Below are 72,089 nucleotides of genomic sequence, written 5' to 3'. Positions count from 1 at the left end.
CCACCCTGAGAAAGAAACTGATATACTTCATATAATTCAGGATCAAGTGATTATGTCACTTCCAGCTGAAATAATTCAGCATCCACTGGTTCATCTCTTAAAGACACTTTAGAATAGCCCTCCGTACTCCTAGAGAGAAAATCAGTGCCACAGTGGTTCTTGCTAGATTTATGGCAGATTCAAAATTCAAATTCCATAAGGAACATCATCCACCATATTAGCCTGCCTTGAATAATGACTATATTAATCCAGAATAATAGGGCATGATGATCCACATAGAAATGAAACAATTTGCCTAGCCAATAATGCTTGAATTACGTAGCACTGAAAACCATCCCTAGAGCTTCTCATTCAGTGGTTGTATAGCCCTGTTCAGCCTGGCTAAATTTGCGACTGGCAAAGTAGACAGGATAGTCTATCCTTCCATCTGGCTGGGCTAGTATCGCCCCCATTGCCAACCCCGAAGCATCTACATGTACATGGAAGATAACATCCCAATTTGGTTGTCGAAGGACTGGTTTACTAATAATGACACTTTTTAAGTTCTGGAAACTTTCCTCACACTCAGCAGTCCAATTGAACTTGCTGGTTTTCTTTGTGAGCTCATACAGTGGTAAAGCTTGGGAGGCAAATTTATGCACAAATCTTCTGTAAAAGTTAATATATCCCAAGAAAGAACTTAACTCAGATGCATTCCTGGGCACCTTGTCCTGCTGAACGCACTGGATCTTGTCGTTGGCCATATCTATTCCATTGTGGGATACCACATGTCCCAGTTAGTTGGCCTTTCCAGACTAGGAAAACAGATTTGAATGGATTCAGACAAATCCTCTTCTCTTGACAACACTTAAAAACCATTTCCAGGAATAGTAAATGTTGTTCCTCAACTGAATATATAGTGAAACTTTCCATGAATATGGCGAGAAACCGATGAAGAAACTCATTGAATATCTCCACCATACACCGCTAAAAGTGGCTGGTGCATTGCATAGGCCAAATGGCATTACTAGATACATAAATGCTCCCCATTCTGTAATGAAAGTGGTCTTCCCCCGATCCTCAGGAGAAATTTGTAACTGATTGTAGCCAATATATCCATCCATAAAGCTATACATCTTATACCCTGTAATCTCATCAAGTAACATATCTGTGAAGGGTAATGGAAATGGATCCTTGATGGTTTGAGCGTTGAGTTTCCTATAATAAACACATACTCGCAACTTCCCATTCTTCTTGGGAACAACTACAATGGGAAACAACCAATCGTTACTGGCTACTTCATTGATGAACCCAGCTTTGAGAAGGTTGTCAATCTCTTCCTTCACCTTCTTAGCATATTTGGAATTCATTCGGTACCGCTGTAGTTTTACTGGCCTAGCATCGCGCTTCAGTGGTATCCTGTGCTGGTAGACCTCTGGATCCACCCCTTTCAGATCAGTGTGTTCCAAGGCAAAGACATCTTTGTAATGCTGGAACATTCTGCGTGCTTTCTCCTTCATTGTAGGGTCGAGATGTTTGTTAACTTTGATCATTCTAGGGTTGTCTTCAGAGCCTAGATTCCATTCCTCGATCTCTTGATCGTCTGGGAGTAACCAGTTAGACCCACCGTAATTTCTCTTGGTTGACTCTTCGATGTAATCCCAAGACGGCCCTTTGGGTTCCAAATCATTGTTCTGATTTGCCGTGTCCTCCGCAGAATGTGTTGGCTCATATGACGTGCTGGATGCAATTGATCCTTCCGGCCTTCCAGTTAATTGAACTAATCGTTCTCCTGAATTGAGTTCAGTAAACTGTTCTGGAAACTGCTTCTTCTATTTGTCAGCCTGCTCCTTGTCAGTAGAGCTGCATTGAGATCAATTTCTACTAAGGGAAAAAAATTTAGAGCTGCTAACATCCTTTCAATCTTCTTGATCTTATACTTTTGGCATAGTTCTTTAGGTCTCAGATCCTTTCTCCAGCTTCTAGTGTTGTTTGTTTGAATCTGGATTCTGCCACACAGGCCCCTTGTAGAGTCAGAGTTTGATTAGCATAGTCGTGAACGTCAGCCTGTGTCATTGGCAACCATGGGCACCCTAGTAGCATTCCATATGCTCCTTGAACATCGAGAATTAGAAAACTGGTCTTGAACTTCTCCTTGCCCACTCGTATCGGCATATTTTCAATCATACCAATACCTTGCACTACTCAATGATTTGCCATCCGCACTTTGAAAGGTGTTGGCTTCAAGTTTGTGATGCCCATCCTCTGCTAAAGATGTACTCCCATGATGTTTACTCCTGCTCCTCCATCCAGAATGACACTCGAAAGTGGTTCTCATTTTTTTGAACTTTGTAATCTACCTGAATTAGCGGCACTTCATTATCTCTAACAGCCGTCAAGTCAACTGTCCTGGCCTCCACCTCAGCCTTCCTTCGCTGTCTGATGAATTTTTGCCGCTTCAGGCAAAGTTCTTCTAATGTCTTCCGGCTCCATGGTGAGTTTCTGGATTCTATCACATATTTTTACATGAATTTCCTCTTTCCGAACTCTTCAATCATATCCCTTGTACTGCAGCCAACATGGTCTCAAGTATGCTAGGCTTTGACTGATCTCTCTTAGTAGATTGGGTTGGTATCTTCTGAATGACCTGTGCTTCAGAACTCTCTGGCTGCTCTGGCAACTTCTTGGCTAAATCCTCTGTGATTTTCTCCTCTAGTTCTCTCTGCTCCTGCCATTCATCAACCACCTTTTCTTTACTCTTGGCCTTCCATACCTCTCTCTGTTGATTGAGCCCATTTGCTGCTTTCAGTAGTGACTGGTTTTTCTGGAATCTTTGGGATTTTCTCAATCACTACTCCTTTGCTTCGTGTAACTGCTCGTACTGGAACTGGCTATGGTATCTTCACCTCAGTAGCCATAGTTCCAAGTGTGTTTGGACATTGAGCCGCGAAATGCCCATACTTTCCACAAGTATAGCAATTCAGACTTCGGCTCTGGAAATACCACACCCTCGGCTCCGGCCAGTACCCTCTTGGTATCTGCCGCACCCTAGACCAGTACCACTGTTACCTGGTTTCTCCTCCTGAGAAGCGTTGGAAGTTTCCACTCTTGCTTGTTCGGCATTGGTAAATGCCACCACTAACAAGTCTTTGCCCTTTTTGAAATGATAAATCTGAATGCCACAGTTATTCCATAAATGGCCATAGGCTTTACAATAAGTACACTGTGGACACTCATTGGAAACATGGTCGTTAGACTTACATTTTGAACACCAAGTCTCCATTCTTCTCACCGGTTGTCTGGTCTGGCTAATCGCAACAATTTGCCGAGCCATCTCTTCAATCTTCCTAGCCCAAGACCCCCTTTTTAGGCTTATCCTTGGTCTTCTCATCAGAGCTACTCTCAGAACTACTGGAAGCTCCGCTTGAATTAGAGCCATCAGTAGAAGGACTGCCAACTGCCTTGTCAGCTCCTTGATTTTCTCCACATAGCTTTGGGTTGATAATTTCCTCTGCTTAATCTTATCCAATTCACAAAGAATATCTTCATCACCTCTGTTGTTGAAATATTCCAGTCTGAAGGCTTTAAGTAGTTTATTATAGGATCTGAGCTAGCAAGCCGGGTAATGGTAGTACCACTTCCTCACTGCCTCCTTCAGCGTTTGTGGAAAGTATTCACCCCATTCATTCTCATCAATATTTTTCAGCTCTGCATACTGCTCAAAAGCTTGGATGTGAACATCCGGATCATCCTTCTTGCCCCCTTTGAACACAGGAAAAGAGATTTTCAACGAGGATGTGTAATCATGCCGATCACCGTTGGTCCTTCCTCTTCTCATCTTAGAGTTTGGACACCTCTTTGGAGTTTTGTTACAATTGTCTGTATCTGCATCCCAATTAATATCGGTCTCTGTCTCAATTTCGGTGTCCTTCCTGGCTTGTCTACTGGAAGTATGGCGACTTCCTTTACTGCCTTTGGCGCCCTCGTCTCCCTGCCTGGACCAAGAACTTTTAGCCTTGCGTGCTTCCCTTTCTGCCCTTCTGCGTCTAGACTGACTAGAATGCTGTGAGTCCTGCGCCTCATCAGTCTGACTGTGCTCCTCTTGAGCCTCAGTGTCAGTCACCAGCTCATGCTTGGGGTCAGAGTCTCTTTCTGACTCCTCAGGAATAGGCTCAACACGGTAGGATGGTTTCCTGCCACGACTGGTTTTGGGTGCCATTACTGGCAGCTGAAAAACTTCAAACTGGGAGATGAGTTTTCTAGTCAATGAGCAACAACTCTAGCCACCGTGATCGCCAAAATGGAATTGGAGCTGATCTCTCTAGATAGCTGATTCCAGTGTTAGAAGTTTACACCTACGGGTGATGTGTTAATTCAAGTAGTAGACTGGAAAAGAAAATAGAAACTGAAATGGAATACATCTATTGGAATGAGAAACAGACTAAAATACTGAGAATGATATTCAGATTTAGATTCAGATTCAGAGAGAATAAGTACAAAGTATGTATGATTGGAGTATATTGGATTACTGTATTTAAGATTACAGATGAATATGTTGTAGATCAAGAACAACTCGGGAACTAAGGATTATGAATCAAAAGCTAAGCAGAAGTACAGCCGACAAATGACTCAATTCATGCCCACGACTAATGCCAACCTGATTACAATGTAATGGGTCCTATTTATATGCCTTGGGAATTGCTGTGGTAACTACCATGGTAATTATTGACTGATCCACTGTTCGTCTCATAGGAGCTCATTCCCACCCAGTGAGACTGTCTTAGCCATCTACAATGAGCCATGATTTTAAGGAATACCTAAAAAACTTCCTAGACGTATACATGGATGATCTTTCTGTACACAATAAAAAAGAAAGAGTCATTTCAAACATTTACGATGTGTCTTTGAATGCCAGCTAAATAGGGTTTGTTTGAATCTTGAAAAATACGTATTTATGGTTAGACAAGGAAAAATTCTTGGACATATTTTATCAAAAAATGGTATTTCCATAGACATGGAGAAGGTGACAGTGATTGTTGAAATGGCTAGACCAACAAACATCAAGGAACTTTAAGCATTTATGGGACATTGTGGCTATTGCCGTAGATTCATCTACAGTATTTAATCATAGCGAAACCCATTTATAGCCTTATAATTCATTTTGAGTTGATAGATGAATGCGAGGAATCCTTCAAAAATCTTAACAAGCTTTGACCATATATATTACCAATATTGAAGAATCCAAACTGGAGCAAAGTTTTTCATGTGCATGTAGATGCTTTAAAGTTTGCTAGCTATTGGTTGCATATTAGCTCAACCAGTAGAGGGTACTATGGATTTCCATATTTCATATGCTAGAAGACCACTAAACCTAGCAGAAAAGAATTATTCAACCACTGAAAGGGAAGGTCTTGGAATGGTATATGTAGTCAAGAAATTCTGACATTACTTGTTAGCTAACAAGTTTGTCTTTTTCTTGGATCATCAAGACTCACTCTATTTGGTGAACAAGCCATGCAATATAGGAAAAACTATGAGGTGGTTCATCATCCTACTTGAATTTGACTTCACATCAGTGGTAGTCAAAACGGGCACCACGCACCAAAGAGCACCTCATCCATCAACGATCACCTCAGGGGAAGCACCAAAGGGGGTAGGTGATGATTTACCAGATGCTTTTCTGTTCTCCGTTAAAATAATTTCTAGGTGGTCGAAAGATCAGGTATCCCTAATGACCATAGCGCAAGTAGATTCCCAAATACCACTTCCTATTACACCATGATTGATATAGCAATCCACCCTATATCAATTGTTGGCTGGAATACTGTATCGAAAAAACAAGGATGGAATTTTTCTTTTGTGCATCAACTCGAAGGAACAAGAAACTTATTTGAGTCAAGCTCATTCTACGGTGGTAGGACTCCATTTTGCAAAATACCAAACCTTACAACGATTGACTTGGCTAGGGGTTTATTGGCCTACCAAAAAGGAAGACATTCATGATTACGTGAGCAATTGCTCTCAATGTAAAGAAAAAGCCGCAATACCCCATGCCATGTTATTTCAGATTTTGATGTTACCACAATGGATTATCTGGTGGAATACCTAACTATAAGAACATTCCAGAAGATATGCGCATTCGACAAAGAAAAGAAATAGAGACTAGCTAAAGCAGCCAACCATATAATGATTGGAAATTAGCTCCATCACAGAGGAAAGGACTAGCAACTTAGACTGTGTGCCAATGAGGATGAATACCTTCCTATCTTGGAACAAGCGCATGGGGTCTTGCGGAAGGTCATTTCTGTCATGAAACCATGGTCAAGGCTATATTGATAGTAGGCATCTGGTGGCCAAAATTGTTTCTGGATGCGAAAGAATTTGTTTAATGATGTGATTCATGTCAGCGGAAAAAGATGCAGACACAAATCGATAGTATGCCATTGCGACCTATGATGAGGGCACATACAATTTCTAAGTGGGGTATGGACTTTGTGGGTCCAATAAAACCACTTGTATACAAAACTCAGGCACAATATCTTAACCAAATGTGCTGAGGCACGAGCCACTAGAAAAAACGATACTAGAACCATTGTTGCATTCCTATATGAATGCATATTCACTAGGTATGGACTTCGCATTGAGCTCGTTAGTGATAATGTTTCGCATTTCCTCAATGAAGTGATCGGACATTTGCTAGGCAAGTAATGGTGATACATAATAAATCTGCACCCTATCATCCTTAAGAAAATGGGTAAGCTAAGCACACTAACAAAATCTTGAGCTCTGTTCTTATAAAGATTGTTATTTTGGGAAGAACAAATTGGGAAAATCTTCATTCATCCTTATGGACGTATCGAGTTTCATTCAAGATAGCATTGAGCAAGACTTCATTTAATTTGGTCTATGGAGTAGATGCAATCCTACCCATGGAACTTTTATTTCGCACTCTTAGAGTAGCACATGAATTGCAATGGAAAGGACACGAGTTGTAAGAATGACTTGAGGACTTGGAACGGCTAGATGAAGAAAGATTAGAACCCATTGCCCATATATATGCATAGAAACAAAAACAAAAATAGTTTTTGACTCACATTTGCTGACAAAAAATTTCAAACAAGGGGACTTGGTTAGTTTACTCCTTAAAACAATATATACCCAAGTTCAAGAAAAAGGGTCATGGTCTTTTCGTCATTGAAGATGTTTCATCGAGTGGTGCCATCAAACTAGCTCCATTAGATGGGGAAATTATGAAAAATTAGATTAGTGGATGTCAACTTTGTAAATACCATCTTTAACTAATAACCTCTTACAAAGAACGCATGCAACCAAGGAACATAAGCTTAAACGGTAGCACGTGATTGAGAAAGCCCAAGAGGAAGCACACATTTGTGTCTTGAAACGGAAAGCAACAAGGCAACATATTCCTCAAGTTCTACCCTCTAGATTCAACCCCTAGTAGATGATGAGCTAGAGACCGATGATGACTGACAGGATGGATTGAACAAATGTATAACCATAACCCTAAAGAATGGGTTTCAAGTTAATGCACTAGCTCATACAGGTGCATGGCTTAATACGATCAACTATACAACGTATAAAAATGAAACAACCCAACCACTTGAACATTACAAAGCACAAGTCAAAGGTTGCCTTAAAAAGCTAACACCAACATTGGAACTTATCAATCTCAATGTTTTTGTGCATGGATTTATGTGCCCACACACCTTCATTTGCATTCCAGATGAACATATGAATGAAGACATGGTACTAGGAGTTCCATGGATGTGCACTTACAAAGTAGTCCAAGACTAGGATGATAGAGTTCTTGAATTTATCCTAAAAGGTAGAAAATTACAAGTGATGTTTGCTCATAGCCGTGAATAATGAAAAGATGCCCTTCACACTCCGCAGCCCACCAACCCAAGCCCTATGTCCACCCTTTGACATTGAATTCATTTGCACAACACTTGCATCCAAGGAACCAGGAAATTTTGGGTGGCCAAGACCCAACTCGCTACCAATCCTATACAAATTTTGATGCCAAAAAAGATGTTGCACACTAAGAAGAAGCCTACCATGGCATCATCCTATCCACATCAGCAACAAAAACCGCACGTACAGACACCAAAATGGATATGGAAACCTAAGCAAGAATTTAAAGCTTGGACCGAGCCCGCAACTATTCGTAAAAGCCAACTCCAGGCACATCCAAGGGAAGTAATATATCCATGGATACCCAAGACTCCATCCATACCAGGAAAGTCAACCACTTCCAGCACAATGGCTGCGACCAATACGTATAGCACTATCAAATAATGAGCTCAACTGCTACAGGATGTACTCTTCAAGAGAGTTAAAAAACAAACTGCCTCGCCATCGGCACTCCTCGAGCATAATGTTTTTACATGCATTGACGTTAGTAGCATGATAGGGCCAAACTTGGCAATGTATAGACACAATTTTGTCACCCATGCACTACAGCACCTGGGTTATACTCTCTCGTCCCGGAGGACTCAAGCAAGGAAGGGGGGAGGCATTCTGAATGCGGAGTTAAGTGTATGGATCTGATGGAGAAAAGAGCAATGTTTGAATTAATTGTGTGTTAACGTGTGATTTTTTTTGGAAAAACTAGATGAAAATTTCCTAATAACTAAGTGAATGGGGAGAACTTAATATGATAACCCCTAGGTGTGTGTATATACTGTAATTACATGTCGAAAAAGCCAAAAAGATTGCAAGTTTTACTCTTTTTGTGTGTTTTGGGGTCAAAAATATGATCAAAATAGAGTAATCCACGAAAATATGGCCAATTATTGAAATTAGGTATGTTCTAGTATTTTTAAATTTGAAATTCTATTTTTTAGAGTGAGAATTTGATTTTTCTTTAATTTCCTTAATAAAAAAAGGTAAAAATAATTAAAAATGTTAAAAAAATTCTAGATAGAGAAATGGACGAGACCTTGATAATAAAAAAGTAGAGATGGACAACCATGTCAAATCTTGTACGATTCTAAGGATGGTGACAGAAAGCTTAATTTGGGCCCGCACCTGATTCTGTAATTTGACCAGAGTCGGGGGGGGGGGGGGGGGGGGGGGACTATCGCTAGTAATTGCAATTTTTTATCGGAGTTGGAATTCCATTCTGACTTCATAGATAGGTTCCTCATAGGTATTATAACCAATGTACCTAGCTGGAACCAAAAGCAAAGCTCATTTGATGCGTCGTATATTGGGAGATTGGCTCGGAGGGCCACAAAGTGTCATTTTTTACCTACGGACACAAATCGGCTCCAAATTGGAGGAAACGTTAACACGACAGGCTAAGTCATGATAACGTACGGGAGGGGTCCATATTCCTAGAGTGCCGAAAACAACCACCCCAAAGTAGAAGTTTAAAAAACCGCCAAAGTCCAATATCAAAGTGCCAAGAGGTGCTGGGAGAGCAAGCGAAGCCCAAATAAGAGCCAAATATTACTTGCTAAGACTCTAGGACAACTTGTTGATCATCAAAATTGCATTTGGTCAGTTTTTTCATAATAGGCTATTAATCACGATTAAAGTGCATTTGAACCCTCGAAGACCGAGGAAGAGAAGACGAGAAAGGCTAAGGGTAAACAAAAAGTAAAAGCGTTGATAGCCATTTTTTGGTTATCCGTAATTGTCATAGTGAGCTACATTATCTTACTAAAATCCAAACAAATGTGGCTATTGTTGGATGGGAGCGACTCACACACCCATGAAGTGCATGCAAACACTACCTAGATCAACATAATGTCAATCGAGGACATAGATGACACGATAGGCACACAGAGGAAATCTCTTTAGCTTGTCAGGCTGAGACCATCCTTCACATACAACACTCTGGAAGGCCAACTAAACCACAATCAACAACCTCACTGCTCTCAACTACACCACCTAGCCACATACACACATACGGAAGGTAACTCACCTAATCATGCCAGATTCACACGAAACTTAAGGAACACCATCCCCTCACTAGGATACACCTGTCCCTAAGCTTCTACACTCAAAACCCTCACTCTAAACCCATCTGCGGAAAACGCGTAGGATGACAGAGCTGAATTTTGAAAGTGCCTGAAACTGAAATATATGAGTACATATGCGTAGCTTATGTCGCCACGATTCTAGATTACTAGTACGCAGAAAACAGACATCGTTTGATACACTTACGGCCACAAATAGCTCGTAGATGCGTCGGCATGTGCGCTTCGTCTCACGTGGAATGCTTGGCGTTGTTGCGTAGCTCTCCTCGAGCCTACAACAATGGTGCAGTCGGATCTCCAATGTGTTGAGCGAGCCGGGCGTAGCGAGAGGATAAAGCTCACGCTCACTCTCTTTCTCTCTCCCACACAGTAGACGGCAGCGCTAAAGTTTTGATTATGATTGAAAGTCCTTTTTTACAAAATGACCTAGGTACCTTATATACTAAGGCTACCTTAGGTTTAACCAAAAATGGGGTTGAAAGGGTCAAATGGCTTTGTATTTACAATCTGGAAGTGCCATTGCACCCCGGCTTCTGAAACTAGAATAACTACTCATTACAAATGATGTTTATAGCCATAATCCGCAGCATTTCATAACTCGCAAAAGATAAGACTTTGGTATGAAACTTGAGTTATGTTGTGTTGTTGAACCAACGGTCAACACTCCCCCCTTCCGCGTTCATGTCGTCCCCGACATGACCTGATTGTCGATGGCGATGTGGTCTTTGCTGTCGTTTTGGCTTTATCTGCTGCACTGCTTGTAACTTTGTCGAACCACCACAAGAACTATGATCCATTAGAGCGGACATCTATCATCATAACCATTCATCTTTTGAGATCCTCTGATTACTTGCATGTCTGCTCTTCTTCATTGGGGACTTCTTTGTTCCTGTGCAATCATGTTGTTAGTATTGTCTGCAGCTTTGTCATTGTAGGCCATTCTTCGACTCGCCATTGAGGAGAAGTATGCTATGATCTTGAATTGGTGCTCCAATTCATTTGTCAATTGATTTGAGTAGCATTTCCTTATTGTTGATGTAGAAGGAATATGTAAAAGAGGATGGTGATAGGTGTCTGTAGATTAGGGTCTAAAACCTGGATGACCAAAGGGAAAAAACCCGGTGGGAAAAAAATGCCTTTGGTATACGCTCTTATTGGAGTTGAGGAGTTGAATGTGAAGTAAATGTTCATGAAAGGTGAGTGCTTGGGTGAAACATGGAAAGAGTGCCTGATCCAAGTGCCAATTATGGGACACTCTATATGCACATGAGAAATTTGTCAACAAAAGCATGCAATGTGAAAGAAGGAGATGATGGGTGTTTTGAGGAATAAATGTAGCACATGTGGCATCAAAAGATGTCTCAATAGCTTCCACCTTTCCAAGAAGGGTTGTCGATGTAGAAGTTTCTCCACTCGTATCTGACTGTGCTCAATACGTGAGTGTCTTTTGGACCTTCTCCTTCACTTCACCGACTTAAGTACTTAGACTTCGACTCTTTTGCTCACCTATACCAGCATGAGCGACACAACGTAAATATGCTCAACTCTTCCAGCTTGAGCAGTACCTAGAATAGCTAAGACGCTTAGACCACAGAGAATATTACTTGAAGCTTTGGGACTAACACCTCACTCATTTTGTGGCTTAGCTACTCGACTCTGACGTACTTTTATGACTTGTCGGTTGCATGTTGACACTGCTTTGTGACAAGTTCTTTGGCTGTTGTAGTGGCTACTGAGACATACTTCGTGAAGTTTCATCGTTTTCCTGTACCTTCTTCTCTTTGTAGTGCTCAGGCCTCTCGTCAGTCTTTTCTTCATGTGGATTATGTATTTTTTTATTTTTTCTTAATATTAAACAAAGAAAATCTTAAAACAAATCAATCAAAGAAAAATAATTCAAATAGAAATCTAAATGCTATGTACACTATACATGTCCCTAGGGGCTCATATATGGATTTTGTCCCCATACTCCTCTATAACACTACTATGAGGGCATATACTCTAAATTTTGTCAAAAAATTATCACAATAAAATGCAAAAATTCAATGCATCTCACAAAACATTGCCCTCTAATAGTCATAGTGTTAGGTCCGCATTCAGAATGCCTCCCCCCTTCCTATTTGGAGTCATCCTTTACGATAGGGTATCGCAAAGGGTATGTGTTGTGCTTGGGCAATTAAAAGTTGTGCCTATGCAGGCCTTGTAATGTAGCCCTATTATGCATACACAGTCAATGCATGGAAAAGATTTATGTTGTGCAAGATGTGGGTATAATCAATTTGCTTATTGGCATTTGTTGGCGAGGCTTCCTATTCTAAGCAATGTAATGGTCTTTGAAGCTCCTGTATCATTGCTTGATTGAAGCGACTTGCTCTCTTCTAACTGTACTGTAATCGTAGGAAGAATTGTAAGAATTCAAGCGGAGATGCACTGACAACAGTTTTGTTGTTATTCTTTGGGACCCATTTCTTTGTGATTATTGGCTGTTTTGTTGCTGACGCTTGTTTGGGAACCCATACTTGCCCGTGCTTCGTTTGTGTTTGAAGAGACTTCTTTGGGATCCACCTTTTTGTTCAGACCTTGTACGCTTGGTTGGTGACGGGATTCAGGCTTTGAAAGTTGATACTGTGGTTGTTTTGGAATCCAAATGAATTCCTGACTTTTTTGTGCTTGAATCAACTTCTTTGGAGCCCAAACCTGAGTTGTGAAAGCTTGAGACTTTGTGATATTCTTACCCGTTCGTGCACGCTTTCCTTGTTTTTGTTTTGGTGTTGGATCTTGTGATTTGTAATTAGAGATCTTTGTCTTCTTGATCCATATCTGTTTTGGCCGATTTGGCTTTTTGGTATCCAGATTTGTCAAGCTTTTTGGCTTTGACTTGTTGTCCTGTTCTTTTGACCTGTCATGGTTGTTGCTGAAGGGGTTGGTGATAGTGATGGCCTGAGTTGATGATAGGGGATGTCGTAAGATTCATCACTATCGCTAATATCCTCAGCAAGGTTGACTTCTTGTACTTTCCCTTGATTTTTTGGCTGGTAGTGAAAAGTTACTGTCTGTTTGCTCGTGGGTGGTAGTTTCTTGGAGGACTTTTCTAGCCCATTGATTAGAGCATTGTTGCTCTGGTCGTATTCCTCCTAGGTGAGTCTTTGCATCCTTATTAGGAGCCTTGAATGAGGATGCTTGTGGTGGCTGTGTCTTCACCGAGGACTTTGGAATCCACTTTTGATGCACTTTATTCGTGTAGAGATGACATTGATTCCCGGGTCGTTGATCTTCTTGAAGCTCGAAGTGTTCTACAGAGTCATAGAACTCGTAGTCTTCTTCATCTTTTGATTCTCCACATTTCTTTTTTTGCTCCTTATTTTGAGAGCTTGTTGATGTCTGGATCTCTTTGTTTTCCCGGATTACACTCACTGCAAAATAAGGAACGACATCATAGCCATTTTCATCACAAAACTTTGTTGTGGGAGCATCCTCCACAGCGCACACGTCCAGAGTAGCCAAGATGTGTTCCCATCTACTCTTCAGAAAATGGTTCTGGGATATAGTCCATATCCTCTATAACTCGCTCTAGGATACATTCCTCACGTTTCTAGCTACCACATTGTGAAGCTCCACACATCCACAGTTCTTTAGGCTTACCTAACCAAGCTGGAAGTTCTGATCCTGCTACTGTGGCGGAATCAAACTCCTCAACCGGTGTTCTCATCACATCCCTATAGCTATGGTCCCTCAAGTTTATCTTTGTTATGGTTTCCATATGTCTCAGGTATATATGGTCATAACCCCAATCTTGGACCATTTTCAATTGTCGCATGAATGGTCTTCCTAGAATGATGTTATAGTTGTTCTTCTTGCCAAAGTCAATAACAACAAAAGTGTGTTCATATTCAATGCCACAAGAACTAACAAGTACTTTTTCTAGCAGTCCTAGGGGCTTTTCCTTGTGTCCGTCTGCAAGCTGCAAGGTCATTCGTGTGGATATCAAGGCAGGTTTTCCCCATTTTTTCCAAACCTCTTTGGTTGCAATGGCCACACCAGCTCCACTGTCAAGGATTCACCTGTACTGTGAGTGTAATCAGAAATAAACAATGATGCATGCTTCTTGAGAACATTTACATAACCCTCCTTTTCTTCTTCCTTTATATCCTTGGATAACATCTCCTCTAGGCTGGCATCCCACACATTCTCCATTTGGATCCTTGGGTTGTCTTCTGATGAGGTAGTTTCCTTTATGGTGACGCCCATGACTTCGAGAGTGCTATCACTCTCTTCACTTGAACTCTCTTCCTCGTCCATAGATGAGGAGCATCCACTTGAGCTCCACTCATCAGCTGACGTCTCTAGTTCAAGGTTCTCTTGTCGCCCATTCTTTAGGTTATAAACCACCTTCCAACTATGGCCACCCATGCGAGGCCTCAACTCCAAGTCTCCTGTTGCCCAATCTTGCCTAGCTCCTATACCCATGAGCCAAGGTCGTCCTAAAATAAGGGGGTATCCTTCTCCCTTTACTGGCATCACATAAGCATCAACCTCTGTAGTGATTCCAAAAACAGAAACTCTCAAAGCTTTCACTACACCCACACAAGTGACAGAGACATTATTGGCCATTTTTGCCCTAAAGTTTGATGATTCCATTACCTCTAAACCCAATTGATGCATTAGCTTTTCTGTCATGACACAAACCTCTGCTCCACTGTCAATGTAAGTTTTTGGAATCCGTTGTCCCTTGATTTGAGCCTCCACCAAAGGCACTATATCCTTGAGACCATATGCTTTGATTACACTTACTAGCTTACTTCGCTTTGCCCTCGTGCTCACCATTTTTGACCATTGTCGTCGAAGCTTTGGGGAGATATGAAGTAGTTGTGGCCAAGTAATCTTTGGTCCTTGAGAACTCACATCAGCTGTCAAGTCATAAGGTTGTGTCCGAGATCCCATAGGGAAATCAGAGATGTCAATTTGAGACCTAGTACGGGTCTTTCTCTTCTTGGCTTCATCTTTAGCTGCCCGAGATGTACTTGCTTCATTGCTTGCATCCTTACTTGTTTCTTTACCTACTTCTTTTTGGACACGCACACGTTTGATAGGCATTGTAGCCACTTCATCTATCTTCATCTTCCCTTTAGCTATTTCTTCCTGGTTGCTTCTGCCCTTGAGGACCTCCTCCATCCTTATGATGCTCACATTTGGTTGAGTAGCAGGGGCTTGAGCTTGAGCACGAGGTGGCTGCAAAATTTGAGGTTGCGGTTGCTCTTGTGCTTGAGCTCTAGCACGGGGTGGACTTACTTGTTGTCGAGGACCTCTGACAGGGTAGTCATATCTTCTGGGATGAGGGCAATTATACATGCCGTGGCCAATTTCCCCACAATTGTAACACAACATTTCCCTTGCTTGACGTCGCATTGGTGGCCGATTCCCACCATTTCCCTCAATAGGCCTTCTTGCACCCTGCACAAGATTTACTCTCAACCCCTCTAGCTGGTTTGTGAGATTGTTTATTTGTTGGAGCATATCTTCTTGTTGACCTCTATTGAGGTCTGGTGCATTAGGCACATTTGGAGGTATGTGAGAAGCTTCCATAGTTGTGATATTGCCTCCCAAAGCTAGCTGGCCAGCTTGGGCTTGATAGAGAATCTTTCTATTCTTTTCCCTAGCAATTCTTAAGGCATCTTCAAAAGCATTTGGAAATTTGCTCTTTACCTTCTCCCTTAGCAAGGGGTACAAACCTGAGATAAATCGATCCTTTTGGAGGCAATTGGGAGCTCGCTCACCAGGGTTTAGTGAGTCTGACCATTGGCCCCAAAGTTTCAAAAAACCTTCCTCATAGGTTGCATAACCATGAGGGTCAACTTGATGAAGGGACAGAAGCCGTTGCCATAGTTCTTCTGCCGAATTGGCTCGTTGAAATCTTCGTAGGAAAGCCACCTTCAATCCCTCCCAATCAATTCTTTGGGTTGGATCTAGAGCCTGGAACCATACCCTAGCTTCTTCTTTGAGCACCAAAGGAAAAGCTCTCAATTTCAATGCTTCGTCATCCCTCCCAGAGACAAGGAAAGCCATCTCCAAGTTATCCAAAAAATCCCCAGCATTTTCCCCACTACGCCCAAAAAAATTTGGGAAAGCCATCATAAAAGTGGGTTGCCTTCCTCTCAATACAGCACAAAGATGAAAACGTCTAGGCCCAAATCATATCTTATTAAGGGTAGAATAAATGGATTGATAGATGCATTAATCTCAGCTAGACGACGAGGGCCTAGTAAGTCCCTTATGATGTTTTGGAACCTAAGCTTTGTGCTAGCTATTATATGCACAGTTTGTCTAGCAAGAGGTTGGAAAGGTCCATATAAATCCCTATGATTCATGGAGTATGCTTAAAGCAAGATGAAGATGTGAACATCAAAAGATACATTATACTCCAAAATAGGAAATATTATAGGGTCAGGGGACAGCAATATCTCTCTCAACCTCTCAGCTCCAAAATAGAAGACCAATCTTTGTTGGAAAAAAATCTTTCTATCAATGCGCACATTCACCCTAATATTCTGAACTGATTGAAAGTTGTAGAAAATGGGATTATTCATTGGTGTATTAATTACAAACTTCCATGAAGCACTTCATTGAAGTTGAGCTCTTTTGGATCCCACCATTTGAGAGATGCGAAGAATTTGCTCACCAGTGATTAGCCTAGCTTTGGTGTGACCATGTTCAGCTTTGTAGAGTTCATAGGGTTCGATGGCTACCCTCTCAACCACCTTGAGCCTTCTTGCTAGTAGTAGTTGGAGTGCATCACCATATGTAGCCTCTTGCCAATACCGCACCCCATTGATGTGTAGCTCCCCCTCCAAAAACTTGTTAATTCCTGAGTTTGAGAGTGCTTTCACCACCTGAAGTCGAGGCTTCAAAGGAAGTGTCTTCACACTAGCCACAAAGCACTCAACACAATTTTTTGACCTAGGGACTTGATGACTACAAGATTTTCCTTGAAGCAAAGAAGGGTGTGTGTAGTTAACTCTCTTTACCCGCATACGTGCCGTTTGTCGATAAAGACGCTTCTTTTCTCGAGCTTCTTGGGGAGACCATAGTGGAAGTCTCGGAGAATTTGATGGATCTTCCTTCATAGGATTGATAGAGCGCTGCTTGAGAACTCCTCCGTGGGGGCACCAATTTATGAGGAAGGAAATTTGGAATGGCGGCCTCTACACCAAAACAAACTCCATTGCGCCACAAGGGAAATGAGATGAGGGCACCACCTAGTCTTGGAAGCGTGGACTAGGACCGCTACACAAAGAGAGAGAGAGAGAGAGAGAGAGAGAGAGAAGAGAGAGAGAGAGAGAGAGAGAGAGAGAGAGAGAGATCACTATGAATGAAGCATTAACCGTAGTGTGTGTACAAGGAATGGATGACTTCAAACACTCCCAACACAAATAGCATATAGATTACCAAACAATCACTCAAGGATTAGCCAAGATCACATCAAGCATTCTCACACACATATAAAACATTTCTCTTAATTAACATAAGTGAGAGGAGGAGAGGTTACTAGCATGAAACAATTTGCACTCTAGGATGTGCAAGAATAGAGTGAATGAATGAGCTTATGGGCTCATGGTGAGTGATGCAAAGGCTCAATGGGGCTGAGGGAGGCTTGAAATTACAAAGGGGAAGGCCTCTTTATATAGGAAAGAGAGTGATTAGGAGTGAGGTTAAGATCCAAGTGTAATTTGTACAAATGAAGCTTGATTAGGGACATTCAACCAATGAAGAAGCTCCTTCCAAGTGATTTGTTGACCAATTAGCTCCATCATCACTTGTGTTGTCTTCACTCCTTCCTCCATAGCTTGAGTCCAAGAGCTTCCTTATTTTAAAATGTAAAGAATCTACATAAAATCAATACATATCTAGTAATAATAGGAAGGGGTTGAATGAGAACTTATGAATTGGTACAAGATTAAGCATGACTTGAGAGGTGATTAGAAGAGGAACTTTGATGGGTTTTTGAGCTTGAGAGAGAGAAGGAAGGAGAGGAGGGTGAGAAGACTAATGGCTGATTTTAGAGAAGGTCTCAATGTGGAAAAGGAAGGGTGTGTGTGTGTAAAGGTAAAGGGGGTGGTCTCCACCACAGTTGAAAAAACTGGCGTCCATCATTTTGGCCATATCTCCTAGATCGTAGATGAAAAAATTATTAAAAAAATATGGCCAGAATCTCCAGCTCATCAGCTACAACTTTGATGAAGACAACTTTTCTTGGATCGGAGTGGAAGTATTTTTTAAAAATTCAGCAAAATCATGTGTATGGTTTCTTCCTTTACCAAGTCTTCCACTTGGGTCCCATTTGTTTGAATCATCATATGGCTCCAAAGCCATGATGATATGAGCCACTCATGACCCTTGAATCATGGGTGCATGGCTCCACAACCACATCATATCTTTTCTTTTCACATTTACATATTTTCCCTTCCCTTTACCACTAGGTTCTCCCTCTACCTTTCACCTCCGGTGAACTAGTCAAGAAAAAATCATTTTTTTTAAAATTTTTCCAAGAGGTTGTTCTCACTCTTTCTTTTATTGTAAACCTCTAGAAGCAAGGAAAACCAACAAAATATGATAAACAAAAATTTGTGATAGGCTCGGATCAACAAGAAGAAGAGAGTTATAACGTCGTAGGAAACTATCCTAAAAGACGTTAAAGATTAGGTTAGATGTAGACTTACGTTAAATTAAATTTAAGTTTATTTAAGTTAAATTAGATTAGAATTAGGTTTATTTTTAATTAGATTTACGTTTATTTACGCTAGATTTAGATTTACGTTATATTAGATTAGATTTAGGTCTCCATAGACTGCGATGCCTGGATGAAGCGGGTGAAGAAAGCCCTCAATGGAATATAGGGTATTGCTGCCTTCACTCATGGTGGGCTCCGTCGATCCAAAAGTACTGGTGAAATGTCTTCAGAAGATAGGGAAGAAGGTGGATCTTCAGGGCGGCAAGAGTCACTACATCCCCGACACAATGACCATCTAGACAACCTCTAGTCATTCAACAGCAACTTCAAAGTTAGTAACAAGAGCAAGAACGGTCTAAAGGGCCAATTGCTGTCGTCAGATGTGGATGGAGATGAGGCAGCGTCACCGCCGGAAGTTAACTCTCACATCTTTAGTGATGAGAATGCCAACTCTTGCCGAGTTATGTGAAAAATTATGTGTTAAATCAGTTTTAAGGTTCTTATAATCCCTGTTAGTTTAGTTCTTTGTTTTTAATATAACATAATTTATGTTAGATTTAGATTTATGTTATATTAGATTAGACTTAGGTTTATTTAGGTTTACCCACACACACACACACACACACACACACACACACACACACACACACACACACACACACACACAAGAAGAAGAGAGTTTTAACGTCGTAGGAAACTATCCCAAAAGACGTTAAAGATTAGGTTAGATGTAGACTTACGTTAAATTAGATTTAGGTTTATTTTTAGTTAGATTTACGTTTATTTAGATTTACGATTACTTACGTTAGATCGAGTCCACGCAAGAATTACTTACGGTTTAGGGTTTAGAGTTAGACGAACAGTGAAAAGATCTACTGTGAAAAGATGTTAAGATGCTGTGAAGTGCTACAGCTAGAGAAGAGGCAAAGGGGTTTTGTCCACTACATGCAGTATCATGTAGACGTGGGTCTGTAGATTTCTTGTACCCACAAATATAGGTATTGACCAATAAAGACGAGATTATAACCCATTGGTTCTGATCTCCGTGCACCTCTAGACCGAGGTGTGCGGGGATTGGACATGACTAGAGAATGTGAGGTAAAGAGAGAGAGAGAGAGAGAGAGAGAGAGAGAGAGAGAGAGAGAGAGAGAGAGAGAGAGAGAGAGAGAGAGAGATAAGACGAAGAATGCCAATAGAATATTAAATTTGTTGTCGAGGTTATAAGATTTTTATCCTCATTATGAGTAGTGACGAGGATGTGGGACCGTCCAACCGAAACACCTATCTCTCAACGAGGGTCTTATGTCCTTGTAATCAATGCAAGCATGCTGTGCGACGGACAAGACGTGTTTCTTTGCAGCACGTTCGCGAATTTGGAGAGTTCGATCCATCTATTATAGATCGAGTTGTTGCCAATTATAACTCGTCGGACTCTGACGCTGGCCAACAAGCAGCAATCTTGCAACCCAATAGACGTGTTCGCAGGCGCTTTGGTCAAGCAGCATATGTGAGGCCACAAGATGTAGCCTCTGACAGCTCGGGGGATGATCATGCAGAACACATTCCCAACGAGGCAATGTTTGAGCCCGAGATTGATGAAATGATCGAGACGATCATGGATTCAGAAAGGCTTATCTATGATGATATGAAAAGTGAAGCCGATACGCCACTGTATAATGGAGCACGTATGTCTAGATTGAAAGCACTCCTGGTTCTTCTCAACATGCAGGCAAAGTTTGGATGGAGTGACACTAGCGTCACAACGCTTTTCAGGTGATCTATTACAATTAGTTTACTTTAATAAAACTCTAAATGTATAATGATCTGATAGATTTTTACACGATTGTATCGTATTTTTATGTTGTGTAGATTGCTTAAAGAGCACATACTACCAGCTGACAATGTGATGCCAGATTCCCGAGATGAAGCAAGAAAGATTTTGCAAAACTTGGGGATGGATTACAATTCTATCCACGCTTGTCCTAATGACTGCATTCTTTTCAGAGGGGAATACATAGACATGGAGAAGTGTCCGAAATGTGATTCCGAAAGATATCGAGTAGATCTCAACGGGACAAAAATTCCACAAAAGGTTTTGCGACATTTCCCTCTGCTTCCTCGCATCAAGCATTTCTTCGAATGTAAGTCCATGGCCGCCCTAGCATCATGGCATGAAGAGAATAAATCTTCGGATGGTGTGCTACGAATTCCTGCAGATTGCGCAGGCTGGAAACATATAGATGGAACATGGTCGGATTTTGCCAGGGAAGCTCGAAATTTGCGCTTAGGCCTGGCTATGGATGGCGTAAATCCATTTGGTCAAAGATAAACATCTTACAGTGTATGGCCCGTTGTCATCGTCAACTACAACATTCCCCCGTGGTTGACTACGAAGAAGGGGCACCTATGGCTAAGCTTGATTGTGCCAGGGCGATATAAAGTGGGGAATATGGATGTGTATCTTCGTCCACTATTGGAAGAGCTACAACAATTGTGGATTGGCATAGAGGTGGTGGATATGAGCCGACACACAGGACGACGGAATGCTTTGATCAGAGGCATTCTAATGTGGACCATGCATGACTATCCCGGGCTAACAGAATGCTCAGGTGATCTATTGACACTCCTCACTCAGACACTGTAAATCTTGTTTTTTCCCATAGTTGATCTATTATCATGTGTATACATGCAGGGCTTCAAACAAGCGGATACAGAGCATGTGTCACATGTGGACCTAGACTGAATGCACGTAGGGCGCCCTCACTGAAGAAGAAATCTACGAAGGTCATCAAGCGTATCTTCCAGAGAATCATGTGTTACGCGACGGCTTTTTGGGAAGAGAGCCACCAAGGATGTCTGCACAAGCATGGTTAGAGCAGAAGGAGATGTGCGATGACGGATTGCCTCCAGGGATGAAGAGACTATCTCTATGGTACGGGTTACCATACTGGCCCCGACTCATGATCAATCACTTGCTCGATCCAATGCACATATTCAAGAATGTGGGTAATCTACTATGGGACCATCTGACCGCAAGAAAGATACTTTGGGAGCCAGAGTTGACCTTAGAAATGTGGATCGTATGGAGCAATATTGGCCGCAAACAGTGTCTGATGGATCGATAAAACTCCCTAAAGCACCATGGATTTTCACAGGAGCCCAAGAACGCAAAGTAAAAGAGACCATTCGATCTTTGCGGACCCCCACTGGCGTAATGCACTCGCTCCGAACGTGTTTTACTAAAGAAGGAAAGCTTACCGGTTTGAAGTCACACGATTGGCATAAAATGTGTCAGGTACGTTCATAGTGGACTTTAATATCATTGCATAAAATGTGGACTTTAATATCATTGTGCACATACTTTACAGTTTATTTTACCAGTTGCCATTGAGGGATGTTTGTCTCTCGACATCCGTAACACAATCTACAAACTTGCAAAGTTGGTGCAATGGATCTCACAAAAGGAGATCAACGTAGACTCCATACCATTCGCCAAACTAAATGCTACGGAGCTTCTGTGCATGTTTGAGAAACATTTTTCTACTACCATGCTAACCATTCAGGTGCATCTTCTTGTTCACATAGTTGATGAGGTGGAAATAGCTGGCACAGTTCATTCCAGATGGATGTTCTTCTTAGAACGTTTCATGAAAACGCTTAAGGGATATGTGCGTCAAAAGGCACGTCCGGAGGGTAGCATGGCAGAAGGTTGGTTGGTATCAGAGTCCCTAGTGTACATTGGAGAGTGGCTAGACGGATTTGATAAAGCCCGGGACACGCTATGGCGAACCATAGATGATAAGCGCATATCTGGGATTGTCATGTGCAATCTCGGTGTTGAGAAGAAGATGACAGAAGATCTAGAGGCTAAAATCAACGGATTTTGTATGCTTCACAATCCAGTGATGCAAAAGTGGATTTCACAATATGAGGATGCAAAGCAAGAGCGACAAAGGGCACGAATCGAGTGGAGACGGGGAAGACAACCACCGATGCACTATCCGACGGTTGTGGAGAGCCTACCAACCTTCATGAGCTTAAGATGGTTGCACAACCAATTGAAAAGCGCACAACAATGCGGTGAAGAAGTGACTGAGGAAGAGTGGGAGTACTCTTGGGGTTGCGCGACCAAGGTAAGTTTGCAATGTACGACTAGCTAGTGACTTTATTTCTAAACGTTTGAACGGCCACTCATAATCTTTGTTCGTTGTAGTATAAGTCATACACAGCAGCATGGTGTAAAGGTCGACATTTTAGGGTGGAAGGAATCGACAAAAAGCGTTTTACTCAAGATTGTGGAATCATGGCAAAATTTGAACAGTTTAGTCGACGACGTTCCTCTGATGCAGATCCTGTGGTGGCGGAACTCACTTACTTCGGCATGCTGCAAGAGATTTTGAGGATCGATTACAGAGGATTTTTTGTCGACTTGTTCGACGTGTAATGGTTCAAGATAATCATGGAGGGTCGCAACGCTACTGTGCGTAGAGGAGAGTCTGGTTTTCTTGAGGTGGATTCTACTAAGAAATGGACTGACCTAAGAGACACTTTCGTACTACCAGAGCATTGTGAACAGGTAAGTATGTAAATAGTTAACATTCCCCTTTTACAAGTTATGTGCTTGAAAGCTCTCATGTAAGTTATGTGGCTCTGGCAGGTAATATTTCATCCTACAAAGTCTACATCAAACTGGTGGTACGTCATAGAGGTAGCCCCTCGTAGTGCAAGGACGTATGAAGGCTACCATGTGCCAATCATAACGGCATCAATGGAGGAGATCAGAGAAGATGCTCAATCAGAAGCCGCTGCGGTGGTGCAAGACGAGCATCAAGATGCTACTACTCTATATGGGGTGCATGCAGAGGAGCTACAAAATGAAACAGAGGATATGTGTTTAAACGGAGAGCTCTATATAGATATAGGAAGTTATGCTGAGTTATGCGAGGATGAGAGAGAGATCTCTTAAAGCCACAAATATTGTATTTGAACAATTTTGTTCCGTGTTGTAAAAGCTCTAGCTGTCTAAGTACCTTCCATGGTGTATAACGTTCTTTTCTACTCGCGCTCACATCTTTTGATTGAAAATTCTGAGTTTTCAACTTGCCTCTTCTATCACTCAATTCATTGCGTCATTGTATTTATATGCGTCATTACGTCATTGTATTTAATGGTCTTTGCGTCATTGTCTACTCTATTAATTCAATATTAAGTTTAAATATTCGTGTGTTTAATGCAGGTATGGATGATGAGGAGTTTCTTTCTTCTTTGTCACCGCAGCAGAGACAGTGGTACGTGGAGCGTCATCGCTCTGGCGCATCATCGCGCGTTCCTACTCCATCCGCATCTCCCTCTATTTCGGAGCATTCGGCGCACTCCGAAGCTTCGGCGTCGATGAGACGAGCTTCACACTCGTCTAGACACCGGCGCTCTAGTGGTGGCAGTGGCGGTTGTTGGGGGGATTCCGCCACCGATGCCTCCACACCGCCTCGTGTTCGACGAGGCTCTTTACCCTCCCCTTCTTTGCCTGCCCCCACACTAGCCACAGCATCTCCATCTACGCCAGGTTTTGCACGGCTGATTGTTCCTTGCAGCTACACACCTCTACCTACTCCGCCAGGGGCCACCCCACTCGACACTCCTCGCTTCGGGGCCCAGACGCCGGTGGAGACACCTGACGTCTGTACCCCCATCGACACGCCGCTAGAGACCCCTGCCGGGACACCCAGGTTCACGCGTCACCGGCCAGAGGGCTTGCCTTACTCCGTCGACTTCAGCGGCGGCATCATCATGGATGATGACGGCAAGAAGGTGATCTCGCGCATGCGTGGTCTTTGCTCTCAACTGTTTAGACACTACATACTAAACAAATGGAGTGAAGTACCAAGTGATTTAAAAAACAGAGTCATCAGCATACTTCATGATGAGTTTCCCGTTCCAACACGGGATCAGCGCTTCAATGAAGACCTGATGAAGATTCGAATGCGCGAATACTACAAACACAAGCGTTCCGAAGTGCAAAAAGCAATCAAGCATGGGTGGAACAGGCCAGATTGGCTGGCCAAAGAAGATTGGAAGAATGCGAAGAAAGCAGCGCGCGAGAATCCCGACAAGTGGAAGCAACAAAAGGATGCAGCCAGAGCGCGAGTAGAGGCAGGGAGCTCGCACCACTTGGGGAGCGGTGGATGGACATCATTTGAGGCCGATTTTGTAAGTGTTTTCGCATTGCTCTTTATGTTCGATAGTTTAGGGTTTATGAGTTTTTTAATTCTAACATAATGAGTTCTTTGTATGTTTTGACAGTGGTCGATGACAGGACGTGATCCCACACCGTACGAGCGCGAGTACGCAGGCAGGAAGGGCTTAAATGCCCTGATGGACATTCTCAGTTCTCATGGCGGCATGGTTAGTATTAGGGTTTACTCTTTTCTATTTTTTGTATTGTTTAATAAATGTCGTTATATGTTTATACTTACTGAAAGCTGTATTATTGTCTTTTTTTGCAGAATCCGACAGATACGCCGCTTGGACGCGATGAGACGTCTGACTAGACGACGTCAGTTTAGCCGTAGCTAGATAGCATTAGTTTAGGGTTTCTCATAGCTTATGTATCATGAGACGGATTTTATACGTCTTTTTGAACCATGTATATTATTACATTTGTCACCGCAGTTCCTTTTGCCAATCAATTCTTTATGCCTATGATGTTGTACAATTGTCATTATTACATTTGCCAATCAATTCATTTTGCCTATGATGTGTACAATTGTCAATTTTACGCTTGTCAATTTTGCAAACAATGCGTCTTGTGGGTGACTATTTTGGGTCTATTATCTACCCTTGCACTTTTTTAAAAAAGTGAATCAAGTACAATATGGTTGATGGGTGGCAGGGCATTCAATGTCCTGTCACCAAAAAAAAATTTCTCTCGGGTATAACTGTCGCTATTTATGGCTCTGTAGCGTCGCTATGAGCGTCGCTATAGACTTCTGTGTAAACGTCTCTATAAGCGTCGCTATGAGCATCGCTATGAGCGTCTCTATATAGCGACGCATATAGCGACGCTCTCGTAGCGACGCTTTTAGCGACGCCGGGGGTTATAACAACCCAGTGTATTTCCGTCGCTAACAGCGTCACAAGAGCACACAACCTCTTGTAGTGTATGGCCCTATACACAAAAATTCCCCATTCCATGGAAAAAGTTTTTTTATGTTGATCTTTGGGATCTATGGTCAATTGGCTGTAACCAAAGAATCCATCCAAGAAACTATAAGCTTCCTTGCCAGCTACTTATTCTATTATATGGTCTTTGATAGAAAGAGTTAACCTTCTTAAGGTTAACACACACTTTGAGTTTGCCATTCTTTTTTGGCACTACCACAATCGGTGATACCCAATTAGTGTCTTCTATCTCGTAGGTAAACTTAGCCTCATTGAGCTTTTCGATCTCTTCCTTGATCTTTTTAGTAAATGTCTTGTTGTAGGTGTATGTTTGTTTTTGCTCAGTTTAGCACCATCTCTTATAGGGATAGTGTGCTGTCAGATTGCATGATTCAATCCCTGGAGGTCTTTATAGCACCAAGCAAAAACATCCCTATACTGCCTTAATGTCGGAATGAGAATCCCTTCCTCTTCTTGCAACAGATACGTGGCTATGTATGCGGGCATTGACTCTTCTCCAGACACTGCAAGTTCAATTCATTTGACATTCTCAGGTCTCTCATAGGATTTCCTTGGCTCTTTTGGTTGTCGCAAGGGTTGCTCAACAATGATTTGTCGATCTTGCAAAGTGTATTTATTTGTAATGAGATGGAACACTAATTGCCCCTGGTTCATCGTTTTCAGATTCCATTTCTATGGTCCAAACTTCTTTCAAAGTTTGTTTCAGCTCCATATATTTTGCTTTGCGTTCGGCTTTTGTCATTTAAGGTTCTTTTTCTTTAGTTATTTCATGCTTATTTGTTTTTTGTTTTGTTTTGGTTTGTTGATTTAGGTTTTTTGTTTTTGAATACCATCCCGTTGCCTTGTCTTTTATGCAATCTGTTGCATCCACTTTCATCAAAATTTGAGCTTTGTTTCCATTCTAGGTTTTTTTTTAATGTTGTTTTTCTTTTTTTTTTATATCTTCATTGGTGTCTACGATGTTGGTTTGAAAATTCAAAAAACTTTTCTTCTCCTCCCCTGAGTAGAAGTTTTGCTCTTATGTCAGATCCTTCTGTCGTAAGTGTTTCTTCTTCCAACTCATCCATGGTGTCATAGTAGTCATCAGAGAAGACCTGTTGTTCCTTGATCATTTCAATAAATACCATCTGGATAGAAATTGCGGCATAACCATCGTCATCACAAAAGTGTGTGGGTGTAGATTCGTTAACACACACATCCATGGTGGCAAGAATCTGAGTCCACTCAAAGGGTTCAAACTTATGTTCAAAAAATGGTTCAGGTATGTATTCAGCATCATCCACTTCTCTATCTAAGACATAGTGTCTTCCCTTCGTAAACTGCCTAATTCGAAAGCCGCGCACATCCAAATTGGAGTTTCTTTTTGTATCCACGATGGAAATTTAGTCTATGCTGAGGTTTCATAGTCCAATTACTATAGAGGTGTCCTCATGACATCCTTGTAAGAATGGTCCTTCAAATTGTCTCGAATAACTGCTCCCACTTGTTTCAGGTAAAGATAATCATTTTTCCAATCCTTGTAAGAATGGTCCTTCAAAATGTCTCGAGTAACTGCTCCCACTTGTTTCAGGTAAAGATAATCATTTTCCCAATCCTTGATCAATTGTATTTGTCTCATGAATGGTCTCTCCAAAATGATTTCATAATTGAGTTTTTTTCCAAAATCTACAATGGCAAAACTATGTTGGTAGTCAATTCCACAAGAGTTGACTATCACATTTTCTAGTAAGCCCATCAATTTCTCGATGTGTCCATCTGTCAGTTGCAATTTCATCCTTGTTTGTCTAATAATAGGTTTTCCCTAGGTTTCCTAGACAGCTTTCGTTGATATGGCTATGCCTGCCCCACTCTCCAAAACAACCATGGTTGTTACATCATTGTATTGTACTGGAAGGGTCTTGTTTCCTTCATTCCCCTCGTAGTAATCTCCTACTTTTTTCATGGGCACAAAGTTGACAAGTTTAGCCCGTAATTTTTCTTTGTTTTGTAAATGCGCTAGGGTTTTCTTGGGTCACTCCTTTTAAGCCCATTTTTTTCCATACTAGATTGCAAATCCCTTCACAAATGTGCTTGTATCTTAAATAGCTTGCCCAATATAATTGTGCATTGGATGGAATTCAAAATTATGGATTACAAGTTTACCGCATCCAAAGTGTGTTTTGGTATATTTAGTTTCGTTGTTTTGCAGACCAATGATTTCTATTCAATTTCTCCTAGGTACGAAGGTAGTGTGCGCAGTGTTGCAGCTTTTGATAAGCCCGATTTCTTTGAGCCCCAATCTCCATACAGAGATTGTTTGATTCATCTGATTCCATATGTGGTCTATCTAGCCATACTTCTTCAATTGGAGCTGATTTCAACGTCAAAATCCCATCTTTTGCTTCCCTAACTCGTTCCCAACGGATGGTTTGGCCAATCTTCCTCAACTATGGGCATTCCTTCCCATCCTTCCTCAATATCATGAACTATTAGTTTAGGTGAGTTTTCTTCAACTTTTTCTTCTCTTTCATTTTTTCCTTATTGGTTTTAGTATCAATTTCTGTCGATTTCCCTAAATTTTCCAACTGAGGTTTCTGTTTTTTTAGCATGGACTGCATCATTTAGACTAGGGTTTTGTATGCTTCTAGTTTAGCAACTTCCATTTCACGCGCTAGATAGTTTTTCCATTTGGTTTCCAATAATTGACCCCCCTTTAATCCGGCTTGGAAAGATTTCGAGGTTGCATTGATTGGTTCGCAAATTTTGTCGACCAATATCGATCCTATCAATTTTGGTTCCGATTCCTTAAAGTTTGATGACATTGCCTGCATCTTTTTCTCTATCTTCTTTTGCACTTTCTCTTCGACCTCTCTATATTTTTTTTGTCTCCGAAGATCATATCCTTTGCATCGTTCTTTCTTGGATCTTTTTTGGCCTATTGGTCATGTCTAGCCCACTGGTACATCTATGTATATTTTCCTTAGTATGTGCCTTAGCTACTGCTTGAATTGGAACGGTGTATTCCTCTTCTGAGGAGATACTTGGCACCACTTGAACTATGTCTATGGCTATTTTCCCTTTGTTCACTGAATTCCTAGCACAGTCTTCTAGGAAGTGTTCCCCTTTGTGACCACATGCTCAGTATATATGCAACATGCCAAACTACTGTGACTTGGTGGTAGAAGAAGGTGGTTTTCATGATGTCTTGAATGTTTAATGCTTGTATATTTGAATGTGCTGGTGAGAGGGATCAAGTGAAGTAAAATAGCAATAAGAGGCCAATAAACACAAAGAAAATTTGATGTCTCTTGACCATTGTTGCAGTGATGCATCTAAGAGTGAAGTTGCTTGAGGACATGATGGATGCATGTTACTTGTGAAATAAATTATCCCTAATAAAGATGATTGCATACAAAACATGGATGATAAGAGTAGAGAAGTCACTGCTGCTAGTTTGGAAATTGAACCTCCTAACCTCTTTGCACGAGCTTTAATAAATTTTGATTTCATTGTTCGTCTGCATTTAAATCCTATGGTACAAGATCATGTCTATGAGGTGATGTATCAATTCTCTCGATTGAGAGGGAGAAGTGAGAGACAAGGTTGAGAAATGCATGAAGCTCAAGAAGTGAAAATTGTACGTGCTTCAACTTTTTAAGATCAACATGTAGCTGTTGAAGTGGATCGAAGACTGGCGACAACCATGTTATGGACACGGCTATTACTTTGAGCCATGTTTGAACGGGTTATGTGATACTAGGATGCATCGTATAATGTATTACCAAAAGCATGGAAATGCACGTACTAGGGTGTCACCAACACCTTACAAAAGTGGCGTCATCTTGCATCTACTACCTCCTTATGTGGTCACACGCATTAAGGAAAGTATTGTGAACTAATGTTGTGTGTTCGAGCAATGTGAAGGACGCACACTGACAAATGTTATAAACAAGAGAAATGTCATAAATCAATCGAATTGTTGTGCTAAAATGTTTTTTTATCTCAACATGTATGAGAGAGAGAGAGAGAGAGAGAGAGAGAGAGAAAGAGAGAGAGAGAGAGAGAGAGAGAGAGAGAGAGAGAGAGAGAGAGAGAGAGAGAGAATGTACTCTCTCCATATCAGCAATTTCTATAGGAAGATCTACTCTCTGAGATAAATACACAGAGGATTTGTGTGACAAGGGGGATTGTTGGGTGTCATCATACAACCAACAAGGAGACTCTACACTCAAGTAATGGGAATTGTGTCTTAGAGGTGTGCGGCTAGGAATAGCATGCAAAAAAGACAACCTAGGAAAGATAATTCTCTATATATGTTATGTTTTTAAGTTAATTAAACCTCTTATGGTTTTGGTCAATTGCTTATATGTACAGAAGTCTTCTCCCTTCTCCTCACAAGAGATCTTTCCTGTGAGCCCTCAGAGCTGGCACCAAGCTATGGCATGCTTTAGTGGGTAGGCTTTGCTACCAATGATTAAGGAACCATAGCCAAGAGGATGAAGAGCATAAGAAGAAGGAGAGGAAAGGGAGAAGACTTATGCGCATGCAAGCAATCAACCAAAAACACAACAAAGGTTTAATTAACTTAAAAACATCACATATATAGAGACTTGAGTTTTCCACGCAAATGGTCTAGTCTTTTCTCCATGCCACCCCTAGCTACACGCAAGCTCTTAAGACACAATTTCCATGACTTCAACCTAGAGTCTCATAGTTGGTTGTGTGATGGCAATAAAAAAAAATTACAAAATTGATAACACGAGAGGCAAGGAGAGGTATATGAGGAAGATCCTTTCTCAAGCTTATCATTCTTTCATGGATATTCCCTTTCATCGGGTGCTTAATACAAGGCACTAGAAATTTATACAAGGTGTTAAATTATGTTGCCCAAGTAAATTGAAGATCATCTTGCCTCCGTCCCCCCCCCCCCCCAGCCCTCGTCAGTATATGGCACGGCTCTGGCCAGGGGGGATCTAGGGACCAACTTTAGGGGCGTGAGGCGGCTTTAATCTTGGCCGTCAGATCACGTAGTGAACTGGGGGTGAACTCGGGGCAACCTGGGACGTTTCAATTGCCACACGGATTCCCTACCACCACGCTAGCACGCGTTGCTGTCCATGTTGGCATGGCACGTGATCATACCCTAGTTTATGCGCCCCTAGTTCACCCCTAGTTCACTGTGTGATCCGACAACGGAGATTAAAGCTACCTCCTACCCCCAAATTTGGGTCGTAGATCCCCTCTGACCTAGAGCCGTGCCACATAGTGACGAGCCCACCCCCACCCCCCCCCCCACCCCCCCCCCCCCCCACCCCCCCACACACACACACACACAAAACCTCTCTCTCTCTCTCTCTCTCTCTCTCTCAATTTCCGTCTTACAGAAGATTCTCTCTCTCTCTCTCTCAATCAACGCTGGTTTTGTTTACTCCAAACATGTTTCATGAGAGTTTTGTTTAGGTAGATTTCTAGTTTGCATGGTGGGTTCAATTCCTTACAATGCAAAGGCAATTGTTTCAATGTGCAGGCTCTAACTTTACACCCTAGACAAAGGGAGTGGGATATATGAAGTGTGGAAGCCTCACAAGTGGAGAGGGTAGAGGTACATGCGTTTTAGAGAAAAGGGGTCACTAAAAGTAAGTAGTATGAGGTTCAACACTACGTACACGCATGTATAAAAGATCGACATCCATGTTACGAAGCTAAAAGCTTCGTACCCAAATAGCTTTAGCCTATAATTCATTACACAAAAAAGCTTCAAGAACGAATGAATAGCTTTATAATTCATTACACAAAAAAAGCTTCAAGAACGAATGGTTTTTGCTCACGTGATGTCCTTGGGTAGCCGTTGACAACAGCAAGCAATATGGCGTATACAGTATGCGCGATAAAAGAAGAATATATACGTAGTTTGGTGGGAACTTAGGGAAATTGGAATGCGAAGGAGACTCAAGGAGAGCAAAAAATGTGGGCTGTGGGTTTTGGGATGGCAAGGGCATCATATTGCCGTGGCAGTGGGGTCGCGTGGGCTTGCGATCAGAGGCGACCTTTTGGCAGCGTCCCGTACCTGTCTACGACACCACCTCTATAATGGCGATGCTAACATGAGGGCACGGGCGTGGGCCCACGTGTGGTGTTCGCGACAGGGGCTTGCGGGCCACGCAACCGGATGTCTCTGTCACGATTGTCTGGAGCTGTACGTTATTAGGCAGCTGCTCCGGGACGGCGGAGTTGGTAGAGGCCGCAGCAAATGGGGGGGGCATGCAGGAAGTGTGAGTTTGTGACTGGAATTTGGAACGGACGGAGAGAGAGAACAGAGAGAGAGAGAGAGAGAGCTTCTTTGCGAGAGATCCAGAATACAGAGATACTGCCACGCAGCCTGGGGGGGCCCTGGGGGGGAGAGAGAGAGAGAGAGAGAGAGGAGGAGGAGGAGGAGGGGAAAGAAGAATTTGCAGGGGCAGGTGCCAGGCTCCCGGGCAGCTAAAGAGGAGACGCAGTCAGAAAAGGCGGGGGAATCGGCACCGCAGCTTGCACCACGCCGGGCGTGGAGAGATATCAGGGAAACAGGTGCTGTGCTTTCCCAAGGCAGAGAGAGAGAGAGAGAGAGAGAGAGAGAGAGAGAGCTGTGCGCATGAGTCACATGTGTGTAGAGCAAGTCTAGGGATCATGCATGCATATGCGCCACCATAATTCATGCATTATGCATCCAAAAGTCATGTGCTCCAGTGAGTGATCAGATAATAGGCTAGAGGTATTTTGTGTGTCTCACTCTTGTGTTGCACTGTTCTGTGCATACTGTGTCATTGCTGTGAAAAGTTGAAACTTGCGCTGCTTATAGATAGTGGTTACTGCCCTGCCGTCTCCATCCGCAATGGGGCCCATCATTGCGGGTCTCCATCCTTTGCAGGCGTAGGCAACCTCCCGCTTTCTTTGTGAGCCAGCTGCTGCTGCGAGGCTGAGCTGCTCCTGCAGCAGCGATGAGCTTTCACGGTGAAAAGGTAGATAAAGAAAGACAAGAGAGAGAGAGAGAGAGAGAGAGAGAGAGAGAAGGTTGACGTGTTTGTAGAGTACACTGGTCACGAGAGCCAGGAAGAGAGAGAAACTCACTCACTCATTCATCATTCCATGTATCATATGGGCTAGAAGATTTCAAAGATCCGCCCCACCCCCACACACACACACACACACACACGAGAGAGAGAGAGAGAGAGATGGAGACCGACGACGACAGCACGACCGGCTGGCCCGCTCTGAAAAGCTTGAGAAAACTCACGCACGCAGGCTTTATTTCTTACGAGTCGCTCTCTCTCTCTCTCTCTCACACACTCACACAACCCATTCAACCAGCTGTTATAATGAACAGACGCTGCTCCCCTGAAAGATGAAGTTGAAGGGGAGCGCGGGTAGATAGGACCACCGCTTTGAAAGCATCTCTTTGCTTCGCAATTCTAGTCCTCCAACGTAGATAGGCTGGGCTTTGGAGATGGCAGGCACGCTACCACAAAGCAGAGAATTTGGCCAAGTATCCTCCTCGACCCGAACTTTGAAATCCTGTGGGGCGCGGCGTCGCTAGAAAAAGAGACGCTTTTCGAGACTACAATCTTTACAGAGCGCTCCATAGCGTTCTTGATCGCGGCCTATATGTGAATGTGCGAAAAAGGAGGAGAGAGGAGAGCCGTGGAGAGAGAAAGGCATGTTCCCTCTCCTTCATCATTTCTTTTGATTGACCCATTTCCAAGCTCTCACTGAGTCCCTCCCAACGCCCCTCTTTCATGTTTTGACAGTACATTGTGGGAGAAGTTACTCAAGCTTCAAAGGACTGGCTTCAAAAGTTCAGTGACTTGTGCCATAAGAAGGTGCTTGTGCTCCCCACTTTCTCAACTCGCCACTTCCGTATTCAAGTGTGCCAGGAACACCCCCATCTCTCTCTCTCTCTCTCTCTCTCTCTCGTCGTCCGCACCCCCTTCATTCCCCTCTTTCTCTCTCTCGTTTGTCCGGCCTCGCCTATCATCACCATTTCATGTGGCAGGCAGTCCTCTCATGATTCACACATATAGCCTTACTAAATTTAGCGGGGATCGTAGCATGCAAGTGCAAGCCCTGCTCCTCTCAGCGATTCTCCCAACTGTGCAACTTTTAACGACCCGCCCCACCTCACCTCTCCCCCTCTCTCTCTCTCTCTCTCTCTCTCTCTGTCTCTCTAGTCTTTGACAGACAGCCAAGAGATTGTACACTGCGGCGATCGAGCTCCAGCAAACCCATGGGGTATACTCTGCCCCCAAAGTTGAAAAATAATAATAAACAATTGGGCATCTCATCTTTCTGAGCTAGTACTACCCAGCTGCATAATACTGCCTTGAAGCTTCTTCACAGGTTTGGTGGGTCTCTCCTCGGACGCAAGTTGGCAGGGAGTACAACGAGCCGCCATTCGAGTTGGTGCTACTCACGCATACAGTTGTAGTACTGTGGGCATGCTTACCGGGTGCTTGCACATCAGCTCGCCAGCCCTAAAATTAGATGCTGCCCATGAAAAGTGAATGTGGGAGGACCTGCGTAAGGCTAGCAGGGAGAGTATATGCTTGAATTGAGGAGGCCGATGGGATGATACCTTCTGCCAACTCCACGGGAGACCTCTCAGCTTGGCACACGGACAGTTGGGCGGACCACGCGGGGGCAGCAGCTGCCGTAGAAACTGCGTACAATAGTAGCGTGACTAGTTCAAGCGCTGCCCCTGCAGCCGACCACTCTCGCTACCTCGCGCTCCACAGACATCAAATCCTCGACTGGGAGAACGCCATGCTCCTTGCCTCTCACCACTCCAACGCCACCAATGATCACTCTGTCTATGACCACGTCGCCCCCGACTACACCAAAGCCGCTGGCATCTCCCCCATGCACGCTGATGCCCTCTCATCTCTCTCCCATTCTCGCCACTACGAGGAACTCCTTTCAGCTCACATGGCCTCCTCTGCAAACTCTGCCAGCTTCAACAATAACAATGCTTGGGGGCTCTTGAACAATGTCTGCTCTCGAAGTGCAGGGAATACTCTCCAGCAAGAGGCTTCTCTGTTGCAAACTGCTGGAGCTCAATATAGCGGCTACGATCAGAGCCAGCTCACCGTTTCTGACGGACTCGGGGGGTATGCAGGGGGCCTAGGGACAGGAGCAGCAGCTGGTTTGTATGCCGACTCATTAAGATCAAGCAGCAGCAATAGTGTTGGGCTGAATAGCTTCGATCAAAGGAGGCTGGACGATATCATGAAAAGAGAGTTGTACACGACCCATGACTTCAATAGCAGGCTGGGGCTCAATCTGGGAGGGCGGACCTATTTCTCAGCGGACGACTTTGCGTTTGGGCGATGGGGAAAGCGGCTGAGGCCCAATTCACCAGGGTGCATGATGCAGCCGGCGCCGCTGTGCCAGGCGGAGGGCTGCAAGGCGGATTTGAGCATGGCCAAGCATTATCATCGCCGTCACAAGGTGTGCGAGTATCACTCCAAGGCAGCGACAGTGCACATTGGGGACCAGACGCAACGCTTCTGTCAGCAATGCAGTAGGTACGATTCATGTCTCTGGACATCATCTTAGCCCTAACTCTTAACCCATGGACCGTCATCGCAAGCTTCATTCAACACGCATAGCTCGACCTAGGGTTTTAGTTTTTTTATCTATGATCTCAGCCTGGGCTGCCTTCTACGCGGTAGTTCATGCACCAATTCAGCTGGGGATTATCAATATGCAAGAAAATTGTACATTGTGTAAACGTGGAGGTATATGGCAATAAGACGTGGCGGGGTGTATGGATGCAGGTTTCACGTGCTGGATGAGTTCGATGATGGGAAACGGAGCTGCAGGAAGCGATTGGCGGACCACAACAGACGGAGGCGCAAGCCACAACCCACTCCTGCAAACGCTGCGGCGGAAGCCACTACCACAGAAGCTGGAGGGGACAACAGCACTGATCAGCAAACAAATAAGGAACCATCGCAGGACGCCACCACAGGCAGTGACAGCCATCAAACCGGTACACCCCCCCCCCCCCCCCCCCCCCCCCCCCCTTTCTCTCTTTCCTCACTCGTACACTAATCAATTATTAGGATCCAGCTTAGTGATCCTTTATGCGCCTCTCCACGCCTTGCCTTGAATTGCCAACCTTGCTGTGATTGCACCTGTAGTCTTGTGACAGTGACCTGAATGGTCTTACAAACTTGCACTGCAAGCTGTTGACTAGACACTGCGAAGTGGACCACTTTCAGTTTACATTGACCAATGACTGGCGAGGAATAAGTGCTGCGTGTCCGAAAGCCTCACCAATTCCATATAAAAATGTATCACTTTACTCTACTGTCGTGCCCCCGCGATCGCTGCTGGTATTGCTAGATTATATTCAGCCTTGAGTCCTACTGTCCAAGACTCCTTTCTTTCCGGGGGATAAAAGTTTCATAAACATCATATCGAGTCGGGTCCAGCGAGAACTCCAATGCTTCATTGGCCACAGCGCCGTGTGCTTTGCCTGCAACCGCAATGACGTGCATGCAGTATTTGGAGTAGCACCACCTGGTATTGATTAAATATGGTGGTTTCATTGGCACGACTCTAAACAAGAAGCTGACACCGTTTACTCCACTAGTCAAAATTACCGTATGCAGTCGAGTACAGCTCTCGAGCTTCCGTAGGCGGACAGTGATTTCACTGCGGTATCCAAAGCACCTCATCACTCAGCGAATATAGCTCAGTTGATAGGGTTTGGGATGAGTAACAGGCGCCTTCCTCAGTGATTTATCGCCTTCCCTTTTGATCAGTTGTAGGTTATAGTGGTAGGAGGTCGAGGGATTGAATCATGATGGTCATCCTCCCTCACTCTTACTCATTCTGTGCGTTTAAGCTGAACCATACGTAAGTTGATAAGCTTCAGGTCTAGCCTCCCTTGAGAGGGGATCACCTCTTCAAGAAAAATGCTGAGATTGTTGTAAAAAAGAGCTTCGGCTAGCTACTTCTTACGAGAAGACTTAGAAATATTCTCATGTAGGAAAACGAAGTCTTTTTCAATGTTTTTCATACAATGCATAACATCATGAACTTTTGCTCGAGAGGCACCACATACCTAGCTAGGTATGCGGTGCCTCCCTCGCAGAAACTCAAGATGTTGAGGTAAGTCACAATGTGGGAATTATTGTGAGAATTTGTGTAAAACTCCTTGTGTTACCAGCAAGAAGTAAATGTACAAAAAAGTAAATATACCTTCACTTATTACACATCTAGCAAACACACGTGTAGTAGAACTATGCATTGCTTATGATCCCCACCATGCGTTATCTTCAAACAACATCTATAGTGGTGAATAGAGGCATACTCATCAATTGCTTTGTGAATAACTATGTCTCGCCCATGGTTCAAATTGCACTAATTTTCTCCTAGATGAAGATATGAAAGTGTCCTTTCGTCACTACGCAAATTTTGGCATAGTTGCATGAGTCACGTCTACTTTCACACTTCTCAAAATTCCTCTATTATGTGATAGTATCAAAGTTTTCGAAGAATGGCATATAAGAGTTTCACTCTATACATAGCATTCATATCCATTATTAGTTGGATATGCTATATTTGGTATCACTAACAAGTACTTTCCATGCACATTGAAAATCAAAATATGTATGTCAATATTTGTAAGAAAGCTACTTTTGATATCTACTTGTACTTTTATTTTAGTAGATACAAGAAAAATCAGTGAAAACTACAATTCTACTATTAGAAAATAATGAAGTAGAGATATACCATATACCTAAGAGCACTACCACATGATGAGTTTGCAAACTTACCCTCTCAAAAAAGGGAACGAATGAGGGGATATCCGAGATGTGGTGAGTTTGGAAATCTTCTACAAACTGGCAAAAGTTATCATCATTTTTACAATAAAAGAGTGTTTGCTAGTGCAAAGCACTGAACTACACTTTCTTTACCTAATTTTGGGCAACGAGTCAAGGCTTTTGTATTAAAAACCCTCATAGAAATAACGATCACTATAGATTTTTGTTTAGGTGTAGTGGGTACCTTTGACAAGTAGAATTTGTACCTCTTTTAAAATATTAAGAGAAAAATCTTTATTTTCAATTTCAAACGCAAAACCTTTTATGACAACCTTTCTCTTGTAAGAAATTGTCTTAATGAATTTTTTTAGCACGTTTTCTTAATTAAACGAAGTCTACAAAATGATATTTCCATAGCTCCATCGCATGTATGGTTTTCATTGAACTACTCCTTATGAAAACACATTCTCGATTTTGATCTACATATTATTTTTTTCTACAAATTATAAACTTCTTTCTAATGATATAAATTTGTTTATTCAATTCAAACACATACCTCTACGATCTGATGTATAGTATGCAAATCATAATGCCACAATATATTCTACATCAAATATATGCGACGATAGTTTTCAATAGACAAATTACACAAGAAGCTACACAATGACTCCATTAAGATAGCCGTTGAGATACCATGTATAATGACAGAGGTGGGAGTGCCAAGTTGATCTCACAAATATGTCAGACAAGGGGAGGATAGAAATCCTAAATAATAGTAATTCTTCTTCTTGAGGAGAAAATTGACCTCTAATATCCCCTCTAAATATTCCCCAAGTCAAATAGTATCTAATAATTTCATGCCTTATAAACCACCCATAACTCTTATAAATTGTGTCAAGTATCCTTGAATTAGATATAAACCATGTAGCTTGAAAGCAACACTAAACAGAGAAATCTTGTGATAGAACCTAGTGCACTAAGGTGAATCAACGTTAGTGCCATGCATTAGGCATGATGATCACTCATTTAGTTAGTAATTAAAACCAATAGACAAACAAACATGCAAATTGAAATTGGATCATTGATCATCAACTTGAATATAAAGGGAGGCTTATATAGCTTTGGAAAGTGGTAGAGAGTGATGCAATACATGATGCATGTAGCACAAGTGAGCCTCTTTAATGTTTGAAATGCATGAATGGAGAAAAAGAGGAGAGTGAATGTGAGGCTTATCCAATGGGCCCCATGCCCTATGGCTCTTGTGTCCCCCATGCCCTATGGCTCTTGTGTCATGTGTCATGCTCATTGGTCATGTCATGGAGAGAGTAGAGGAGATACCCATGGCTAGAGTTATCCCTACAACTTGTACACATTATACTTATATCGCGATGAATCCACATGTCTCGTGTAGAGTCTACCCATGACTCACTAGACATGCGATGTGCTCTACGTACTCTTTCTACACCTACTATCTAAGCTTCATTATTATACTTCTACAATTATTTAGCTATATCTACAATTGCTCTATATATAGCCCTTAGGTATCCTCTATATACATGCATTTAGTACTAGTATTCGATGCAATAGTATTTGATGCACTTTTAGGGTTACACTTTGTGTATTGTGTACTTACACCATTTCTCAACATGATATGAGAGAATTTGTTATTTTTCTTGCACTTTGGGACTCTCATTTCGCGGGAGCTATTGATCTTTATCTATACTTGGTTTACATACAGCCCCTAGGTACCCTCTATATATGCTTTTGTTCATTTTGTGTGCAATTCAAATAGCATCGATGGCCAATTGACCATTCATGACCTATGATGTCGTGTTGTTCCGCTTCCATGATGGAAAAAAATATTCAAGGATAAAGAGTAGGTTTTTATGAAGTGTATATGCTCGTTGTGCAGCGATGGGTACGATGATATGCCAATGTAAATGTGAATGTATGGATTTTGGGACCAGTAATAAGTGAGTTTTTGAAACTTGTAATCCGGCATGCTTAGAAGTTGTCAAAGTTCAAGTTGATGAGTTTATATTGTAGCGCTCAAAGTGCTCTCCACGCACGTCTCTCGGGGAGGTCACCTAATAAAAATATAACCTATCACGTGAGTTCAACAAAAGGGTATTTAAAGTTATTAAACTTATAGAAATATATATACAGAAGGGAATTATTTTTTTAAATTTGAAAAAAACTTACAAATTTTAAAAGAAAAGGGTACATTATATTCCTAACAAAATTCACAGATTGGGGTTTTACAAACATGTCTTGAACGCACGTGATATTGTGGTTTTACACATAGTGAACCCCACGAGGCATGTCTTTATGGCTTGTTGATCCAAGTCTAGACAGAGACTCAGACAGAAAAGTGATGGGTACTTAAAATTTTACGGAATTCGGCTCTATAAATTTAGGGTTGGCTTCAAGATGCATGTCAAGTGACCAATTTTATTTTTCTAGAGATTTGGATGGCAGCTACCAATGAAAACTTTGAGGTGTGCTTTATTGTGTTTAAAACGGGTTCTATTGGGTCAAGATATACTCTATGCAATCATTTTTCGATGGTATTTTGTTGGTTTGGGTGTTAATGGATTAAAAAGAACAAACAATTTAAGGATGGACTTTGCTCTCAATTAACGGGTGAAGTTTGGTATTATGGTGAAGGTCAAAATGATTAGGTGTGATCGAGATTTACTCAGCTCTCTTTGAATGTAGTCAGGGGGCGGAAATTATGGCCAAAATAATACTTGTGTATGCTTGTCATTGAAGTTTTCTTGCACCTCAAAGGAGAGGACACATATGTGCATGCCACATGGCGGTAATTATCCCATACAGAATGTTAAGAGGGATATTTTGGCACTATTTATAAGAGTTGGGTATACCATTAGCCATCCAACAGGTGGAGAGAGATCTCCCTTTTCATGAGTTATGGAGCGTTGGGGCTTACATGAGGGAGGTCAATTGGAATTACCTACATGAGAATAGCCCCAAAAATGGGCTACCAAGTCTACCACCGTCGACAATGTTGGCTCTGTCATGCACAGCCAGCCACGTCTGTCGATATTGTGTGTAGTGCTTAGCCACGTTAGGAGCCCTTGAAGGGGTTTTCATACCGTTGTGATGACCCTTACGGAGTTGTCATGATGATGTGTTGCAATTTGTGTATTGTGTCCTTACACTGTTTCCCAATTACATGAGAGGAAGCTTTCTTTTTCTACATAAAAACAAGGCGTTTTAAGACCCTTGTTTGAGAGAAACTATTGAGTTATATCTTTATTTCCTCTACATATAGCCCCTAGGTTCCCTCTATACATGTTTTGGTTCATTTTGTGTGCAATTCAAATGACACCAATGGCCAATTGACCATTCATGACCTACGATGTCATGTCGTTTCACTTGTAAGATGGGGAAAAGGATTAAAGGATGTAGAGTATGCCTATAAGAAGTGTATATGTTCTTTGTGCAGTGGTGCAGTATGATTATACCAATGTAAATGTGAATGTATGGATTTTGGAACCACTGAGTGAATTTTTGAGCCGTGTCACAGCTGAGATGCTTAGAAGTTGATAAAGTGCAACTTGACAAGTTTGTTCTATAGTTCTCAAAGTGCTCTCCAAGTCTGTTGTTATGGCTCGTTGATCTGAGTTTGGACAAAAAAATTATGGGCACTCTAAGACTCTATGGAGGGTTGAGTCTGCAAATTTTTGGGTCATCTTTGAGATGCATGCCAGGTGATGGGTTTCTATTTGCCAGATTTTTGGATGATGCAAACTTTGAGGTGTGGTTTACTATGTTCTATATGGATTTTATTCGATCGAGATATGCTCAATGCGATCCTTTTTGGATGGGACTTTGTAGGTTTGGGTGTTAATGGATAATAAAATACAATTGATTTAAGGATGGACTTTTCCCTCAATTAACGGATCAAATCTAGTGTCATGGTGAAGGTCGGGATGCTCGGGGTTCGATTGGGACTAACTGGGGTCACTTTGGTGCTCGAGGGGTTCACTGTGTGTAAAAATACCATATCACGTGCGTTCAAGACATGTTTGTAAAACCCTTTATTTGTGAATTTTGTTAAGAATATAATGTACCCTTTTCTTTTAAAATCTGTAAGTTTTTTTCAAATTTGAAAAAATAATGCCCTTTTGTATATATATTTATGTAAGTTTCAAGAACTTTAAATACCCTTCTGTTGAACTCACGTGATAGGTTACATTTTTATTAGGTGACCTCCCTAGGCTTTGGTGGATGTAGCCCGAATGCAATTAGTGGAAGTTATGTCCAAAACGACGCTTTTGTATTCTTGTTGAAGAAATTTTCTTGAACCTCAACGGAGAAGATACTTATGTGGATGCCACATGGCAGTAATTGCCCCATATGCAATGTTAACAGAGAAGTTTTTTCACTGTATATATAAGAGTTGGGTATACCATTTGGCATTCCAAAGGTGGAGAGAGCTCTCCCCTTCACAAGATATGGCAGGTTGGCCTTTGACCAAGGCTAAGCGCTACTCATAGATGTCGATCAATGAGTCTGGCCGTGCGTGATAGAGCTCTCACTACTGGTGGTGAAGACATAATGGCACACTTATGGGGCTATTCCCACAAGGGTGAAACCCATTGGGCCTCCCTTATGTAAGCAAGATTAGGCCTCATTTGTAATTTTTTTACCATGCGTCCGTTTTGGACAAGAGAGAGGAAGTCAAAGTCCTTATAGGCCCCTTTGAGAGTCCAAAATTTTCCTAATGGTCCTTCTTAAGGGATTTCAAGACCATGATTGGGGTTGGACTTTCGTTTAGCCTCTAACACCAAGCTCTAGAGTCAAGCTCAAGCTCAAGCATCCTATGCTCAACGTTTTAAAAGACAAGTAACACTATGCATCTCTCTCTCTCTCTCTCTCTCTCTCTCTCCACATTGTAATGCTTCCCTCTCTTCATGATTGGGGACCTTTTGCTTTTTCATCATAATTTGTACATGCGTAGTATTATGAGAGGGTGAAATATAGTTCAATATTTGTATGGCATTGCTCTAAGCTCCACACCTTGAGTTTCACTTTGCTCATCATCCACTTCTACCAATTGGATAGCAAATTATTTTCATGAGATGCAACCCCAAAGATAGTTACAAGGTGTGTTTTCAAAAGTGTCTTTCTTGAAGCAGTCAAAGGACTTTGCCAAAGAGCAAGAGAGTGTACTGGCCACCACCCAATTTTGACGACTCTGTTAGGGAGGAAGAAGCAACTACTCGTTTCTCTTTCCTCTAATTCATCCATTCAACAAAGAAGAAAGAGATAAGCATTGGTGCTCCACAAGAACCCACTCTTGTTTGAGCTTTGCATGGTGTCGCTTACACTATCTTTTTTGAAATAAAGACATACAAGTGGAGATATAGATTATATACATCATTTTTGAAAGCAATCTCTTTCCATAAGATCCAAAGTGATTCGTGACTATTGGTACAATTGGTCCATGTGAGAGGTGGCATGGAGTCACCGACGTCAAAGTGGACCACAAGGGGCTTGATGAGGAGAGGGAGAGAACCAATAATCTCTCTACCCATGTCGGTTGGGAAAATCATGATGAATATGACCGAGGATGGGTGAAGTGATTGCAAGAAGAGAAGCATTATGAATTGTTTGTCGTACCCTCCTACAACATCATACCTCTTGCAAAACCTTTGATGCTTGGAAGAAGCCACCCATTGGTAGTTTGGTCACTTGCATGTGCTTGGTTACTTGGCTTATGCATTGGTGCATGAACAACAATATAGAAATTGGATGATAAGGTTGTGAAACGTACTTTTGATGGTTACAGTCTAGAAAGGAAAGGTTCCATGTTGTCTCATCCACAAACAAAAGTGTATATATCTTGATTATTTGAAATGTTGCTTTTGCGGAAGATGCATTTTACCCCTTGTTACCATGTAGCAAGGAGACAAATATGAGCTCACAAAATGTATAGGATACGTTGTTGCCTCTGTTTAATAATGGGAGTATGGTACTTGTGTCCTATGAGACACCAATATGCAACCTATGTAGGTTTCAAATGATGCCACACATCCGTTGTTTTCTAATGCAAATTTACAAGATGTAATTGGTGAGGGTAGCTAAAAATGAGCAAGCAAGAGGTATGCCAAGTTGCTCAGTGAAAACTTTTCATAATAATTAATTAGTTACATTTTCGTTTAGTTGTACTCGTTTAGTGTCTCAACATACCTCTTTTTCAGCAAAATGTTACGTTTTGGTTGTGTCTAGTATATGTGATGTAGAAAAACCGATGTCATTTGATGAAGCACTAAATTCAAAACATTGGTTGGCTACAATGCACTTTGAGTAGGATGTTATTCTGAAGAATAGCACTCCCGGCAAAAAGACCAATGGTATGTTAAGTGGATTTGAAAGTTAAAACGTAAGCTTGATGGTAGTCTCAATCACTATAAGACTAGGCAGGCTTGATGCAAAAGGGTATGTTGAAGAAAAGCTTGGGAAGAAAAGGGCATAATATTCATCTTGATAATACTTTTGCTTCAACTTTTTGTATGAGTGCCTTTCATAGTATTTGTGCATTGGAAGCTCATAATGGTCAGAATGTACATCAGTTGGATATAAAGACTTCGTTATTAAATGGGGATTTGTATGAGAAATTTTATGTATTGATGTGTAGGCTTAAGAAGGCTTTGCGTAGAGTTGCTTCCTAAAGGTATGGGTCCATTTGTGGAGGAGTCCACTTTGAAAATGTGTCCTGCCATGAAGTGAATGTCTAAAAATGAGGGAGCCACTCAAAAGAGGTTGTATATCTTGACATCTAAAAAAAATCCAAATCTAAAATAACACTTTAAGAATAATAATTAATGTGATTCTAAACTAGCTAAGCTTCACCTACCCAACAATAAATTGATTGTAACTTTTGTTATAGCTCTTTGTTTCTACTTAGCTTGGATTGTATGCTTCTTTTGATCTTTCTCACAACCCAAAAAACATTGCAAATATAATACTTGAAAATATAATACTATTTTAATTAAATTTTAGATGATAACACTTTCATTTGGAGGGCACGTATCAAGGTCCACAAATGAATGTTAGATCCAAAAACAAAAGGGACTCAAGTATGGATTCATTTTTCCCACATCAAGAGGGTGACACTTGTTTCTAGCTTCAAGCATTAACTTATCTTGGCAGAGAAGCAAACAAGATAAGTAATGTGAAGCCAATTAGAGCTAACAAAGCAAGGAGTCATCATTTTGAGCAAGATGTACTAGTCTTGTGCTTGATAAGGTATTATACAAGATTTTCTCAACACAAGGACATAGTGGAATGCTTTAGTGGAGGAAGAATTGAATTGTGATATAGATGGCTAGAACTACGGAAAAGATAAGTGTGGAGATGGACTAATAGACCAAGAAAAGCATCTCTCTATTTGAAAGGACATATAGAATATAGATAGGATGCGAGCTATGGGGGATCCTTGCAAAGCGTGGGTAACTGTTACGAGGTACCCCCTCCTTCCTCCACCAACTACACCTCAATAAGGTGCTATTAGACTCCATTCAATTCTTTCGAATTTAACAAATTACCCCCTTCCATGTGGGGGGTACCTTATTATGGTATGGATAGAGAGTGGTTAATGAAGGAGCCATATTTGTAGACTTTTAATTGAGATCAAAATCCACTTGAATAACATGCATGACCAAAACATCCGTTAGAGACCTAGGAATGCTAAATTGATCTAGAGATGGTCTGTTTAATCTAGTGGAGAGCTACAAGTACAAGCGAAAACATATTTTGTGCTCCTTTTCCATGGCCTTAAAAGAAAAAGCCAAAATAATTGTAGGAATTTTATGTGTGTGTGTGTGTGTGTGTGAGAGAGAGAGAGAGAGAGAGAGAGAGAGAGAGAGTTTACAAAACCACTCCCCCGCACGCTTTGCCAGCAATTAAAGCAATTAAGGTGTCCCACTTGAGTGGAAGGCAGTTCATATGTTGTGGCTGAGTTTGCACCCTTGCATCCCTAGAGTTTTGACAGTTACTTAATACGCAAAACTTTGTATCGATGTATGCGCATGTGTGTGTGGTATGGGTGTGAGAGAGTATATTAGTACATAGTTCTACACCCACTATTGGGCATTCACAACGTTAGTGGAGATGTTGTAGTATTTAGTCAATACTATCCATGACGGAGCTAATGGTTATATTCAATTGTGGATGACTACTATGAGTCTATACCTTGCACTTTCCTTCAGAGGTGAATTTGGGCACATCTTGGATTCCTCTCGAGGTATATATAGTCAATCACATGAGATGTCAAAGAAGGCTTGGTTCGGATGGCATCACCAGGAATTTAATATTCACGTGATCATGTGAAATTTCTTTTGATCACAATGTTTATTATCATATTCACATAATCACAATTAATGTGATCACCAAAACGATGATCACCAAAGCATGGACCTCCTATGTCAAAGAAGGCTTGGTTCGGATGGCATCACCAAGAATTTAATATTCACGTGATTATGTGAAATTTCTTTTGATCACAATGTTTATTATCATATTCACATAATCACAATTAAATGTGATCACCAAAGCATGGACCTCCTTTATCTTGTCCTTAGCTTTGTACTTGAACCCACGACTGGGAGTTGAACTTTGGTCTTTAGATAGCTGAAGATTTTATCATTTGAACTACTATGCTACAATCCCAATGAATTATTGTGCTTAAACACACCCTTTTCATGTAGAAGATGAGAAGGGAAAAGTGAGAGTTGCAAGTAGGATTCTAATAAAAGAGCCCCACAAATAGATAATTAGTGCAAATGTAGTGCTTAAAATAGAAACCTTAGCATGCATTTTCATTGTCAAGGATTTGAGAAAGCTAGCCTAAGTAAAACCTTAACCTTATATGGTATCAACCAAAAACCTGCAGAACCAATTTAAATATCAGTTTCCATCAAAGTACGCCTTTTTTTAGAGATGTGCACATGAAGTTTTGGACAAATTCTTACAATATTTCCCACATTGTGACTTACCTCAACATCATGAGCTTCTGTGAGGGAGGCGCTGCATACCTAGCTAGGTACGATTGGGAGCAGCCGGCCTGGTGGGGGGGCCGGTGGTCCCCTGCCCCCAATCGTACCTAGCTAGGTATGCGGTGCCTCTCGAGCAGAAGCTCATGATGTTATGCATTGTATGAAAAACACTGAGAAAGACTCTGTTTTCCTACATGAGAAAATTTCTAAATCTTCTTGTGGTGGTTAGTAGTGGTATGAGTAATTTTTGTATTTGTTTGAGAGGCATATCGTACATTACATTTTATATCCCCCCCCCCGGGCAACCAACACCGTCTCTCCTGCAAATACATTGTTATAAAGGAAGAGAAAAACAGAGCACTGAAAAATGAAAATTTCCTGAAGCCTATCTGATATTTAAATTCTCTGCGTTTGAGTACACTTCGGGAATGCAGGGTTCCAGAGAAGGATGCTTCAAGAAATTCACTTTTCCAGAAGCATCCTTCTCTGGAACGCTGCATCCACAATTGGAACACAAATATTCAAAATCTAACCGTCTTGTTAGAGGGAAATAATGTGACAACTATGGGGATTGCAGCCAAAGGAGCTTTATGTAGCAAATCTGTGTTGTCTATGTTTTCAGGTACACAATCTCGTAAAGGCTCCCCTTTGCCAGGGGCTGAAGATCAACCAAAACCTGCAGCAGCCTCAGAAATGGCCAACCATAGCGAAGCAAGCAGCGGCAATAAGAGTGTAAATGAGCAAGAAAAACTCCAAAAACGGGAGCAAAGCAAAGCCGCCACCACCGCCTCTACGAAGGGCCCGCTCAGCGTGAGTGGCAATCATCACCGAATGGATGTCGCCATTGCAAGCCCCAAAACAAGCAATTTAGCTGCCACTCTCTCTTTGGGAGGAGCCACAGACATTATGGATGTCAAGCCCGCAAGCCATATGATGCCAGCAAACCTTATTGATGCTCATGATGGAAGCCCATTTGAGGATTCCCTGAGGACTAGCAGCAAGCATGCAGTCGTGATGCCTTGGTTGCAGGGGTCCAAAAAGCACCACAACATGCAAGGGCTACCTTTTGATGAGAACACGAGAACTGTTGCTAATGAAGGCAGTGACCGTCCCCAGTATGCGAGGTTCAAAACAGCACCTTCAGTGGATTTCAAAGAGAGTAATAATACTCGAGGCAGCTGGGTGACAAAGGGCTTGGCTGGGGCGACAGCAGACAGCGATACGGATGCATTGCTCCTGAATCCCAGATATGCTGGCGGATCAAAGTCTGGGGGCAGCGAAGCAGGTGGGCATGAGCTTCTCCGTCTTCTCGGTGATGAAAGGGATCTGCTGAGCAACAATAAACATGTGGCTATGCAAGCAAACACAGGAAGCAGCATAGGAACCCTAGCATTTTTGGACCAATCGCTTGACCAGTCGGCGTTTGCGAGATCGGATCAGCACCGCATGCTTCACTTCTCAAATCTTCAAGGTTCGGATGCGGAGCAGCAAGCGGCCATGACTCTGAATCATGGGTTGTCATCGAGTCTCACATTTGGCGGTCACAACCACATGCTTTAGAAGGATTGAGGATGTCTGCAGGTATGTTCTGTACATGCTGAAGCCTGGATGTTTGTGCATACCATATTTTGCTAAAGCATTGATGTACGTACTTACCAGTGCATTCTTTCTGAGAGTCGCAGGAGGAGGAAAAGGTCCCTGGGAGGAGCCGCACCAATCTCTAATTCCGCCGTCGCTCTGTCGATTCAGTCGCTACGTCATTTCTTCCTTGTGTTCATGGGAACTGCATAATAGCCTCAACAAAGAAAAGATGGCTTGCCGCTTGCGATTTCTCGTTTTGTCTCCTGTAAACCACCCCCTTCTTGCAATCTCACATTTTTTCTTATTTACAGACCCCCCTGGTTACATCTGTGAGAGAGAGAGAGAGAGAGAGAGGAGGATAACTTTTAACATGGTAGGTATAACCCAAAGAGACCTCAAAACTCCAACGATCTATTCAACTACTCTTGATTGGTTGAGAATATGTGTGTGTGTGTGAGAGTGAGAGTGAGAGTGAGAGTGAGAGTGAGAGTGAGAGAGAGAGAGAGGGGGAGGGAGGTGACTCAATGGATTATATATATCGTGTGCGTTCAAGGACTATTTAAAGAACCCATCAACCGTGAACTTTTTATCAATAAAAGGGGTATTTTCTTATTCAATTTGTAACCTTTTTTCAAGATCATTTTTCAAGACCCTTTTGTATGTGAAATGCATGAAAACATAGAATAAAAGAATTTCTGCTATTGAACCCATGTGAGAATTTTTTTTATTGTGGTGTCTCCCCTCTCCGGCCAGCACCGTGCAAGGTATTAGCATACATATCACCCATGCATCTACCCCATTATTTAGTAATTAACCATGATTTTGTAAAGTAAATTGGACTCTCAACCCTTAATTAAGAGGTACTCTTTTCAAGTTCTAATTGCAAAGTCTTTTAGTTCATTTCAACACTTGTGTACTCTTTTTTCCATCCTCCCTCTATGTTTGGTAGATTGGTGAGTCTCCCCTAATTCTCAACAAGTAGCATCGGACCACATGGTAGGAGATCTATTTCAAAGAGTTTCCAAGCTTAAAGAACCTTAATTTAAGTCCTTTAGATCATGCATTTACACTAAACTTTAACTAGTCTTGATTGGTGGGCCTTTCTATACAATGTTGTAGCAATGAATGATTATGGTATCAATTATTTAGGATTAAAGTAAAGATGCACAAGGTGCATTCAGTATTGTAATGCAATACATACATTGACTAGCAACCATATGCAAAGAAATGAGGACATATATAGTACGATAATTATTTAGGACTAAAGTAAAATTGCTATAATGCCTTGGGAACTGTCATGTTCGAATCCTCCACCCAACCTCCCTTTTATAGCCTCTTGGCCCTAGGATCCCTTCTCCATTGGGCAGCCGCAAGTCCTTGACCTCCAGGGTGTCCCTTGGCCTGACATTACTCCCCCCTTGGAGAAACGTCTTGTCCTGAAAACACAAGTGGTAGTATCTTCGTAAGAACACCGATGTTTTCCTTATTGGCATCCCATACGCGAGCCAATTGTCCATATGATACTTGGTGTAGTGAGGAGGTTCAATGAGACCAAGAGCAATATCTTGATTTTCAACATTGTTGTCCTTTTGCAACCACTTGTATCTAAATGGTAACTCAATGTATAACTCACCTCAGTACTTTAAAGGAGTAACCGCCACTAAAAGGTGTCGAAAGAAATAATCAGTTTTCAGACTTTCTGAAGATACTGGAAAAATGCAAGAAAACCTTGGCGCAACTTGCCATGAAGTTGTGTGCCAGATTTCCAATTTACGCGAGTATCTTGGAAAGCTCATAGCTACTGAGGGACAGAATAGGGAGTGTCCTCATGTTAGACTTCTGAACGTTTTGCAATACACAGAACTACATGTTCACCCCTAATGAAGGTTACCTGTCAACATACTTTGTCAGGATACCTATTAAGTCCTTGACTTATGAAACTATTGAAACGGTATTAAACCCCACCACAACAGGCGTTCAAAATTGAAAACCATAACAGACACCCATCCTGAGCCGTTACCTTGTATGGTAGAGTGTATACTCTTAAGAAATCTGCAGCACAGATTGCACTTGCATTGCAAAAATATGTAGAAAGAATAAAGTCCATGAATTTGCATGCCGCTCCAAATAAATCATTGTTAAACACTAGGGCCCATAACACCTAGTGTGCATGCATTTAACACAAACGTATCCAAGCCGCAATTTCATTACAATACTTTCCACGGTACATACGGGAAAGCCTGGCAACAAAAGTTGGACCATAACAGAATGTGACAACCCAGTCACACCTAGGTACCAACCATGAGACATTCTCATGAGCGTAGCATACTTGGCTATATGTAGAAACGACCCTCCGTTAAGGTGGTTTCATATCACTTGTAATCGGAACAAGTCTGTACTTAGTACCCGATAATTTTTAGCCACAAAAATTGTTCTTGATACGGTGTGCTCCAAATGGTCTAATAAACGGATGCGACCAGCATGTAGGGACGTCGTCGCGACACATCATTAGGAATTAGGTGCCAGTGTCAGTCCCAAAGACTTATATTCTCCACATGTGGAATATGTCTCAAATAAGGATGCCTATAAAAAGAACATCCTTTAAGTACGAGATGTACTTGTGTGGAGGTAACTACAAACACTCTGCGACGCAAGTGAGAGGGACCCTCATTATCATTGCTCCACACTGGCTAAACCGAACGCCTTGAGCTGCTAGACCATGTTGTAACCCATGTGAGAACATGTGCCAAATCGAACCCAACAAGTGGGTTCATAACATCATAATGTATAGTGGACACTACGGCCCAAAATACTTTGTTCCGACATTCCCTTGGCATGGCTCTGAAACATTCAAGCATATTTATACGATTGAAGAAAACCAAGCAAAGCATACTAAAAAATGGAATAACACCAAATCAATAGATGCGTACCTGGAGATGTGAACTTAATGTTCACTTATCCGTATTCAAATGCAGAGGAGCACATCGCCCACCTGTGAAAAAACCAAGCAACACTGTAGTGGAAACCTTAGGTGTTGCCTTTGCAATCCAAACCCGTTGGTTATAATCTACGTAGTCAAACCCCTTGGTAAGACCCTTTGTAGAAACTGCGTCACCTAGCATAACCAACTTAGTCAATCGTGTACCGAATGAGAGGAATCAACTTGAAAAGTTAAATTTGTCCGCTACCGCATGGTAGATTGCGGAATTCTTTCCTTGAAAGTATAACGGGAATAGATCCAACTATTATCCTCAATGCCTATGGGATGATGGAGTAAACACCCGCTGGGTCTTACCCCAAAATTGTGCTTCCATAGACATTCGTAGTGTTATAGAGAGAGCAGGATATCAACATAAGTGAAATGCCTACCTCTTATGGACAGCCATGCTATCTCAACTGATTGCTGCATCTATACTCCATGGTAGAGATCTGTTGATGGGAGTTTAAGGCTATCAAAAACTCAACTCGAGCGTCGCACTGAAAACATGTAGTGCAAAATGACACTCTAAACATCCGGAATGACAAGACTCTTGCTTGTCCATTAATGTCAATGTGTACTCCACTAGGTAGAGCTATTCGATCTTGAGAACAATCACCCAAGGAACACCAACAATTGGGTCTTACCCTAGATTTAATAATGGCTCTTAGCCAATGTGTGTGGTTCATAGCCCTCATGGCAATTAACGTTCAATCGTCGAGCCGATGAAGACTAATTTGGATAGCATCTTGCCCAATTTCTAACTGAGAGTTGGAGTATCTTGGCTCAGACTGACTCGCCAACGAAATATGTATCAAAAGCTTTTTATAAAATTTTCATTATTCTTCAAGATAGAGAACGAGAAAAACACAAACACATCTTGACCTACCTACCCTGCAAGGGCCGTGATTGTATGAGAATGAGTTAGCATTGGCATTTTGCCTGTAAATGAAGTCCAAATTTTAGGTTCCTTTTAGTGTTGTTGTGTGTTGACAGCAACCACAAGCATGTTAAACAATCCATAACTTATCTTGTCCTTGACAAAGTGTCTGGTGTTATAGCTAGCATGCCGTGCATACAAAATTTTAAGCCCTTGGCAAGAGTGATGGCCTCAAACGTGAGAACCAAAATCATCGGTGCCTTGCACAATCTAACCTGGTAACGATTCTGTGAGGTGATATTCCCTATTTTGCTAGTTTTTTCAAACTTGTGTGCCACTGCCCTTGATGCCAAGTCATTGGGCAGTATCTTGGCACAAGGGAGAAGCCTTGCTTCATGTAAAACTGTCAAAGCACTTTGCTTTGCACAAAAGAAATAGTTTCCAATCAAAGATGTAAACATGGAAAAATAAGAAGAACATATAATTGGCTAACCTGGTCGTTGTTAGTTGGCCAGAGAATCTGTGGAAGAAAACTCACTTATAAATGGCTCATAGCCATATCTGATGCATGAGTGGGAGTTGTCGTATGTACATATACGTCCCTTGGATCATATACACCTGCCTATCACGTAATGAAAAAAAGTATAGGGGACACACTCATCCTAGGTGTACTGTACTAGGTCTAGAGGGACCAAGCTTCCCAAAGGTTTTGTGCGTAAGCACCCTGTTGACATGGAAACTGTGACAAAAATGCACCCATCTACTCGAGTGACGTGCCAATCACAGTGACTTAAAAATTAAAGCTAAATCCTCAATTATATCATCCTTCGACTGTGCACTTTGGTCATGAAGCTCTTCGACCTCAACGTCCAATCCTTCAAACATTTGTTTGCTCTGTGGAGCAACTTGAACAACAAAGATCCAACACGGTGTAGACAAATCTTCTTTATCCTTTTCATCCCATAGTGGATCTATTGTGAACACAGCTTGTTCACAATGCTATGAAAGTACGAATGTATTCCGACCATCTATCCACACCTTCCTAGAGTTCACTTGAATTAGTCCACTCTTATCTTTGCGCACAGTTGCATTATGACTACTAGTAATAACTTTGAAGAACTTGACATCAAAGATAAAAATATCAAATTTCCTAAAGCTAATCTTCAAGATGTCTTGGATGTAGCCCGAGTCTTCGAGATGTTCGGACATGCATGATTGCCTAAGTAACTCAAGCCTGAAAACTGTAACAATAAAATAAATGCATTGACATGGGCATATATTGCATATACGTGAGGTTTTCAAATATACTTACCTAAACACTCGCCGAAGCCTGGCTAATCATGCATGGTCCACATGAGAATGCCTTGCACATGGGAATTCTTCATTCGATCGGTTGGGACATGTCAACCACATTGATTCATGTCCGAAAGATTTAGAGCTCTTTTATAAGCGGTGTCAAATAGACGTCCATGTTCTTTGTCTTGTACTTTCCTGGGACAATCAGTGACAACAACAGATGACCCTTCTTGATAGCTAACCATGGTGGAAGATTATAATTAACCAAGTAAATAGGCCATGTGCTCCATGAAGGACTCCGTAATCCAATTGGGTTGGTTCACTTTATCCATTGCCATACCAAAACGGATACAACAAGGCTCATTCTTGAATGTAGGCCATTTTTCTTCTATGTGCTTCTATGCACAAGAGTCAGTAGACACCCGTATCACATCATCTGTGGATCTACTATTCGTATCCTATGTCATCAAAGAGGCTATAGAATTGCACATGAACATACTCTTTATTCTTGGAATGATAGGAAAGTGTCAAAGAATCTTTAAAGGGACAAATTTTCCTTGTATGTCCTCTCTATACCTGTTTGATCCACATTTGGGACATTGTTTTAAATTTTCATATTCATTGCAAAAGAGTGTACAATCATTAGGATATGCATGTATTTTATGATAATCCATGCCCAAATTACTAAGAAGCTTTTTAGCGGCCGGACGGGTAGGGGCATGTGATTGCCTTTCGATAAAATTTTCTCATTGAGCAACCAATCAATACATAGACAAGTTAACACAACGATCATATTATTGAACTTTATTTTGGGTTGATGCTTAGTATACACTATGGCTGCCTAAAATCTCTATGACACTCGTGTCAGACCACCCATAAACAGATAGCAGATTAAGCATTACCAAAACGATACGGAGAACTCAAATTTTTGCACCATTGTAAAGCGCCATACATATAATACATCGTCTCACCTTCTTTATGGTTGGTCTCATGCCATAAGTATGGATGGGATGAGTGAGGTTGATTTGTATTATTTCCTTGAATGTTTTTGCCACCTTGGTGTTCAATGATGGGGGTCCATGTCAAAGAACACATCCAATATTTATTCCATGTCAACTTCTTGGAATATGGCATAGAGTATTGATGGGGTAGACACTATTGGTGGCTGTTCGTTTGATGTTTGCCTTCTATGTTATGAAGTTGGAGCAATACCTATTTTTGAGGATTAACGGACCATGAGATCGATAATACAGATCTTGTGGTTTCTCTATAGGAAAAAGACCGTTATTGTGTATGTGCTGATCATAGATTTTTCATTTTCAAAAAATATGATGCTTGCATCGCGCACATGGACACACCATCATATCGTCCATAATTAATCTACCAATGATGCAACAAATTAATAAATGACTCTTGTTATAAACCTTAACACAAAATTCTCTATTTTAGAACACTCTACTTTAAAACACACCAAGCTTCTATTTAAAGTAGCATCTCTTTAGAGGAGTTATCCCTAAGCCGACCAAGAAATGCTGAACGCTGCATTTTCTCAAGTTCGCTTGCGTTTTTTTTGAAGTCCTAAGCAGACCAGGGAATGGCCGAGTTGCCTTGCATTTTTGACATCCGTTTGAGTTTCTAAAGTCCGTTTGCATTTTTGAGTTTGTGTTTTATTTACCATTTTCCGCTAGCGCTATCTACCTCACATTATCTATCCATGTCCAATCCCCGTACACCTCAGTTTAGAGGTGCACAAAGATCAAGACCATTGGGTAATACATTTTTCTTTATTGGTTAATCACTATATTCGAAGTACACATCCAAGTCTACATGACAATGTATGTAGATCCAATAAAAACACTAATCTAATAGAAACCTAAAATTCATAGCCCAAATCTAAAGCTGCTAGCCCTAAGTGGTTGACCCTAAGTAGCCTAAAACAACCAAGTTGCGAAGTACCAACACCTAAGCGGCACATCCTAGCTGGCTCTAACCGTAAGAGGATATCCCTAAGTAGCTAACCCTAAGCGGATTGAAACAACCAGATTGTAAAGACCTAACACCTAAGCCAGTAGCCCTAAGCCTTGAACCCTAAGCGAATTAAAATATCCCAACCGCTTACGCTCTACATACCCAAAGCGGATTAATTTACTAAAATGGCTAAAGTAATACAACACTAAGCTGATTGAGAGTGGCCAAACCTAAAGCCGCTAACTTTAGGTGGTTGGTCCTAAGCAGCCTGAAACAACCAAATTTCCATGCCCGAAATGGATTATTGAAATGTCTAAAGTAATGTGATACTAATATCAGCTGATTTAGAGTGTCTAGCCCTAAGAGGCCTGAAATCAAAGAGGTAACACCTAAGTGGCTAAACCTAAGCAGACTGAAACATCTCAACCACTTATCCTAAGATGCGTACCTTAAGCCGATTACTTAAATTGACAGGTTTAATACGATCCACAATTTTTGAAGACCGTTTGTGTTCTAAAGTCTATTTGCGTTATTGAAGTCCGTTTGTCATAGTATGTTTTCATTATTGAAGCTCGTTTGCATTTCTAAAGTGCACAAGCCGTTTTTGGAGTCCACTTGTGTTTTTTCTATCCTAACTGCCCAGACACAGCCACAACCTAGCAACCAAACCATAAGCGTCTTCTTACGAACAAACATTGATGGTGACAACCATTTGCCACTAGCTCTAACTACCTCACATTCTCTAGCCATGTCTGATACTCGTACACCTTGGTCTAGAGATGCACAAAGATCAAGACCTTCGGGTAATAGTTTTGTCTTTATTGATCAATGGCTATATTTGAGGGTGCAATATAAGTACACCCATGTCTACATGACAATGCATGTAGATCCAATACAAACCTTAATATTGTAACAACTGATGAAACCTAGAATTCCAAGCCGCCTAAAACAACCAAATTGCAAAGAACTAGGGATTTCGTTCACGTCTTCATGTGAAGTGTGAAATGGTAATAACTCATGTTCTTAACACCCCACGGGAGTGTTAATAACATCAAATTCATATTGACATGTTGAAATCGGGTGTTCATGTTTGCCCGATGAGACGTTTGATTTACTCGGTGGGCCCCATTCATATCTAGATGGTCTCAAAATTCTTTCCAAATTTTTAGAGAGGCACCCATTTTGGAGGGGCCTATATAAACAATGGCCATCCTCTCAGACACCCCTTTTGGCACACTCTCTAGAGTCCTCACTAGAGCTAAAACTTGAGGTTGATCCTTGAGCTTTATCAAGTGCATTTTTTTTTCTATAAAAATGCCAACCTAGGTTGCAATTATACGCCCGTATTAAAAAATTATGCGTAGTAAAATGCTATTATATGACAAAATCTCGAATAATCACCGAATAGCCGTATTTTTTACTTTCTATCAAAAAAATTGCTTATATAAAGATAGTCGCCGATTTTGATCGAAACTAGTGACTGCATGCTGCCTTGCTAGGATTTGAGAGACCGCCCAATTGGAGAGCTAAAATATATTTACCGACGGATAGAGACTATTGAGGTATAGTTTTTCACTTGTTTATGTGTGCTAACTTGTTTTTCTCTGTTGTGTTAGACTCGTGTGGTGTAGCAATTTTTCTCTCACCACCGAGTTGGCTTGTAGGTTATAGGCAACTTCCTGGTGTGTAGCCATCCGGCTCACTCCAGAAGTGAGTAGAATGTAGTCACTTTTTTTGTGATGTGCAACCACATGGCTCACTGCAGGGAAGGGTTCTAGGAAAGAATTAGATTCTCACTCTTGTGGTGTAGTAGTATATCTCTCACCATAGAGTTGAGTTAGAATTTAGTGGTCGACTCATGGAGTGCAGTAGGCATGATGCTACCTATAGGTTTCTCAATTTTAGATCAGGTCACATCATCGTTTGTATCGCATAGAAATGCAAGATTTTTGCTCGTCAAATAGAGAGTGGAGAGATGCATAGTTCATGCCCTCTTCATCTCTGTGTGACACAATGTTTACTCTTGTGCTTCAAATTCCAAAGACACGTTATTGTTCATCACTAGATGACTTGGTGTTGTCTTGGATGTAGATGCATATGATATTGCTAAGTTGTCCGTTGATGTTTGTGTTGTGAGTTTCACACATTTTATCAGAGATTAGATTAAGTCATATCATCGTTCTCACTACATGGAAATATGAGGGTTACGTTTGTCTGCCTAAGAGTAGAGAGATGCATACCTATACCCTCTTCATCTTAGCATGGCATGCCTTGCCCTCGTACTTTCTAATCCGTAGATATACCACTGATCACTAGATGACTTGGTGTGTTCTTGGATGTAAACACGTATGATGTTTGGCCTTAATCTGAGATTGTTAAACTGTCCGTTGATGGTTGTGTTGTGCTTTCCATACACTTCATCAGGGATTATATTGATTAAACTATCAATTAACATTACAACAATTTCCAAGACTTGTGTTGAGCGTACCTCACACAAACTGGGTTCACATGTAGCTCCCATCATTTATGTGTACTTTGTAATGCAAATAACATGGTCTAGTTCTTGTGATGAGCGTCCCTCAAACTCTTGGCCTATTCATCTCTCTCTCACTCTATCTATCTCTCTTTCTCTCTCTTTGTGTGTGCTTTGTTATTTCTTAAATTTTCAATCATTTATTGTATAGTGTATGGGTTGCAATCATAATATACCACTGTTTGCTATAAATTATGTCATTTGTTTATGGTTTAGGGTGATGATACATTTTTGATAGTTTTCCCTCTCATCTTATAACATTTATGTTTTAAAATTATATATACTACATATATGGCAGACACCAAGCTGCCAAGACATCAACGAAAGTTTTCCTTGCAATTATAGTACGTCACTTTCATCATATGTCAGAGCACATTATATCTCACATATATGGCAGACACCAAGCTGCCAAAACATCAACGAAAGTTTGCCTTGCAATTATGGTACGTCACTTTCATCACATGTAAGAGCCTTTGCTTCCTCGTTGCATAAACCCTTATGCTGTAAAGCATTACTACCAATTCACAGAGACCATAGCGAAGTCTGCATTTGCGCATCTCCAGCTCTTATTTACGCCCACTGATTTTGACATATGTCTAATGACATTGGGTTCATTATTGAACATGGTCAAGTAGTCTATTGGACAGGTCACAAAGATTTTTCAGGATCTAAAAAGTCCCGAATTCATTACTTTGCCAAGCATAGCTACTCGCATACAACGTGTGGAGCAGTTTTATACTGAGTTCAAGAGCAAGGAGAAGATGGAAAGAGAAGCAAAGCGAAGGAGAGTAGAAGACTTCTCTTTTGATGCTCCCAAAGAACGAGGAGTTACCATTATAATAGAGTTTGCTGCTAGTGCCACTCTCGCTCTGGATCAGTCTCAGCTCCCCCCTATATTGCATCTTTTATAAGAAACTGCAACCTTCAACATATAAGCTCCACAGCTAGGAGAAGGGAGATGGGAACACGTGAAGCGTGTAGGTTTCACCCATCCTACATTTAAATATCCACTATATGCAAAAAGATCTTCAAAGTCCACTTGCATGGAACCACAGTGGATCGGTAAGCCACAATTTTGGACATCGCTCATCGCGGCATTATTTATCCACTTGCCATGGTCCGCCACATAGAGCATCCAATGCTCAATTCACGTTTTTGAAAAGGCGTCCATGTAGAGAAGTGGATAAAAGAGTGCAATGCAGATGGCATTCAACCTGCCATTCGGGATTATGTGACCAGTGAAGGAACAATAGAGTTGTTCCAAAATAGCATTTTGCAGATAATAAACACTCTTCTTTATATCCTAAAGTATCTACATGTGCAAGGCGAGCCTCTCAGTCTCAAAGAGTGAAGGAATCTATGTCCAAACCACTTTGTGCGGCATCAACTATTTTGAATTAGCAGCAATGCAAAGGAATTATCTCCTGTAAAGCTATCAAATTTGCAGCACAAAAGGTTTGCACTAGTATTGCTATGAAGATTCATACGACGGGAGAGAGTTATGGCAAACAATAACCAGATGGCACTCTACTTTATACAATAGTGCTATATTATGTTTACAAAATCCTTGGGAGGCATGTAGATTGGTCAGACTGCCCAAAGAATTCTGGCATTGGGCATGGTCGGATTGCAGAGAAAGTGGTAGCAAGTAACATCAATAACCCAATGGCTACACATAAACGTCCCATAGCTCTACTTCCTAAAGAATTAGAGATGCTTGTTGCATTAGAGAGCCAAGGGAGAATCTTGCAAACCAAGGAGAAACATCTAATATTTTGCACGGCAGAATCCTTGAGCTTCTGACCAATGTCAATATGACCCACTATCACCTAACGATGGCAAACAAATGAAATGCTCTTATTTTGCAAAGAGTGCAAGTGAAAGATGCTAACCTCTAAATCACTCTCTTAGCCGACAACACAAGCTCTTGCATATTCTCACTACAGTCAGAAGATTTCACCGCATCCATTAGAAAAATAAAAGCTTGCACACATAGTAAAATAAAAAAACATACTTATCTTGATCTTGTGTAAATTAAAACATGTCTATATTCTATTAAAAACAATGGTGAAATATCTACCTGCAGAATATGTTTTTTCTTGCTAATCTTGTAGAATAGATCAAAAGAATTTGGAAGTGGTGGACCTTCTACTTGGAGTCTTTCAATCATAAGTGTAGCTTTCCCATGCAAGTGAGCCCAATAAGTCTCCTTTTTCATGTAGCTTCTAAAAATCTTGTAATCACCAAAATGAAAATATTGTGGATCCTAAGACTTAGTGATGCTCATTAGGTGCAAAATTATCTTCTTTCTACAAGCAGAAAAGACAACATATCACTCAATCATATAGCAAATCAAAATGGATCAAACACAACTACAAATGAGAAACTAATAGCTACAATACCTCTCAGAAGTGATTTTAGAGCTTGTCAAACAATAGAGCTTATCTCTAGTGATCTTTAGCATTCTAGGTTCATCCCACTTAGTGCTAAAAATCAACTTGAAGAACTCATCACCATTAAGAGGATTAACGATTGATAGGTACTTGTAGCCCCTATCTTTCAATCGTTCCTCTTCTACCTTTGTGGCCTTGTCAAGTCTCTTCTTCTTCTCAACATCATTTAGTCCAAGAGCATCTAGCTTTGCTCTTTCTTTGGATATAAATGCAGTGAACTCATCCTAATAGAAAACAATGTATTGAAACCACAATAAAATTTAGCAATAATTACCCAACATGTAGAGTAGGTATCAACTTCCACACAAGTTGTGATATCAATCCACACGGAGAATTGTACCATGGTGTAGCACCATATATGGTAATACCATGCCTCAACAGTCATCTCCACTCTAGCCCATTCTCTCATATCGGGTGTCAATTTTTGAAGGATAGACTCTTTATTTTCCATGCCAAATCTTTGAAACATGTGCACTTCATGAGTGATGTTTGGCATGACATGTGTCCTAGAAATGTTGCAGCAACATATAAAACAAATGGTTAAACACAAACAATGTTAGCAAAAAAAGAGAGCCAACATGCAACTAACAAACTTACGCATTGGAAGTATCAAGTGCAAGAAGCAACTCTCCTTCTTTTGCTCTAGACAACTCAAGAAATTGGCAACAAACACTAACATGGTATTGACCACAAAAACAATAATCACAATTTATAAGAAAGAAGCTTTATAACAAATGAGTGAAAAAAGGCAAAAGGTCTCACTTTCTTTGATTCTTTTCCACCATGTTTTTAGCCTGTGGTTGCCATCCCATAGAGAAATTTCTTTCCTTTGAGCTCCTGCCACTCTCTACCAAGTGCTCTCTCAAACTCAACATTTCTTTCCCACCAAAGTGGTCCCGGTTCCTCCATATCCGCCACGGTCACGGGAATGGTATCTCCTCTAGAATCCCCGACGGACACAAGAAAATACCCCATAGCTTCTAAATACCCAGCAGAATCAAAAGAGGAAATGAGCCATTCTACATCATCTCCAGCAAACCTAACAGCCTCATGCACCATGAGACGACAAAGTGGAACATGAGGAGGCAATGTATTCTTCTTGACATAAAACTGACTTAGAACATCTTTCATCAAGCCAAGAGAAATTTTCCTGCCTAGGTGTTTGGAATGCTTATTCTCATCATCCCCTTCATGATCACTATCATCTTCATTGTCACGAGGTTCTTCAATGTGAATATTGGTCTCTACATAAATAAAACACACAAACATTTAATTGTCCAAGAAAACATATACAATTAGGATTAGATAGTCCAAGGTATTTAAATTAAAAAACATTTGCCAGAGTTGCCTTTGCACAGAGATAACCTTTTCAAAAAAATAATGCACACCCTAAATAGGGCTCTCACATGAGATTTAAGGACCTTTTGTCAAACATAAACAAAAACAGTACTTAATATTTTCTCAACACATTGTTCAGCACAACCAAACTTTCTCAACAAAAATCAAACGTCCATAGAATTTAACCATATATCATTGAAATTAAAATTATAACATACAACCATAATTGATCTCTACATCATCTTCGACATTGTTGGAGTCTTCATCAACCTGAGCCTCATCATCAATAAACACACACCTTTTAAGAATCTTGTTCTTTTTACTGGGGGGAGTGTCTAAATGTTGGACTCATGATGATGCCTCCTGATCAACAATTCCCTTTGGTATACAACCAGGTCTTAGCTTCATGCTTACTTGACGGTTGCTAAAAGGGGAGATTGGAGTTTTTTTTTTCTTGCAATTCCTCTTTGGTGCCATTATCTACAAAACATATATTATGTAGTTTTTAGTTCATATAAGACCAATAATTTGAAGTTAGGTACATATCAAATAAAGTAGACTACCCACCACTACAAGAGGTACTTAATATTAGCGACGCTCGTAGTGCGATGCTCAAAAGTGAAAACCCACAGCGTCACTATAGGAATCGCTATGAGTGTTGCTAAGTTACAAGTAAACTAGCGATGCTCATAGCAACGCCCATAGCGACGCCGACAAGGGTAAAAAAATAACCGAGAGCGTCCAAAAACTCAGATCGCAAATCTGAGTTTTTGGCACGTGCTCAAGCAAGCAAAGGTAACCCGCGCTCTCCCTCTCTCTCTCTTTCTTCCACACACACACACACACACACACACACACACACACACACACACACACACACACACACACACACACACACACACACACACACACACACGTGAGGAGAGGAAGGAGAGCCAAGTATGCTCCTTCCCTCTCCTCACTCTCATGTTCCCTTCCCCTCTTTCTCTCTCTCTCTCTCTCTCTCTCTCTCTCTCTCTCACACACACACACACACACACACACACACACACACACACATTGTGTTTTTGAGAGAGAGAGAGAGAGAGAGAGAGAGAGAGAGAGAGAGAGAGAGAGAGAATAAGAAGAAGAAGAGAGTTTTAACGTCGTACGAAACTATCCCAAGAGACCTTAAAGATCTAATTGACGAGGAGTTGAACTCAAGACCTGTTTTTCAAGAGGGAAATGGCATAACCAATCTACCACACTTGGGTGATAGAAAGGTTATACCATTTTCCTCCTTTTATTGGCGCACACACAAGCACACACACACACCCGAGAAGAAGAGAGTTTAATTTAACGTCGTAGGAAACTATCCCAAGAGACCTTAAAGATCTAGCCGACGAGGAGTTGAACTCAAGACCTGTTATTCAAGAGGGAAATGGCCTAACCAATCTACCACACTTGGGTGATAGAAAGGTTATACCGTTTTCCTCTTTTTATTGGCGCACACACACACACACACACACACACACACACACACACACACACACACACACACACACACACACACACACACACACACACACACACACACACACACGAGAAGACGAGATTTTTAACGTCGTAGGAAACTATCCCAAGAGACGTTAAAGATTAGGTTAGATGTAGAATTATGTTAAATTAGATTTAGGTTTATTTAGGCTAGATTAGATTAGATTTAGGTTTATTTTTAGTTAGATTTACGTTTAGATCTAGATTTATGTTTGATGGACTAGCTTTTTTTAGATTTAGGTTAGATTTTAGTGCATGTCAATGAAGGTGCGCTCATGATGGTAAGCATTGTATGAAAAACACTTGCTCATATGAAAAACATTGAAAAAGACTCCGTTTTCCTACATGAGAAAATTTCCTGTACTCACATTCTCGATAGTCCATGCGAACCAGCAATTCCACCTGCATGTTCGACTGCTGCTACCATACAATAATCCTTCATGATCAGCCAATGGAAGAGCAAATTGAGCCTACAAAGAAATTAGTGATGCAAGATGATGATTCCAAGGGTCACACACACACACACACACACACACACACCACAACCCGTCAAATCTAGAGTAAGAATTAAGTGCTTTGAGCAAGCATCAGCTACATTGCAAGAATGGTGTACCTGCAGGCTACAGACAAAGATCTACTGTGAAAAGATGTTAAGATGTTATGAAATGCTACAGCTAGAGAAGAGGCAAAGGGGTTTTGTCCACTACATGCACTATCATGTAGACGTGGGTGTGTAGATTTCTTGTACCCACAAATATAAGCATTGACCAATAAAGACGAGATTATAACCTGGTGATTCTGATCTCCGTGCACCTCTAGACCGAGGTGTGCGGGGATTGGACATGACTAGATAATGTGAGGTAGTTTACAGTGTGAACAAAGAGAGAGAGAGAGAGAGAGAGAGAGAGAGAGAGAGAGAGAGAGAGAGAGAGAGAGAGAAATAAAAGACGAAGAATGCCAATAGAAGATTAAATTTTTTGTCCAGGTTATAAGGTTCTTACCCTTATTATGAGTAGTGATGAGGATGTGGGGCCGTCCAACCGAAACACCTATCTCTCAATGAGGATCTTATGTCCTTGTAATCAATGCAAGCATGCTGTGCGACTGACAAGACACGTTTCTTTGCAGCACGTTCACGAATTTGGCAAGTTTGATCCATATATTATAGATCAAGTTGTTGCCAATTATAACTCGTCAGACTCTGACACTGGCCAACAGGCAGCAATCTTGCACCCCAATAGACGTGTTCGCAGGCGCTTTTGTTAAGCAGCATATGTGAGGCCACAAGATGTAGCCTCTGACAGCCGGGGGACGATCATGCAGACCACATTTCCAACGAGGCAATGTTTGAGCCCGAGATCGATGAAATGATCGAGATGATCATGGATTCAGAAAGGCTTATCTATGATGATATGAAAAGTGAAGCCGATACGCCATTGTATAATGGAGCATGTGTGTCTAGATTGAAGGCGCTCCTGGTTCTTCTCAACATGCAGAAAAAGTTTGGATGGAGTGACACTAGCGTCATAGCGCTTTTCAGGTGATCTATTACAATTAGTTTACTTTAATAAAAAACTCTAGATGTATAATGATCTAATAGATTTTTACACAATTGTATCTTATTTTTGTTGTTGTGTAGATTTCTCAAAGAGCACATACTGCCAGCTGATAATGTGATGCCAGATTCTAGAGAGGAAGCAAGAAAGATTTTGCAAAACTTGGGGATGGATTACAATTAGATCCACTCTTGTTCTAACGACTGCATTCTTTTCAGAGGGGAATACATAGACATGGAGAAGTGTCCGAAATGTGATTCCGAGAGATAACAAAAATTCCGCAAAAGGTTTTGCGACATTTTCCTCTGCTTCCTCGCATCAAGCATTTCTTCGAATGTAAGTCCATGGCCGCCCTAGCATCATGGCATGAGGAGAATAAATCTTCGGATGGTGTGCTACGGATTCCTGCAGATTGCGCAGCTTGGAAGCATATAGATGAAACATGGTCGGATTTTTCCAGGGAAGCTCGAATTTGCGCTTAGACCTGGCTATGGATGGCGTAAATCCATTTGGTCAAAGATCAACATCTTACAGTGTATGGCCCATTGTCATCGTCAACTACAACATTCCCCGTGGTTGACTACAAAGAAGGGGCACCTATGGCTAAGCTTGGTTGTGCCGGGGCGATATAAAGTGAAGAATATAGATGTGTATCTTCGTCCACTATTGGAAGAGCTACAACAATTGTGGATTGACATAGAAGTGGTGGATATGAGCCGACACACAGGTCGATGGAATGCTTTGATCAGAGGCATTCTAATGTGGACCATGCATGACTATCCCAGAGTAACAGAATGTTCAGGTGATTAACACTCCTCACTCAAACAGTGTAAATCTTGGTTTTTCTCAAGCTTATCTATTATCATGTGTATACATGTAGGGCTTCAAACAAGCGGATACAGAGCATGTGTCACATGTGGACCTAGATTGAATGCACGTCGGGCGCCCTCATTGAAAAAGAAAATCTACGAAGGTCATCAAGCGTATCTTCCAGAGAATCATGTGTTACGCAACGGCTTTTTGACAACAGAGCCACCGAGGATGTCTACACAAGCATGGTTAGAGAAGAAGGAGATGTGTGATAACGGTTTGCTCCCAGGGATGAAGAGACTATCTCTATGATACGAGTTACCATACTGGCCCCGACTCATGATCAATGACTTGATCGATCCAATGCACATATTCAAGAATGTGGGTAATCTACTATGGGACCATCTGATCAGCAAGAAAGATACTTTGGGAGCCAGGGTTGACCTTAGAAATGTGGATCATATGGAGCAATATTGGCCGCAGACAACATCCGATGGATCGATAAAACTCCCTAAAGCACCATGGAATTTCACAGGAGCCCAAGAACGCAAAGTAAAAGAGACCATTTGATCTTTGCGGACCCCCACTGGCGTAATGCACTCACTCCGAACGTGTTTTACTAAAGAAGGAAAGCTTACCGGTTTGAAGTCACACGACTGGCATAAAATGTGTCAGGTATGTTCATAGTGGAATATATCATAGTGGGAATTGTGTAGCAAATTCATGTGTGGACATTAATATCATTGCTGCACGTGTTTTGCAGTTTATTTTATTGGTGGCCATTGAGGGATGTTTGTCTCTTGACATCCGTAACACAATCTACAAACTTGCGAAGTTGGTGCAATGGATCTCACAGAAGGAGACCAACGTAGACTCCATACCATTTGCCAAACTAAACGCTGCGGAGGTTGTGTGCATGTTTGAGAAACACTTTCCTACTACCATGCTAACCATTCATGTGCATCTTCTTGTTCACATAGTTGATCAGGTGGAAATAGCTGGCACAATACATTCCAGATGGATGTTCTTTTTAGAACGTTTCATGAAAACACTCAAGGGATATGTGCGTCAGAAGGCACGTCTGGAGGGTAGCATGGCAGAAGGTTGGCTGGTATGAGAGGCCCTAGTGTACATTGGAGAGTGGCTAGACGGATTTGATAAAGCCCGGGACATGCTATGGTGAACCATAGATGATAAGTGTAGACGACTGGATAGTCACTATGTGGGAACGTCTTCTTAGAATATGGGCACCGAATTACTTAGTAATTACTATAGTAATTACTACAGTAAACTCGAAGTGTATAAATAGGACCCATTACATTGTAATCGGGTTGGCAACTGTTATCACTTGGGTTAGCGCTTTGGCTATAATTGTACTTGAGAATCATTGGCAGTATTGTCGGCTGTACTTTCTCTTTGTAATCATATTCTCTGTAATCTTGATCTGTAATCCCAATCATGGAATATATTTCAGTTATACTTACTTCTTGTCCAGTCTTCTGAATCTGAATCTGAATTTGAAACTTATTTCCAGTACATAAGTCTGATTCTTATTTCAGTATCCACGTTTCAGTCTAGTCTCTGATTCCTGTCCAGTTTGTTGTCTGAACTCTTCCCACACTAGTAGCTGAAATCTTCCAACACTGGAATTAGCTGTCTCAAGAGATCAGCTCCAATTCCATTTAGGCGATCACGGTGGCTCGAGCTGAAGCTCGTTGACTGAAAGACTCTTCTCCCAGTTGAAGTTTTCAGCAATGGCACCAAAGTCCAATCATGGCCGGAAATCTACTATTCGTGTGGACCCCATTCCTGAGGAGTCACGAAGAGAGTCTGACCCCAAGCAAGAGAAAATGACTGACACTGAGGCTCAGGAGGAGCATAGTCAGGCTGATGAGACGTAGGACTCACAACACTCCAGTCATTCTCGATGCCGACGGGTAGAACGGGAGGCACGGAAGGCAAAGAGTTCCAAGAATTCTCAGTCTCGCCAGAGAGATGAGAATACCAAGCGCAGTAAAGGAAGTCACCGTACTTCTAACAGACAAACCAGAGAAGACACTGATACTGAGACAGAGACAAAGATTGATTGGGATGCTGACACTGACAATTGCAAGAAGGCTCCCAAGCGTCATTCTGAAGCCAAGAAGAGAAGTGGCGGGATAAGTAGTAATCAAAATGATTACACAGCTTCTCTGAAGATTTCCTTTCCAATATTCAAAGAGGGGAAAAAGGATGATCCAGATGTTCACATACAAGCTTTCGAGAAGTATGCTGAACTAAAAAACATTGATGAAGATGATTGGGGGGAATATTTTCCACAAACCTTGAAGGAGGTAGCGAGGAAATGGTATTACCATTACCCTGCATGCCAGCTGAGATCATATAACAAATTGCTTAAGGCCTTCAGGTTGGAATATTCCGACAATAGAGGGGACGAAGATATTCTCTGTGAATTAGATAAGATCAAACAGAGAAATTTGTCAGTCCGCAGCTATGTGGAAAAGATAAAAGAGCTAGCCAGGCAGTTGCAAGAACCGTCGTCTGAGAAGAGATTGAGGGCATGGTTCCTGAATGGGTTCAGAAGCAAGAAGCTTAGGGAACAAGAAGTACCAGCCCCTACAAAAAAATTCAATGATCTGGTCCAAAGGGCATTAAAGCTGGAACAGCAGGCTAAGAAGGAGAAGAGCCACAAGAAGAGAAGGACCAGTAGCAGTAGCTCTGCTTCTACTGAAACTTTTGATTCCAGTGAAATGTCCAGTAGCTCCGAGAGTAGCTCCAATGAACGAGCAAAGGAGAAATCAAAGAAGGGATCATGGACCAAGAAAATTGAAGAGATGGTAGGCAGATTGCAGAAATTAGCAACACAAGACAGCCAGTCCGGAAGATGGAGACTTGGTGTTCAAGATGCAAATCCAAGGACCATATCTCCACTGAATGTCCACAATGTACCTACTGCAAGGCCTTTGGTCACCTATGGAATAATTGTGGCATCAAAATTCACCATTTTAAGAAAGGAAAGGATCTGTCAGTGATTGCCTACACTAAACCAGTGAAGATAGAACCAGTCCAAGTAGCTCAAGAGGAGAGACCAGGTACCATTGGTACTGGTCAAGGACGTGGCAGATACCAACCAGGAATGGGCAGAGGAAGAGGAAGAGGCAACTTCCAGAATAGGAGCATGAATTGCTATACTTGTGGGAAGTATGGTCATTTTGCAGCCCAATGTCCAGACGCACCTGTAACGACTACTACTGAGGCTAAGGCACCAGAGCCAGTCCAAGTCAGGGTGGTTACCAGGAGCAAGGGAGTAGTCATTGAAGAAATCTCAGACATTTCAGAAGTACCACTCAATCCTAACAGCAGCAAGTGGGCTCAACAAAGGGAAGTTTGGAAGGCCAAAGGTAAAGAAAAGGTGGTAGATGAGTGGCAAGAGTAGCGGGAACTAGCAGCTAAAATCACGGAGGATTTAGCTAAGAAGCTGCCAGAGTAGCCGAAAAGTTCCAAAGCTAGAGTCATTCAGAGGATACCAGCCCAATCGACTGATAAAGATCAGTCAGTACCGGCCATGACAGAGACCATGCTGGCTGTGGTACATGGACTAGCTGATGAAATGGGAGTGGATGGGAAGAGTAGAAGCACTACAAAAGAAGAATGGCAGTGTGAAAATACCAGTTCTTCAAGATCTGACAATCAGTCTGACCAAGAGAGAGAAGAAATTCATGTGAAAATTTGTGATAGAATCCAGAAGCTCACTGTAGAGCTGGAGGATATAAGAAAGACCTTGCCTGAGGTGGCTAACTTTATCAGACATCGTAGAAAGACTGAGGCAAAGGCCAGAACAGTGGACCCAACGGCTGTCCGGGATGATCAAGTTCCACTTATTCAGGTAGACTACAAGGTCAGGAAGCAGTGGGAACCTCTCTCAAGTGTTATCTTGGATGGAGGGGCAGGAGTCAACATAATGGGAGCCCATCTTCAGCAAAGAATGGGTATCACTAATATGAAACCAGCACCATTCAAAGTAAGAATGGCAGATCATAGAGTCGTACAGGCGACGGGTATGATTGAAAACATGCAGATAAGAGTTGGGAGGGAGAAATTGAAAACCAGTTTCCTAGTCCTGGATGTGTAGGGAGCATATGGAATGCTACTAGGGCGCCCATCGTTAAAAACAACACATGCTGTTCATGACTATGCAAACCAAACTTTGACCATAGAAGGGGCCAGTGGTGGCAGAATTCAAATCCAGACCAACAATACCAGGAGCTGAGGCCGAAGGAGTTGTGTCAGAAGTACAGAGCCAAGAAAATCGAGCGAATGCTAGCGGCTATGAACATATTCCCTTTGGAAAAAATTGAATTGAATGCAGTCTTTCTGAGCAAAGAGCAGGCTGACAAGCAGAAGAGAAAATTCCCTGATCAGTTTACCAAAGTCAATGCAGGGGAAAGAACAGTTCAGCTAACTGGAAGGATGGAGGAACCAGCTGATACTGGTATAGTAGAGGAACCAGTATGTTCTGAAGAGTACCCACTGGATCAGAATAATGATTCAGAAATGAATGGACCATCCTGGGACTGCGCTGAAGAATCGACCAAACGAAAAGGAGACGGACCAAACTGGTTGCTTCCAAATGATCAGGAAGTAGAAGAGTGGAACCTGGGATCAGAGGAGAATCCCAGAATGATCAAGGTTAACAAGCACCTCAACCCAGCAATGAAGGAAAAAGCACGGAAAATGTTCCAGAACTATAAAGATGTGTTTGCCTGGGAACATATAGATTTGAAGGGAGTAGATCCTGAAGTCTGTCAGCACCAAATACCGCTGAAACCGGATGCTAGGCCAGTAAGATTGCAAAGATACCGGATGAACCCCAACTATGCAAAGAAGGTCAAGGAGGAGATTGATAATCTTCTCAAGGCTGGGTTCATTACGGAAGTGGCAAGCAGTGATTGGCTATTTCCCATAGTCGTCGTTCCCAAAAAGAATGGGAAATTGAGAGTTTGTGTCGATTATAGGAAACTAAAGGCCCAGACTATTAAGGATCCATTTCTCTTACCGTTTACTGATATGTTGCTTGATGAGATCGCAGGATATGAGATGTATAGCTTCATGGATGTTTATAGCGGCTATAGCTTTCATGTATCTGGTGATGCCTTTTGGCCTGTGCAATGCACCAGCTACTTTTCAGTGGTGTATGATGGAGATGTTTAATGAATTTCTTCATCGGTTCCTCGCCATTTTCATGGATGACTTCACTGTTTATTCAGATGAGGAACAACACCTTCTATTCCTAGAAATGGTTTTTAAATGCTGTCAGGAAAAGAGGATTTGTTTGAATCCATTCAAATCTGTTTTTCTAGTATGGAAGGGACAGCTACTGGGACATGTGGTTTCCTGTAATGGAATAGAGATGGCCAATGACAAAATACAGTGTGTCCAGCAAGTTAAAGCACCCAGAACTGCTTCAGAGTTGAGTTCCTTCTTGGGTTATGTGAATTTCTATAGAAGATTTGTACACAAGTTTGCTTCTCAAGCAGTACCAATATATGAGCTTACAAAGAAGACCAGTAAGTTCAACTAGACTGCTGAGTGTGAGGAGAGTTTCTAGAATTTGAAAAAAGCCATTACCAGTAAACCAGTCCTTAGGCAGCCGAATTGGGATATTATTTTCCACGTACATGTAGATGCTTCAGGATTGGAAATGGGGGCAATATTAGCTCAGCCAGATGGCAGAACAGACTATCCGGTTTATTTTGCTAGTCGCAGATTCAGTCAGGCTGAACAAGGCTATACGACTACTGAGAGAGAAGCCCTCGGAATGGTTTTTAGTGCCACGAATTTCAGGCATTACCTGTTGGGAAAGTTATTTCATTTTTATGTGGACCATCAAGCTCTTATGTTTCTGATTAACACAGTCATTATTCAAGGCAGGCTGATAAGATGGATGATGTTCCTTATGGAATTTCAATTCGGAATTTTCCATAAGCCTGGCCAAAACCACTGTGGAGATGACTTTCTTTCAAGAAGTAGGGAAGGATATTCAAAATCACCCTTGAAAGATGAGCCAGTGGATGCTGATTTATTTCAGTTAGAGGCAGAAGAATCAGTGGATCCTGAATGGTATGATATTTATCAATTCCTTTCCCAAGGTGCCTTTCCAGAGGATTGGAAGCAGAATCAGAAGAAAGCTCTGATCATAAAAAGCCTAAAATTTACCATCATAGGACGATTACTTTATCGACTGGGTGTGGATGGTGTACTTCGACGATGTGTCCCTATGGAAGGAAGAATGCAAGTGATTTCAAAAGCTCATAATGGTGGACACTTTTCCAACGAAGTAACCTACAAGAAGATTCTGCAAGCTCGTCTGTGGTGGCGAACATTGATTGCTGATGTCAGAAGTTTTTGTAAAACTTGTGACATATGCCAAAGAATGGGCCGACCAATAGCTGCAAATATGACTCC

The 72,089-nt window shown here is 41.6% G+C and overlaps 2 protein-coding genes across 3 annotated transcripts; both read left to right on the top strand.

Annotated features, from left to right (window-relative positions):
- Positions 1 to 32,968: 32,968 nt before the first annotated feature.
- On the top strand, positions 32,969 to 34,406 carry LOC147462603 (uncharacterized). Its single transcript, XM_086484502.1, has 4 exons — positions 32,969 to 33,560; positions 33,654 to 33,725; positions 34,088 to 34,134; positions 34,243 to 34,406. Exons 1-4 carry the CDS (start codon positions 33,517 to 33,519, stop codon positions 34,404 to 34,406), a joined length of 327 nt encoding a protein of 108 aa, XP_086340628.1. The 5' UTR covers positions 32,969 to 33,516.
- LOC147462602 (uncharacterized) lies at positions 34,077 to 48,584 on the top strand. Of its 2 annotated transcripts, none has more exons than XM_086484495.1 (4): positions 34,077 to 35,426; positions 35,679 to 35,893; positions 47,322 to 48,280; positions 48,382 to 48,584. In XM_086484495.1, exons 1-3 carry the CDS (start codon positions 34,471 to 34,473, stop codon positions 48,257 to 48,259), a joined length of 2,109 nt encoding a protein of 702 aa, XP_086340621.1. In that variant the 5' UTR covers positions 34,077 to 34,470; the 3' UTR covers positions 48,260 to 48,280; positions 48,382 to 48,584. The 2 variants fall into 2 exon arrangements, with proteins under 2 accessions (XP_086340621.1, XP_086340625.1); XM_086484499.1 differs by having other exon boundaries at positions 48,359 to 48,584.
- The last annotated feature ends 23,505 nt before the right edge of the window (positions 48,585 to 72,089 follow it).

Source organism: Adiantum capillus-veneris, chromosome 2, assembly GCF_014529385.1.
Source record: "Adiantum capillus-veneris isolate H3 chromosome 2, ASM1452938v2, whole genome shotgun sequence".
Lineage (NCBI taxonomy): Eukaryota > Viridiplantae > Streptophyta > Polypodiopsida > Polypodiales > Pteridaceae > Adiantum > Adiantum capillus-veneris.
Note: the sequence above shows the minus strand (reverse complement) of the source record. Positions and strands in the feature narration are given on the sequence as shown.

What these genes read in the sequence shown, in the direction of transcription:
- LOC147462603 (XM_086484502.1), top strand. Translation starts at nt 33,517, where the DNA reads ATGTGCGAAAAAGGAGGAGAGAGGAGAGCCGTGGAGAGAGAAAG. An exon ending in GTGACTTGTGCCATAAGAAG is followed by an intron (nt 33,726 to 34,087) that starts GTGCTTGTGCTC and finishes TTTGACAGACAG; the next exon opens with CCAAGAGATTGTACACTGCG. An exon ending in AGCTCCAGCAAACCCATGGG is followed by an intron (nt 34,135 to 34,242) that starts GTATACTCTGCC and finishes GCTTCTTCACAG; the next exon opens with GTTTGGTGGGTCTCTCCTCG.
- LOC147462602 (XM_086484495.1), top strand. Translation starts at nt 34,471, where the DNA reads ATGATACCTTCTGCCAACTCCACGGGAGACCTCTCAGCTTGGCACACG. An exon ending in TTCTGTCAGCAATGCAGTAG is followed by an intron (nt 35,427 to 35,678) that starts GTACGATTCATG and finishes GTATGGATGCAG; the next exon opens with GTTTCACGTGCTGGATGAGT. An exon ending in CAGTGACAGCCATCAAACCG is followed by an intron (nt 35,894 to 47,321) that starts GTACACCCCCCC and finishes CTATGTTTTCAG; the next exon opens with GTACACAATCTCGTAAAGGC.